The 59009-nt window shown below is 33.4% G+C and overlaps 4 protein-coding genes across 5 annotated transcripts; 2 read left to right on the top strand and 2 right to left on the bottom strand.

Annotated features, from left to right (window-relative positions):
* The first annotated feature begins 1699 nt into the window (after positions 1-1699).
* Positions 1700-2203, top strand: LOC112513787 (protein ORGAN SIZE RELATED 1-like). Its single transcript, XM_025120147.1, has one exon. The coding sequence runs from the start codon at positions 1730-1732 to the stop codon at positions 2054-2056; it is 327 nt and encodes a 108-aa protein (XP_024975915.1). The 5' UTR covers positions 1700-1729; the 3' UTR covers positions 2057-2203.
* Positions 2204-12423: 10220 nt separating this feature from the next.
* Positions 12424-15692, bottom strand: LOC112513435 (nascent polypeptide-associated complex subunit beta-like). Of its 2 annotated transcripts, none has more exons than XM_025119701.1 (6): positions 15633-15692; positions 15161-15228; positions 13464-13612; positions 13320-13376; positions 12875-12913; positions 12424-12788 (listed from the first exon to the last, which is right to left on the bottom strand). In XM_025119701.1, the coding sequence occupies exons 2-6, from the start codon at positions 15226-15228 to the stop codon at positions 12619-12621; spliced, it is 483 nt and encodes a 160-aa protein (XP_024975469.1). In that variant the 5' UTR covers positions 15633-15692; the 3' UTR covers positions 12424-12618. The 2 variants fall into 2 exon arrangements, with proteins under 2 accessions (XP_024975469.1, XP_024975470.1); XM_025119702.1 differs by lacking the exon at positions 15633-15692 and adding an exon at positions 15567-15621 and having other exon boundaries at positions 12554-12788.
* A 5827-nt stretch (positions 15693-21519) lies between these two features.
* On the bottom strand, positions 21520-24629 carry LOC112513835 (nascent polypeptide-associated complex subunit beta-like). The gene is made up of 6 exons (XM_025120206.1): positions 24575-24629; positions 24100-24167; positions 22833-22981; positions 22694-22750; positions 22160-22198; positions 21520-22074 (listed from the first exon to the last, which is right to left on the bottom strand). Exons 2-6 carry the CDS (start codon positions 24165-24167, stop codon positions 21899-21901), a joined length of 489 nt encoding a protein of 162 aa, XP_024975974.1. The 5' UTR covers positions 24575-24629; the 3' UTR covers positions 21520-21898.
* A 9712-nt stretch (positions 24630-34341) lies between these two features.
* LOC112512315 (ferredoxin-dependent glutamate synthase, chloroplastic) lies at positions 34342-58395 on the top strand. Its single transcript, XM_025118193.1, has 33 exons — positions 34342-34751; positions 37081-37393; positions 39855-40297; positions 40380-40511; positions 40670-40768; positions 41016-41086; positions 41851-41947; positions 43840-43932; positions 44371-44516; positions 46111-46270; positions 46794-46904; positions 47099-47314; positions 47625-47782; positions 47922-48051; positions 48936-48994; positions 49120-49225; positions 49731-49827; positions 50690-50805; positions 51119-51316; positions 51425-51535; positions 52186-52425; positions 52511-52609; positions 53764-53859; positions 53949-54146; positions 54232-54306; positions 54486-54614; positions 54702-54800; positions 54928-55070; positions 55466-55559; positions 55990-56228; positions 56747-56825; positions 56934-57017; positions 57913-58395. Exons 1-33 carry the CDS (start codon positions 34494-34496, stop codon positions 58072-58074), a joined length of 4851 nt encoding a protein of 1616 aa, XP_024973961.1. The 5' UTR covers positions 34342-34493; the 3' UTR covers positions 58075-58395.
* The last annotated feature ends 614 nt before the right edge of the window (positions 58396-59009 follow it).

Genomic DNA, 59009 nt, shown 5'->3' on the forward strand with positions numbered 1-59009 from the left:
GTTCCAAAAATTCAAGAACCGCTCTAACCGGTTCCGGTTCCGGTTCCAATATCTTAAGAACCGCCAGTTCCGGTTCCTATCAAAAAGGGCGGGTACCCGCCTATGCTCACCCCTAGCTTATAACGGTACCAAACCGCAATAAGCTGATAAGTTGTTTTTTAGTGTTTGGCAAATTTTGCTTATATCTGTAAAATGACCAAAAATGACAGAGAGAAGATTGATATTTTTATCCGGAGAAGGGAGAAGATTGAGATCGATGTTATCTGGAGGAAAAGAGATAGGTATAAAGGGTAATAGGGTTAAAATGGTAAACTGGTAATAAGCAGTTTTTCATAAGTCATGACGGATTAACTTATCAAAAACTGCTTATTACCGGTTTGGCACCGGTATAAGCAGTTTTCTTTTTTCTTATCCAAATGCCAGGTATTAGCTTATCACCGGTGTCAGACTGAAATTAGTCAATAAGCAGATAAAATAAGCAATCCCAAACACCCCCTAAATTAAGTTACTTTGTTACGTTAAATTAAATTATTATAAAAATTTTGAATAAAAAAAAATACACAAACAAGAACTTTTAAATAGTTAATTTGATACTAATATTGATATATATTTTTTACAAATTTTATATGATATTTCAAATTTATATTTTATTCAAAAATGGAAACATTATCGTTTTTTCAAAACCACATAAAATCGTATTATATCGACATGGATATAACAAATAAAAAAAACATTGAAATAAAAATGTGTCTCGATATATTGTACGAGTACCCTTCTAGTATCAAAAATAAGGATTCTAAAAAAGTTTTTATAAATAATATAAAAGTTAAAATTATATTAAAATACGGTAAATAATTTTAATAAAATATATAAATCCATCTATTTATTAACGTAATATATAATTATATTATTAGTTTAAGTATGTTATAACTCACGAGTTTGTTTATATTTTCAAACTAAGGGTTGTTTGTATACCTCTTAATAATTTCATTAAGAGATAGTATCTGAATTGTTAAGAGGTGAATCTTGTTTGATAAAAAAAATATGTTTCTTAATGGTTCTAAAACCCTCTGAATGATTTTGTATCATGAGGTTGTATCATGAGGCTTCCTTAACAATTAAACGCCCTAATTTCATTGTAAACAATTACCAAATATTATATTTCATTTTGTATTATATCATAAGAGTCTCTTAAACATTTTGATCACTTAATCGTTTTGTACCAAACCATTCAGTAATTGTCAAATAGCCACTAACTTTAGTTAAGTTATCAATTAGTTTCTATTAAATATAATTATTTTTTTAATAAAGACGAATTAGTTTTTCAGTAAGCTTATTGAAATGTTACATATCCTTAATTAGAAAAATTAATAGTGGATATTTTTTGACCTTTCTTGGTCAATTTATACGATCAAGAAACTAATGATCATAAATAACCCTCTTAACACTCTCTCTCTCTCTCTCTCTCTCTCTCTCTCTGTATATATATATATATATGTATGTATATACATATATATATATATATGTGTGTGTGTGTCTTTATAAAGCATAAAAATTGACGAACACCCACAATAGATACATATTCTCTGTTGATGCTTTCTTTATATGTACAAATCGATTAATACTCAGCGATCCATCCACCCATATATATATATATATATATATATATATATATATATTACATCACATGCTCATACAGATCCATCAGTTGAAACCCTGAAAAAAGAAGATGATGGTGTTGAAGGCATCATTCGATCAACGACGACATTTTGAGGCAGCAACAGAAGAGAGGCTTGCATCATCATCAACCACCAGAAACACCTCGACGACGAAGACAACTTTGACGACGGTTTTAGGGTGGAGTTTCGGTTTGAAAGCATTAGCAGTGATGGTGTTGTTCACGCTGTTTCTGGTGGTTCTCCCGCTGGTACTGCCACCACTGCCGCCACCTCCACCGTTGCTCCTCTTCGTGCCGGTGTTGATCATGTCGGTACTACTTCTCTTGGCCTTCGCACCGTCGAAACTACCACCGGACGCCGTGGTTTATTGCTGTTGAAAGCATGCAATGAATGTGGGCAGTGGTAGCTGGCAAGTAGTAGTCTTTAAAAGCAAAGTTTGAAAAATTTTGGGTTCTTTTGTTGGTCATCTATACATACATTCTATGTATCTATCCATCTTTCTTTTTCATCTGAATTAATGGGATATTATGAAATCAAATGTTGGTAATGTATATGTATGATATGGCCATCGGTTTCAATTTTCAAATCAACTTGGATTCATGTGTGTGTATTTTCAAGATGCAAGCTTCTAATCTCATCCACTACTTAATTAAAACACTTCAAATTGAAGCAACTTTAATTAATATGTTTTCTTTAATTATACTCATATAATTTCAAGAACTCCAACTATATCTTTTAACCTGCATATCCAACCTGCTATGTGAGCCGATTAATCCCAAAACGACCATCTGTTTTGCAGATAGTCCGGAGTCATCGCATTTGAACCGACCTCCTAGTACTTTTGACCTTTGGAGTCAAGCTCAAATCAATCAAGCACCACCCTTGTAGTTACGTATTAACTATTTTATAGGATACTAAATTCGAAAAAGTGTCATAAAAAACTTGTTAAGACAATAAGACATCCAAAATTATTCTATAAACCTATTATAATACTTTTAGATAAGATGTTTTATTGTTTGTGTGTTATAAATTTAAGTTTTATAAGACATAATCTATTAAAACATTTAAACATTAATTTGTGTGTCCTATGAACCCGATTTTATTCTAGGGTTATTTGAAAATTTTAGTAGAACTGTGTGTTTTAATGTTTATGAAAGAACCAAATAAAAATATTTTTAAAATTAATATATTTATACTTGATATTGTAAATAGTGTCCCTAAAAATTTAAAAGTTTCTAAGAAAAAATTAAATATTTTATAGTATAGTACAAATAATAATTGTTTTATAATAAATAAGAAAAGTTTAATGGGAAAATATAAAAAAAAATACAAATTCCACAATTACCATCTAATTCCTTATAATTTGAAAATCAAATAAATATTTTCTTGTGAAAAATGGAGTAATTAATTACAATAAATTATATATATATATATATATATAATACTGTTTTCATATTTTATGTACAATAATAAATTAATTTCTCTACAAATCCAAAATTTTATTTCAGATTTTATGAGTTTAAAATGTTTTGTTGTGATATTTGGTTAACGACCATTTCATAAGCTTATTTATAACGTATTTTACTTGAGATTTTTTTTTATTAACCTGAATATCCAACCCGCTATGCGAACCGACTAGTTTCAAGGCAACCACCTGCTTTGCAAATGATCCGGAGTCACCGCATTTGAACTTCCGTGGCCACAAGGGGATTTTTATTCTTCATTAGATTTGAACCTGGGACCTCCAGGTACTTTTGACTTTTGGAGCCAAACTCAAACCAATCAAGCATCACTCTTGTGGTTATTTGAGAATTTTTAACTGTTTGAGTTTGGGACCTAACTAGAATGTCTAATAAAAAGACGTTTTTAGTTGTGCATTGGTTCCAAAGCAGTAGTAATATTCAGTCAGTATGTTTCCAACGAGTCCGAGGAAGGATAATTTTTTCAGTATACAGAGGTCATAAAAGGTTTATTAACATTTTTTTATACCGACTGAATGTATCAAGATCAAGTTTCAGTGTAACTCGTTTTTTATCATCATATACACCATAAAATACTTCAAAAATTATCCAATTTTCATAATTCAAGTGAAAAAGAATTTTTTTTTTTTTTAGTAACGTTTTTAAACATTTATTGATTATTAATGCAATAATGCGATACCAAATTAATGTTACCTTCGGTTATAATTCATAATACCGTAAATTATTGTCATCATCAATATGATGCTTGAAGTAGTTGGCTTCAAGTACAGTAAATATAAATATAAGAGCAGATTTTTGAATAATATACACAGAACTAATTAAATGAAAACCGTAAAAATGAAAAGATTAATTTAAGATATTGATTTACATATATTTATTTCATAGTATAGTATGACACTCTTACATATATGAAATATATGTGAGACTTTTTTACTTGTATTTGTTTGATGAGATTAACTTTGTCAACATTTTATTATTTATCATTTTAATTTTATAACAATAAAAGTATTTATTGGGTATTTATTTTGACCATTTTTACTTATGTAAACAGTTATAAAAACAAGTACAATCCAAAATAAATTAATTTTTAAATGAATATAATATAATATTCTCAAATGTCAAGTTGGCAAACAAAAAGGGAATATTGAAACATGAGTTGACCACAAATGAGGGAAGAAAACAATGGCCAAAGGCAGGAGCACACAGATTTTACTATTCTGGTTTTTTATTTATATTTGTTTTTAAATGGTAAAATACATTAAATAAAACATTTTTTATTTTTATTTTTATTTTTAAAAAAACATCTTTTTAAATAGTTATTTGCATGTTGATAGTGTGAAATTTATTTATTTTATTTTTAACATAAATTCTAAAAAATAATATTTATATCATAGATTTTGTGAAATAATTTGGAATTTTTGATATGTTTGGTTTGTAGGATTTAAATTTCTTTTTTTATAAAAAATACAAAACTATAAAAATAATTAAATTATTTTTTTATTAATTGATTACTACAAAACAAATATTTTTAATATATTTTAAAACATTAGTACATACAAACTCTATGAAATCTCGTCAAATACTAACCGCTACTGTAGGATTTCAAAATCCTATGTTTGCAAAATTTCAATGAAATCTCAGGATTTCATATCCAATAAATCCTTCAAAACCAGTGTTGGGATTGGAATCAAATTCAATTTCAATACCCTCCAAATCCAATATAAACCTGCAAACCAAACGGGACCTCAGTATCTTTTAAAAACCCTCGATTTTTTTAACAGTATGGAACAAACCAATATCTTTTTTTTATTAACCTAGATATCAAACCCGTTATACAAGCCGACTAATCTCAAGGCGACCACTTGTTTTGCAGATAGCTCGGAGTCACCGCATTTAAACCTCCATGGCCACAAGGGGATTTTTATTCCTCCTTGGATTTGAACCTAAAACCTCCAAGTACTTTTAACCTTTGGAGCCAAGCTCAAACCAATTAGACACCACTCTTGTGGTTCAAACCAATATCTTACCAATTGAGCTACCCGAAAAAGGATCCATGACACAAATTTAAGGAATCATGAAACTTTTATTAAAATATGATATTTATTTCAAAAATGAATACATTTAATCGATCCGTACGTAAACAACACTGGATACGTAAATAGATATATCAATCCAATAAATCATGCCACATTCTAACTAATCATAAATCCAATTAGTCTTATTGTACTCCTACTTGTAATTAACACACCAAACCCATACCTAAACCACCATTTCTTGTACATTGCACCTGACTAATGGTTTTTTCGCTTCAACGGTATCAAATATTGCATCTTACAATATTTATATATTGAAATAATCAGATGAAAATTCTAAAAAAGCAGGAAATCATAAAAACCAGTAATACCTGTATAGTTTTACTGTATAAAGCAATACTGTAAATTTTTTATTTATTATCAGAAATTATAAGATTTAGGTGAAAAGAATATACATTGAACTTGCCTTTGGGACCACCTTTAGGCCAAATCCAGCAACCGTTGGCTCGCAAGGATCAGCAGCCTGGTTACACCACTTGTTTTAGAACTCATTGCATCCCCTACGACATTAATATTTCCTTTTTTGAAACAAAAGATTTGTAATCATATAACGTTTACGTGCAACTAACTTATGATTATACGATAAATAAAACGAACAGATGCATTGTATTTTGTGGTTAGTTGTATTCACATCGGCATTTTTGAAATGACGTTTTTGAGTGTATATGTACGGAATGTGGTTAATTATATTCACATCAACGCATTTGAAATAACTTCTTGTAGTACACGGAAAGTGATTTTGTTGGTTATATTCGCATCGGCATTTTTGAAATGATCTTTTTGAGTGTACGTAATGTGGTTAATTATATTCACATCGGCGTTTTTGAAATGACGTTTTAGGGTTTACTGAATGCGGATTTGGATTCGATTTGGTTTGCTTTGGTTTTAGTTTCATCTGAAACCCGTTGTTTATGTAGAAAATAGAGCAAGAAAATAACATTTTGTGTCCCTGTCGTTTTGAAATTATAAGATAGTCATCACGATTTGTAAAACCTTTCGGATTTAGTCACTCTCTCTAACGGCCATTAAAAATTTCCGTTAAATGAAATTATCGGGGGGTTTTATTTTTTATTTAATCAAAATCAGTTTTATGCTTTTGATATTGTGGTTTTTGATTCAATAAAAGACAAAAAAATCGATAGAATGATAAAAAAAGACTGTTATTTAACAGAATTTTTTAACGACCGTTAAAAAAATGGACCAAATTCGATCGTTTTTTACAAACGTAATAACCATCTTGTAATATTTGAAAATAGGATCAAATACGTATTTTACTTTTAAATATATTAATAATATAATTTTAAAATAAAAAAGCTACTCGTAGTTTTATAAATAAATAAATCTATTATTTAAAAAAATTAAATATAAAGTAATAAAAATATTCTTATAAATCGTTCAATTTGTACATAGGAATTCGTAGTAAAATTGAAGGTGGTCTTCTTGTCCGCTTGTACGGTTCATAAGTCCACGTGTAGTCCATGCACCCTCACATTACTTTTCTCCTCTTCCCCTTCCCCTTCCGTACGCAATCTCCATTCCAATCCACCTTATTTTTACTTTGTTTTTTTATTTTCGTCCACATTTCATGCACAATTATAAGAGTGATGTCTGATTGGTTTGAGTTTAACTTCAAAAATCATCAGGAGGTCCTAAGTTCAAATTTAAGGAGGAATAAAAATCCTCTTGTGGTCACGGAAGTTCAACTACAGTGACTCCGAGCTATCTGCAAAACAGGTGGTCGTCCTGGGATTAGTCGGCTCGCATAGCGAGTTGGATATCCAGGTTAATAAAAAAAAAATATATCTTTAACGGTGTTTACTTATCAGGTAAACTCTTAGATCGTGTCTGTAAAATACGTTGTAAATTTTAAGGATCAGAATAAAATACGTTAAATTTTAATACAGTTTGTCTTAAATTATACAGATAACTTAAAATTATATAGGCTTTGATTAGTATGATTGAACTTAGATATGACAATACACTGAATTATTTCATGATTCTTTCTCACTCAACCCCACGTAAGATATAGACACTAATGTACAAATATGACGATTATTTTCAAAAATTTAAATAAAATTATGATTTTAAGCTAAATTTAATTAACATAAAAATATTAAATTTACGGCAAATTTTTAATTACGTTAGAAGGAGTTGTGATAGAGAATGGGGTGTATATGTGTTAATTAAAATAAATAAAAACGAAGTCGAATATAAAAAAACAGATAGAAGATTAGGTTTACTTTTGTTGTAATTCTTGATTAAACAAGCAAACACAGATCACTATCGATGCCCGATTATTTTCAAAAAAAGGAAACACCAAATACATGCATTTTAGCATGCCAAAAGACTATACAAAACCATATATATGCATATGGTTTGGGTTTGTCTTACAAAATGCATGAATCTTGTGATCTTAAAAGTTATGCTTCTTTTTCAAGAATGTAGGATTTGGTGGTTGAATCAGCCCCCAACGAATTGGTCAATTTTGGGTGATGGAAATTGGTCTGTTTTTGTTTCTAAATCTGATCAACATTGACATATTATTATTATTATTATTTTTATTATAATAAAGATCAAATAGTCAATTTTTATGTTTTATATGGGTTGGAAAAAGATAGATCGATATGATGATCTAAAGAAATTATAGGGACGAGAAATATGTGTTGGTCGGATCCGTCTTAATCAAACCCAATTCGAATATAATTACATGGGTATTAAGTAAAACTTCATCTTATAATACATAATAACTCATAATTTTTAAGTTATTTTTGAGTGTATTACTGCTTAAAACAGTATAATTAATCTGTTTTTATTTTGTGGAACATAATTTTAAAAGTCATGTTTAACAAACATATTTTTAAAGGAAAAAATTAAGGATTTATAGTTTAAAATAAAAATCAATTTTGAGAATATAGTTTCATAAAACACATTAATTTTCATATATGTCAAGTATTCAAACTATAAAACCTTAAATTTGTTCTTTGAAAATATGTTTGTTAAACTAGGAATTCTACAATAATCTATATGCATTATTACTATACACAAATGATCAAATATCTATTTATTCTACACATATATATACATATATATATATATATATACACACACATTATAAGGGTATTCACACAATGCAGTGAGATATATCCCGATTTTAATGTTTCGTTTTTTTTGTTTTCAGTCGATATTATAATACGGTTTTATGTGGTTTTGAGAAAGCGATAATGTTTTTATTTTTGAATAAAATATAAATATGAAGATATCATAAGAAATTGAAAAAAATTAGTGGTATTAGTATCAAACTAACTATTTAAAATTTTATGTTTTTTTGTGTATTTTTTTTTTTTATTTTTGGTTTAATAATATATTTTTTTATAAAGATAATAATTAAGTACTTTGTTAAAATTCAATGACTATCCTAATTATGTTTTAGATTTTTTTATGTTCAAAAATACTGAGATTTTATTCTATATTTGATTATGTTTATTTGTAGTTAATTATACAAATTCAAACATGAAGCTTTAATAAGTTGTATTTACGCACAGTTTACTTGTAATCTTGAATTCTAAGTAATATGCATTAATAAACAGTATTCATGCATAAAAAATGGTTTTTAAGAGTTTTTCTCAAATATTTTATAATATACAAGAAGGATACTCGCACAATGAAACAAGATAAATATCGATTTAATGTTTAATTTTTATTCTTTTTCTCTATCAATATAATACGAGTTTATGTGGTTCTGAGAAATTGAGAATGTTTTTATTTTTGAATAAAATATAAATTTGAAGATAGCATAAAATTTTGAAAAAAAATAAATCGATATTAGTATCAAATTAACTATTTAATAATTCTTTTTTTTTTTTTTTTGTAACTTCTTTAATTCAATTTTTATTATAATTTAATTTAGATTTAATAACAAAATAATTTATTTTTGGTTTAATAATATAACATTTTATAATATAATAATTAAGTATTCTGTTAGAACTCAATGATTATCATAATTATATTTTAGATTTTTTTATATTTAAAATGCGATGTTTATACTGTATTTGATTATGCTTATCTGCAGTTAGTTACATGAATTTAAAAATGGAGCTTTAATAAGTTGTACTTATGCAAAATTACTTGTAATTTTGAATTTTAAGTAATATGCATCAATAAATAGTATTTCATGCATAAAAAATAGTTTTTAAAAGTTTTTTCAAATGCTTTATAATATAGTGTGTATATATGTGTGTGTGTGTATAGGGAAGGGTTCAAACGAGAACTCTTGTAATTTACGAGAACGGGAGAATAGTCTCTAAGTCAAACATTATGTTTTAAATCACAATTTAAGAGATGTTATAGGATTTTTTAAATTTAAACTAATATCCAAAATATTCTAAAAATATTAAACACATTGAAGGGTAAAAATAGAAAAAGAAAACGCAAATCACATAACACGAACAACCATTGCTGATGATCGTGGAGTTGATAAGCTTAGTTGTTCGACATCATGATCACATGAGTCCATACAAGAAGAGTAGTAGGCAAAATCGACATTGGAGGCACCGAGAAAGAATACACATCGTCGGCTAAGAAGATGTATGACATATTTATCACATTTGTTAGATAGAATTATTAGGACAAAATCGAAGTATCACATCTTTATCACACAGCTTCCTATCAATGATTGTATTCAATAATTGATTTGGTGTGATATCACGTATTTATCACACTTATTAGATAGAAATATTAGGCCAAAATCGAATGTGAGAATACGTTAAATCGTCGATATTGTTGTAGTATGACATAGAGAGAAATATTATGGCAAAATCCAGTAACACATCTTTATCACACACCTCTATTTTGAATCACTGGTTGTATTGAATTACTGATTTAGTGTGATATCATGTATTTATCACACTTATTAGAAAGAATTATTAGGGCAAAATTTAAGGTGAAAATTTGTTAAACCGTCTCTATTGTTGTGGTATCACGTGTTTATCACATTGCTATCACGGTTAACACATCGAGTAGGAGAAGTTGAATGGCTATCACATTGATTCATAGTTAATAGATCGATTAGCAGAAGATGATCATTTGTTATAACACCATTCTTATCACAATTGTCACCACAATTATCACATTTGAATTACAAATATTTAATGTCCATTACATTGTTATTAGAGTTGATGAATCGATTAACAGAAGTTGATTGAGTATCACAAGTAATGTTTCGAATCGATATGTAGAAGTTGATTGATAATCACATTGCTAACACAGTTAACACCTCGAGTCGAGTAAGATGATTGGGTATCACATTGTTATCATAGTTGCCACTTCGAGTCAAGCAAGATGATTGAATCTATTAGATTAAAAGAACGAAGACATGATCAGATTCTGATCGAAAATCAGGGGATAATAACAATTAATCAAAACTATATTAAAACGATAGAAAATACATAATTACATAACCGCCCTTAATGATTTACTTTTATTTATTATAATTTGAATTATTAGTTAATAAAGTTTGAGGCTCACAACTGTTCTTGTGTTTTCGCAAAACATAGGGGTTCTCGTTTGAAATCAAACAATAATTTTCATAATTTCAAAAAAAAATCTTACACATAGAGGTTCACCACTTATGTTACCATTCTTCTGGGTTTCATATGGTGAATCACATAAGTTCCTAACTCTAAATCCAAAAATGGATTTCCACGACAACCACCCCCCTTATGCTACCATTCTTCTGGGTTTCGCTTCTTTTGTTTTCTCTCCTCTTGTTTTCCGTGAAACTACTTGACCGAAGTAACTGTGTGCATGAAATGAATCCTTTTGTGTCTCCCAAATCAAATCAACATTCATCGATAAAGCATTGCCATCACTAGGGTTTGCCAATATTACTCTGCTAAGACTTGTTCCGCTTTCACAAAATCACCTCGAATTTGTTCAGTATAATCGATCAAACCCGCAATTAGTTAAACAACCAACAACAATCATGAAATCTATCTAAGAGATTAGTGGATTGGGAGGATACCTCTTTCAAGTATTTGGCGTAATTGGCAAGATCAACGAGTTACCATTCGATCATTTTCTGATAATAAAAATACGTACCATCATTCCCATAATAATCCCCATTATCACCGTCGTTACCGCATATCTTCCAACCACTATCACGTCTGTCACTACCATCCACCATAGCTTGTACTCTACCTCCCCCATCACCATCCAACCTAGAACTCAAAAATAACAAACCTAATAACTCTCATTTTGAGTGTTATTTACAATTCATTAATGTGTATTTTTATTCCCTTTTAGTGTGTGTTTTTCTTTTATGTGCCTGTGTTGCCTCTTTTTATTTATTTATATTCATTTGGAGTTGTTGAGGATAAAAGTTTGTGTTTGACTATTATATGTGTTGAGAAATAGCCTAAAAGTCGAATTTTGACATTGTAAGTCATAGTGACGAGTCACCGCTATGGCAAGGAGTAGTTGCAGAAAATCTTTATTAAAGATTTATTACCAAAACTATGAAAGAAGATGCAAGTTTCAGGTTGAGTTAAGAGCTGAAGATTCATGAAAGTAAAGAGAAAAGAGGACAATGAAGATAAGACAAGCATGGAGAAACGGAGGTTGTCAGATCTTGTTGATGACTATAGTCGGTTTATCATTTTATTTATACTACAGAAATCGAAGTTATATTTTTATGCATAAAGTCAAAGAATCAAGAAATTAGGGACTCGACATAATGGAGGATGACACAACACAACCATGTCCCATGTCTAATTTGGACATCGAGTGCAAAAGAGCCACAACATGACACTGATAATGATCACAAGTTTGTTGATTCGTTGAATCAGCAAACCTCATCATTTGGATAACGATGACGTATTGTTAGGCAATAGTATCTACCTAGGTGTTTTGTTAGAATAAGGGACATTTTGGGGGTACATGTAAGACTCATGGTTTTTATCTCGCTCTTACCGGGTAAAATTCAAGATCCAGTTGAAACACAGACTAAAAAAGCCCGATAAACCCAACCTGAAAAAAAACACCTGGGCTAACTTTTGCTTTAAAATGGGCTTGGAATAATGGGGTTTGTTGGAGCCAAGTTGGCCACAAAGTAATGGAAAAATATCCAGTTGCATGAACCAGAGGAATCCAAAGCCAAACTCTATGGGGTTCATATTTTATGGTTTTCAAAGTTTAACTGCAAGATTTTGGGATCAAATTACACCAAAAGTTGACACAAACAACATACATATTCCTACAAGTTATGCAACCAACATCAAAATGCATACCTAGAACATTTTTTTAAACCAAAAAGGAGCATTAAAAATAATAATAAATATAAAGACCGACACCATCGAATCAAATACCCTACTATTTTTGGCCTTCCTCTGCTGCAGCTTCAAAAGTTTCGCCTGCCACAAGTTCCGGGACTTCATAATCATCCTCTTGTGCTGTTGTAGCAGCAGTGCCTTCACCGGCACCTGGTGCCTGCTTCTGGAACTGCTCTGCTAACTTTCTCAAGTTATCCAAGTTATCTGGCCCTGTAAAACACAACCCGTTACAATTTACTGTCTTTTTTTATGGTCATAATTCAAACACAGAATCAGATTGAAAATTTCGGACATACCCAGCTGGTTCAGAATGCCTGGGAGAATATCTTGCAATTCTAGAAAGAAAAAAGGTTGAGTCGTTAAAACGAAACAAATTCATATGAATAATCGAAGTCATCAGTTGATGTATGCTATACAGCACTCAGATAGTCATTGAAGTGAATTGACATAATCAAGATGTATTTGCAAATTATTTTCCTGAGGGACTAATTCGGTGAGAACCACAAAGAAGGTTGCAAACTATGAGGAGTGCATCATGTGTTTTTTAGCATGATTTTTTTCTATCTAAAGCTAGGGTTTAAATGTGAACTTTTATGTGTTGTGAAATATAAAATAATCATAAAAAATATTCACAATGTGAAACAAATATATGTTGATCAAATATCATGTGAAACAAAATACAAATGCGAAGACACATGCATATGAGTGAAAGGAACTTTCATGAAGAGGAGGGTAACATACTCTTTGTTTGTGGAGAACCGCTAACAACCCATGTGTTGGCAGCAATAGAGGCTTGAACTGAATGCGATACAAATGAAAATTGATTGTGTTAAAACAGTTGAAACCGAAGGGCAATAGAAGGGATTTAATTCTCAAAGTTTGTACCTTTGGGGTTTAAGAACTGGATGACTGTCTCATCCTTGAAAATATTAACTTCCTCAATTGCTGGTATAGCATTTACTCCTATTCTCTTCAAAGTGCTTTGCAGCCTCTTGTCATCTGTGGTGGTTGTTTTATGTACAGCCTTCTTCTTTCTGCAAGCACTCATGTTGAATATGTGAATACACAAATTATATGCACAAAAACAGATTTAGAGGCCAAAAAAGTCTTAAACGTCTTCTAATGGAGTCCTAGTTTCAAAAGCCATGCACAAAGATCATCAGGTTATCAGTATATTACACAAATCACAGGTCATATATATATATATAACCCTATGACAATCAACCAACCAATTCACCTGAGACCCAAATCTTAAGTTACAAAGAGTCAGAATTCTTTTATGCTACCGTCTACCAAGACGTTCAAATCTTGGAGCAACCTCTAAGGTCATTCACTTCATCACTTGTAGTGGGAAAGACACAGGTTCGAGTCATGAAGCCTGGTGCATGGGTCCCTCCTTCCCCCCTTGTGACTTGTAACATGATAGTCCATCGATCATTATTTCGGACTAAATCTAAAGGTTTCATCAAATCAACAAGGTAAGTTTACTAGTAAACCTAAGTTGATCTCTCAAGTAGTAAGTTAGAGACATCTTTGATCATTTTCGGTACAGACCAGTCTTCTTATCTGGTATCCCTGTGCAACTATTAGTATTCTGTAACTTCAACTTTTATCATACTTCCATATTATTTTATAGTTTCTTTTTAGCCCCCACTTTATGTAGTTTAATCATCATATCTCTCTCATAAAAGGAGAACTTTTTTTGTCCCACAAAAAGTCCTATTTCAAAATTTAACATCAAGACATTTGATATTCCAAAATTACCCCTAACTTCACTGACAAGTTTAGTAAAAAAAAATTAAACAAATGTTTTCAAGATCATATACATTAAGATTTTAAACATTTTTCATCTGTCATGCTCGAGACATATACCTCCTCGGTCAAGAAAAAAGTCCACTCGCACAATTCATACCCCAAAAGCATCTTGTCTGCAATTTCGACATTATGCTAGGCATGATGTTTCTAAACTATGCTTCTTATTGAAAGATTGAATCAAGAGTCATTTTGTTAACTTGCATTTAATCAAGTGTAATTGTGCGCAGAATTCCATTTTAAATTCCGTTTACATTTTAGAGCAAGCTCTTCTCATGAAACGGTATTTTTCTTTCCCGAGTGAACACATTTTTCGCCTCCCTCATAAGTTTTGATATAAAAATGGTGTCCTTTCTATGTAACAGGCATCCACCTAATCATAATCATTGCAGAGTACCAGCAATCCACTATATAGTAGTGAAACCATCTGAACTGCAAAATATTTTTTTAACTTCTAGCTTTTCCCAACCAGATTGGACAAGAAGATTCGATGATTGTCTTCAAGTGCATATTTATAATATAAATCCTTCCAAGATTTTATTTATCGAGTAACAAGACTCCCAATCACATGGCAAACAGAGTGGTCTATCGTAACCAAGCCATTTCAAGCTTAACTGCATATGCTACACAAATTAATCATATAATTTTCTTGCAATAAAATGCCAAAACAATATATTGAACTTTGAACTTCAAGGAACAATATCTCCTATGAGACTTCACTACATAAAAACACAACATAAACACACATAACAATCATAAGAGGCACAAACCTTCTCACGCTACCCTTCCCACCAGTGCGAACTGCACCTGCCATCTTCATTAGCTTTTCCACATTCATCTGCCACAAGTAGAAACAAATATATGTGAAATGATTACGAAAATCCAAATGCAAAGTTAATAATTTCAAAATCCAAAGTAACTTCCCAAGCATCTACAGCATTAACACAGGCCACATATACATCCCTAAAACATTCAAAAATCACTAAAACGAATCTTCACAACAATACTAAGCTGTATAAATCAAGCGACCTCAAAAATTGCACCTCCATGGATCTCTTTTAGTAAATCAAACTACAAAACCCGTATTCTTAAATTGCTAAAACTGTTATACATAAACAGATTTGCTACAAAACATATAGATATGATATTCATTTTAAAAAAACTAAAAAAGAGTACCAGAGTGTAAATAGCTCGAATTTCTTCACGAAATCAGGTATTAATTGAAAGAGATAACCCATTTACCTTGGCGTCGATAGATAAACGAGCGATGAACAGAAGCTGAAAGTGAGGACGACTGGGATAACAGATAAACCCTAGCGTCAATCTTTCGAGCATATATATAGCCCTAGATCTGGTAAGAAAATTTTCAGATAATCCCCCTGTACTATAGTGGAATTGCACAAATTTCTCTTGTTTTTATTTCTTTACAAATTTCAATTTGATCACATATCTATGAAGAAACTTCAAAATAAGTCCCCAATAGACAATAGCATCTACCTGGATGATAACATTCAAGTTTACCACAAGGGTGGTGTCTAATTGGTTTGAGTTTGGCGTCAAAGGTCAAAAGTATCAGGAAGTCTCAGGTTCAAATTCAAGCAGGAATAAAAATCCCCTTGTGGCCACGAAGATTCAAATGCGGTGACTTCAAGCTATCTGCAAAGCAGATGATCGTCCTGGGATTAGTCGTCTTGTATAGTGGGCTGAATATCTAGGTTAATCCAAAAAAAAAAAAAAAAAACATTCAAGTTTGCCATCAACTCATCGCCACTTAGCTTGTCTTGTTTAACTGGTGTTGGTTGAAATTTTTACGGCTTATAGCTGATCTTTGAAAAGTTCGTTGAAACTTAATTTAAATAAGAATTTGTTTTCATTGACTTATTGATTATGGATTTGTTTTCAAGTCATACTTGTAAGCCCATAAATGCAACAACTGAATGGCGGTGTCTAGAAACCGCTAAGGGTGTTCATAGTAGGTTAATTGAACAGAAACATAGTTTTGGTATGTTAACGGAATATATCTTGTGACGCTTTCTTGAATTTGAACATCAATAAGAAACCCAAAAATTTGGTTATTTGGTTTTGTTATTAATAGTTCGAAAAAAAACTGAAAACCAATTAACCTGAACTGAAAGATAAAACCACCCCCAAAAAAAACCTAGACTATTATATACTAGGGGTGCTCAAAAAAATAACCAACCTAATTAACCTGACCAACCTAGCTCAACGCGAAATAACCTAATCCGAAGCAATCTGACGTCTAATCGAGCTGTAAAATCTTCAAAAGCAGGTATTAGGTTGGAATAGATTATGGTCATTTGAACTCAACCCGATAAACCTGATATCCTTTTATTTTTTAGATTTAATATGATTGTTAAATCCATGTTAATATGTACATTAAATGATTATATTATCATATACTCTCTTCATATACATATATATTCAATCTCGTCTCCATCTTTATCTAACTCCTGTGTATATATGTTCAATAAATGTGAACATATATATTCAAATTGAGAAGAGTAGTTGAATCTGATATAATTGAGATTTAAAAAATATGAATAAGTTGTACCAAATGATTGATGATGAAAAATGATTATGAGTAAAGAAAACAACATATTTAAGATTAGGAGAAATTTTTGATGTACAAAAGTATCAACTTGACCAACCCGTATGGTTTAGGTTGGGTTGCGTTGCACTATGGTTTGGGTTAAATTGGGTTAAAAAATTTCAAACTATAAACATTGGGTTGGGTTGTTCAAATTCCTTTTACCCGATCAACTTAACCCATGAGCACGCCTATTATATAAGTCTACTTGTTGCCTTTGGATCGTCGATCCTTCATCACAGCCACCGCCATCCCGACCTTCTTCATTTAGCATGTGTGTACACATCCTAATTTTTTTCCCAGCTAAAGAAAGTGCCGAATTGAGTGAATCGGTGAAGGAAAAACCAAACGTGTATTATGGCTATAGTGTCATGTGATTGTGACATCTGTCACGATAGCACAAGTGATATCGAGTGCTTGGTCGTCCTGACAATTTTGTCATGCGATGGTGGCAATGGCACGATATCGAGCATAATATCATCAAATGTATCAAGAATTTGTGCATGTGAGCGGTTATGCCATGCAATTGTGAAAATGGCACGGTAACATATAGATAGCAACATCTGTCACGATTGTACCATGTAATTATGACACTGTCATAATCACGGGGCACAATAGTCTTCGGGGACTTGAAGTATAAAAAGTGGTTTTAGAGATAAAGTTTGTCACTTTTCTTTACCTTTTTCACTCCTCCAATTTGGGCGATTTTGGATCCCTAAGGTCGGACTTTTTAGGGTTTTTAGAGCAAATGGGCTGTTATCATAGAGATTGAAGATTTATGGTGGATAGTTTCAAAGATTCTTGAAGCAGTAAGCTTTTTTTTAAGTATTTTGGGATCTATAGTTGGTATCCTTGTGCGTTTGAATCTTGGGTTAACTCTTGGTATCTTTTAGCTTGGATGATAATCTTAAGATGATTTATTGGGGAGTTTGCTCGTGGATCTCAAAACCTTCATCAATGGAAGCTAGAGGTTGGGGGCTCGAAAACTAGGTTAACCTGATCTAACAAGGTGAGTATCAAGTTGTTTTGTGAAAACTTTGTACATGTCAAAAATGTGTGTTTTAGAGTCTTAGAACATCTTCAACAGTTATACTATATTTTTTTTTCTTTCTAAAATAAAGTATTAGAAGTCAAGATCTCTAAAAACAAATACATCCAACTCCAACAGCTACTTTATTTTAGCAATTATAACATTAACTATATTATTAATATCAGCAATACATCTATTTCAATATCTCTTATTAATGGGAAAGAATTAAATTACTATTTCTCTCTCTTATATATAGAGCTTTAGAGATTTTGATATTATCTCTGTTCTTTTTTCTATTTTACCATTCGGTATAGCATAACAGTTGGAGTACAAAACTCTTCTAAATCACCAAAATTATTATTACAACATAGCTGTTGAAGATGCTCTTAAAGTGTGTTCCTTAAGATTTATCGAATATCGTTGGCTATTTGGTGAAATTGCATCTTTTGCATATTTGGTTTTATAAAATCTTAAGAAATACATATATTTGAAGTTCTTAAGCATTTTAATAATAAATCATAAAGTGTTTGGATTTTAAAGATTTATTCCTTGTATGGAATATTTTGTATTATTGCACTTTTGGTATTTTGAGTTTATAAATCATTCGAAAATATATATGGTTGAGTTGCTGGGCACATTTTGGGTGTCATTACTTTTCAAGAAATGCTTCATTTACACCATGGTGTGTTTGTGGGATTTTGCCCAACCTTTGAATTGATAATAAAGATATTCACATCTTTTGAGTATCAGTTGTATAAATATTAATTATTTGTATTTTATTGGTTTATACTAATTTTTTATTGAATAGTCAATTGAGTTGTTGAGTTATTGTCTTGGTTTTGACTTAGATGAGTTCTACGGATATTTGTCTGGTTTAATTTGCTCAATGACGGGCTTGGGACGTGATATGTAGTTGACATATTTATTGAGAAATTATATGCTTGAGTATGTTGGTTATTCAATTGGAGTCATGTAGTTTAGACTGTAATGGAATGAATCCATAGGCATAAAAATCGATTTTATTGGTATGAATGGGATGATATTCCCTTGCTATAACTTAAAATAGACATCAAGTATTCATAGGCATTATGGTGTGGGATCTTGGAGTCGGATACCGGCTATTGACCAATATAATATGATTTTTAATGAACGAACTTAACTAGGATTATTGAAGATCTCAAGCTATATAGATGGAGTGGTTGAACTTGACGACTATACAAGCGATAGACCTGGAGTGGTTGAGCTTGATGACTATACAAGTGATAGATCTGGTTGAGTTTGATGACTCGTTAAACTATAGATCTGGAGTTATTGAACTTCATTTAGACAAAAAAAAAAGTTGATAACCGGCAACCAGAGTGGTTGAACTTGATGATGCTAATTAACATAGAGATGCGGCTTACTTTTGTGTTTTGTCACATCCAACAAAATTGAGTCTCCCCGTCACCGAAAGGTGTGTTTCGGATATTATGTTTTTAGTCATGTTTTCGGTATTGTTTTGGTGTATGGTATGTACCTACGACTTGATGTTCCAGATGTTGCCTATTATCCATATTTTGTTGCTTTGGATACTTGAATTTTATCCATGTTTTTTGGTATTTAAATATCAAGCTTTATTCATGTGTTGCGTTACGGTTTTGATTTCAAATGAAAATGTGTGTTTGGGTTATTGAGTTTTCATCATGAAAATGACGGGTTTTGGAAAGATATTGCTTTTTATGGTAAAGATGTTTCATTTTAGAAATGATGATTTAAATAAACAGTCATTCAGTGTTACCGTTTTATAATCATGATGAAAATTGTTTGAACTCACTAGGCGTTAAGCCTAACTCTTTCTATTTGTCGGCATATGCATCATCCTCGTTATGAAATGGTACTAGCAATACTGGGATAAGTTGAGTGCTAATTAGAGGCACGTGGAGGATTTAGCTATTCGGGGATGTCTTTTATATTTTGGCATTAGCGACCGTTGTTGGATTTTAGTAACACCATTCTTAATCTAGACTTTGTGTAATGTTTAGAATATTATGTATTGATGTTAAATCTTAGATTGCCATTATAGGTAAATAGGTAATCAAGTGTTGACATTTAGAAAGAGACTTATTCCTTATTTGATGTTTTATCGAAAACATTAAATTAATCGTTCTTTTCAAATTGGAAGATGTTACAATACGAGTCGGTCACATTTTGGCTAGAACCATAATTGAAACTAGGTTCCCACGTTTGGGCCATGGTGACCCAAATCTGTGTCCAACGGAGTGAGCCAAGAGAACCGAGTCGAGCACATTGGTAGGACGACATGTGAGATGAAGGCCCACACTAAATCGAATCCAAATCACACTAAGCTACTTGTTTTACATTCCCAAAAATTACAAAATGGCACCTATAGGAGTAGGGTTGTTCATCGGTTGACATTCATTGGATGTGAGGGGAAACGAACTGATCCAATCACCCATTGAATGTTGGATTTTGCCAACCGATCCGATTAACATTGGATAACCAATCCAATCCAGATGATGATTGGATCGATTCGGTTCCATCCATTGGATACTTTTATTGGATATCCATTGGATATCTAATGGATGATTCGTTGGGATTGGATCCATCAAATATGTTAATTCAATCCAATTCTGCAACAATGATACAAACTGATTAATCACTTTTAATATGTGTTAAAACCAACACAAAAAAAGTTAAAAATTCAAAGTCTCACATAAATCAAATTCCGATCTAAGCAATTTAAAAATAAATTAATTAGATAATAGTTGGATAATGGTTGAATGGATAACTGGATGGTCATCAGATGATTAATTGGATGTTGATCGGTTCGGTTCGGTTTTGGTCGGTTATGGACTGCTATCCGAGAACCGACCTATCCAAATTAGATGTTGAAATTTTCAATTCGATCCGATCCAATTACAATTGGATATTCAATTATGATCGGTCGGTTTCAATTGGATCGGTTGAATTTCTGCACACCCCTATATAAGAGTAATGTAATTAAGGAAGTACGAATAGAACTTTTGATAAGGTTCTTTGTGAATACATTCGGGTTATAGAAGTGATCAAAGTTGGTTGTGTTATAACTATGAATCGGCACAGTTAATAAGCACATCGAGGTCAAACTCACTTATCTAAGCTTGAGGTTAGTACTTCTTGAGCCAAATCGGTTTCAAATACAAAGATTAAGGATACAAAATAAAATTGGTAAATTACTAAATTACGTGCATAAAAAATAAAACCTTAAATCTCGATGAGTTTAATAGAACTTATAGCTTATTCAATCAACTATCATGACTGTTTGCTAGTGACTTAATAATACCAAAAAAATGGCTTATTCAGTAAGCCTAAAAGAAGTTTTATCGAATTCCTTTTCAAAACTCGTTCCCTCATCTACGAAAAAACTGTTCTAAATCTTATAGACAGATTAATCTACATAAACAACTTTAACCATATAAGTCTGAATAAAAAACCAACCAAAACATCCAATTGGCGAACACCCTTGCATATAGTTTGTCTATTTCTTGGTACGACTAAGATACAAAAGGATAAGTTATTTATACATCTTGACGAGAACATGACAAATATTACAAAATTACCCTCAAATAATATAAAAGATTTTTAGGATTATGAACACATAAAAAATAAGGACCCGTCCTATGCAATTTACTCCAAATCCCAGCCAAATATTTGGGTATGAAAAAAAGTGGGAATTTGGAAAAATAAAAATTAGAGCAGAAAATGACAAGAAAAAAGAACAAAAATTCCTACAAGTAGCAAAGCATCATCAAAATTGATTACTAAAATATTTGTTATGCAAAAAGAAGCATCAAAAGCAATGGTTCTATAAAAATCAACACAATGTTCTCTTTAAGATTTGTGTCCTTCCTCTGCAGCAGCTTCAAAAGTTTCACCTGCCACGAGCTCCGGGACTTCATCATCGTCCTCCTGGGCTGCTGCGGCAGCAGCGATGCCTTCACCCGCACCTGGTGCCTGCTTCTGGAACTGCTCGGCTAACTTTCTCAAGTTATCCAAGTTATCTGGCCCTGTAAAAAACAACCCGTTAGAAATTACTGTCCTTTTCCACGGTCCAAATCAAACACAGAACCGGACTGGAAGTTTCAGACATACCCAGCTGGTTCAGAATGCCTGGGAGAATATCTTGCAATTCTGAAACAAACCATGATACGAATTCAAGTCATAAATCAAAAACCCATTGTCAATTCAGAATTACATAATCATGACATATTCTTTATAAATTAATTTTTATAGACCAAAATACAAGCAAACACCAAACTGGAACAAAGAAATATTGGATATGAGCACACACACCGTTGGGGTGCATTTGGACCAGACTGGACAGACAAGAGTGAGGTGGATGGGTAAATGAATTCCGTAAGGTTTTAGGGTTTTTATTCGCAGGGGTAGCTTAGTAATTTACCAATTTTATATCTTCTCTCTGATTTTTGTTAATTGTTATCAATCTTGTACTGCCCTAGTCTATGTAACAGTCACACATGGCACAAGTTTCTGTCCCGTCCAGTCACACATATACCAAACACACCCTTATTGGTGCTTATCTTAGAAAAATGGATCCTGTATTTACACTAGAGAGAGATAATTTATATAGATATAGAAAGTAAGTTTCAGGAATAGGTAACATACGCTTTGTTTGAGGAGAACCACTAACCACCCACGTGTTGGCACCAATAGCGGCTTGAACTGAAAGATCAACACAGAAAAAAAATGTTAGCTAGTCAAGATATTAGAAAAAAAGAAGTGATTTAAAGCTCAAATTTGGCACCTTTGGGATTTAAGAACTGGATAACTGTTTCATCCTTAAAGATGTTAACTTCTTCAATTTGGGTTATTGCGGTTACCCCTATTCTCTTCAAAGTGCTCTGCAGCCTTTTGTCATCTGTGGTGGTTGTTTTATGTATAGCCTTCTTCTTTCTGCATGCAAACTCAAACCACAAGTTGATCAAATTAAAATGTCATACAAGTTCAGTTTAATAAAAAAACCAGCACCTATTACATAAAGATCTATTTACAGTTCACACAAGCAATACCACAGGTCACCACATCCAAAACCCTTGAGAGGAGTAATAACACAAAAGCAGACACAATCTCCTTGATGTTATTATTAAGAGGAAGATAAAGGATTCTAGGATTTTAAAACACATCCTAACCAGTAGAAGTTCATACCATGTTCTTCTACATCATCTACTTCTAGTTATGGTCCACGTCTAAAAATTTCTTGTGTTTGTATGTAAACCTCACATGTGATGGGCCTCTTTAATCAGCACTTCTTTTTTCTATTAATGACGATGACATGTAAAGCATCAACGTTACTCAATTCTCAAAAAACTTCCTTCATTGTAAGCTTATGAGTTATGAGAGTTCTTTCTCCTTTCTAATGCAAAAGAACAAGACAAATTGTGATCTCTCATTTACTTCCAAAAACAACAACACATCTATGTCATTGTTTTATTAACCCCCAACTACATATTCCATTACTTCAACCGTAACTAATATGGAGGTTACATAAAATCAATCAAATTTGTTTACTTGTGAAATTAAGTCACTCTTCCAAGTAGTGACCTTTAGATCAGCCTTCAACTTCAACTGTTCTTCACACTAGCCTTCTCCTTCTTAAATCTTGTATGTTACAGTTAGAATTCTGTAAATCCGATATATGATCTCCCTAAAACGCAGGGGCTATTTCTTTGTAATCTTTAAGAACTACTTACATGGTAGTTCATATATCTCGGTTTTTCGTACTATTTGATGATCATACAAATCCTATTCCCTCAGTCCAAAGCCCACATGATAAATTTCTATAGCCAACAAAAAACTGTTCAAAAATTTAGCATTTAGACAAACATGTTGGGTACAAAATAAAATCTCTTCTACATTATTAAATAAAGAATCAATTATAACTTGCATTTGATCAGGGGTAAAATTTCTCTGATAAATGGATTTAAAAATAAAGATTGCAGAAGAGTCACTTTACAAAAACAAAAATATAAACATACACACATCTAAGCCACGCAAGCATAAGGGAAACAAACCTTCTCATGCTACCCTTCCCACCGGTGCGAACAGCACCTGCCATCTTCATTAGCTTTTCCACATTCATCTGCCACAAGTATAGATAAAACGTGTGAAGCAATTACCAATATCAAAGTGCAAAGTTAAGAAATCACAACATCAACACAAATAATGATACAAATAAATTCCCTAAACATTCAACAATCAGAAACACAACTATTCACGCTGTATAACTTAAGCAGCTTCAAAATCGAAGCTAATGCCTGTCTATTAGTACACCAAACTACAACATTCACATACTTAATTTGCTAAAAAAAGTTGATGCATAAAAAAGATTTGCTACGAAACGCCATTAAAACAACACCTTTTGATCTCCAACGACACCACCCACTATTGGATGGATAGACTGCTACTCAGATCAAAAAGTTAATGCGACCTTAAATATCTAGATTCCATTAACGAAATCAAATACCAATGAAGATGGAATCCATTTACCTTGGCGTCGATCGGATGAATTGGAATCCGAGGGTGATGCAGGGGTGATGAGATAACAGATAAAACCCTAGAACCAGTCTTTCGGTTATTATATATACACAGCCCAAGGCGGCGAGGCCCGGTGAAAAGAAGTTTCATATAGATGCCTTGTACAACGTTGAAATTGCACAAAGTTCCCCTGTGTTTTAATTTTGTAAAGAATGCATATAAATGGAATGTATTTAAGGTTATAATTTTTGTAAGTGAATTTTATATCCTGCTTTATTTTGAAAAACTAGAAGGGTGCTCGTATAATATAGCGAGATAAATCTTTATTTTAATGTTTAATTTTTTTTATCTCTATCGATATATTATGATTTTATTTGGTTTTGAGAAACCGATAATATTTTATTTTTGAATGAAATATAAATTTGAAGATAGCATAAAAATTTGAAAAAAATAAAATTGATATTAATGTTAAATTAACTATTTGATAGTTCTCGTTTTTTGGTTTAATTTCTTTAATTTAATTTTTTATTATAATTTAATTTAGATTTAATAACAAAGTAATTTATTTTTGGTTTAATAATATACTTATTTATGAAGATAGTAATTAACATTCTGTTATAACTCAATGTTTATCTTAATTATATTTAAGATTTTCAATACTTAAAATGGATGTTTATTATGTATTTGATTATGTTTATTTGCAGTTAGTTATACGGATTTAAAAATTGAGCTTTAATAAATTGTACTTACGAAAATTACTTGTAATCTTGAATTTTATGTAACATTAATCAATAAACAATACTTCATGCATAAAAAAAGTTTTTAAGAGTTTTTGTCAAATGTTTTATAATATAACTAGAAAGGGTACTCACACAATGCAACGAGATATATCTCGATTTTAATGTTTAATTATATTTCGTCTCCCTCATGTTATAATACGATTTTATGTGGTACTGAAAAAAAGATATTGTTTTTTATTTTTTGAATAAAATATAAATTTAAAGGTATTATGAAATTTTAAAAAAATATATCAATTTTAGTATCAAATTAAAAAAAATCTTGTTTTTTTTTGTGTGTAAAGAAAATTAAATAATGAATTCATTTATTTTTTGTTTAATAATATAATTCTTTTATAAAGATAATATTTAGTATTTTGTTAGAATTCAATGATTATCTTAAATATATTTTAGATTTTTTATATTTAAAATGAGATATCTATCCAATATTCGATTATGTTTATCTGCAGTTAGTTACACGAATTCAAACATAGAGCTTTAATAAGTTATACATACGGACAATTTACTTGTAATCTTGAATTTTAAGTAATATGCATCAATAAACAGTACTTAACGCATAAAAAATGATTTTTAAGAGCTTTTGTCAAATGTTTTATAATATAGTATAGATATAGATTAATCAAACATATCTTTATGGTTGCAATTTTTAAAATAATTTAGTTTTTATAAATACCTCTTCTTGCCCCCTGTTTAAGCCCTCCAACCCTCTTTGATAGGTTCGGGCGGAAAAAATCCTCGATGGGATTAGGGGAACACGTTGGATACCCATTTGATAAAAAACAATGTATTTTAAAATTAAATTTATAATAAATCGTCAATGTATTAATTAACAATATTGAACATCAAATATATTTGTCATTTAATAATAAACTAGAAGGGTACTCGCACAATGCAGCGATATACATCTTGATTTTAATATTTTATTTTATTTTTTATCTCAGTCGATGTTATAATATGATTTTATGTGATTTTGAAAAAACGATAATGTTTTTATTTTTGAATAAAATATAAATTTGAAGATACCATAAAATTTGATAAAAATATATCGATATTACTATCAAATTAACTATTTAAAATTCCTTATTTTTTGTCTAATTTTTTAATTCAATTTTTTTATTATAATTTAATTTAGGTTCAATAACTAAGTAATTTATATTTAGTTTAATAATATAATTTTCTTATAAATATAATAATTAATTATTTTGTTAGAACCTCGTATTATAGATTTTTTATATTTTAAAATGAGATGTTTATCATTTATTTGATTATTTTTATCCGCAGTTAGTTACACGAATTCAAACATGGAGCTTTAATAAGTTGTACTTATGCATAATTTACTTGTAATATTGAATTTTAAGTAATATGCATCAATATATAGTACTTCATGCATTAAAAATGGGTTTTAAGAGTTTTTGTCAAATGCTTTATAATATAGTATAGATATACAGATATATACATACATACGTCAATCTCCACCATCTCGACCTCCTTTATAATCTACTTTGATCGAAGTCGATCTCTCCATCATGACAGAACCATCATTCCCTCATTCTTATCTGTACAACAACATGACCAACCCTTATCTCGTTTTTTCTTCCCCTTTCACCACCAATACTATCACCCTCCAGGATTTGAAAATATCAAATAAAAAAAATACTGATATTCTCCAAAATCTCAAGTTTTATTTCAAAAGATGATATTTGGTTACAAATATAAAGGAGAACAACATAGATATTGGAGTTCTACAACTTTTTCTCTAATTTTGATCAGATTTAAATATTAAATGTCAGAGTTTTTGTAATGCACTAAACTATTTAAAAATCAGATATAGCCTCAGAATGACATCCTTTCGAAAGCTTCTAAATAGTTGCTCAACACTTGGATTCCTCTAGAAACGTCACTACCATGACTTGATACGCATGTCGACAAGAAAAGTGTTAGACTTAAAACCTAGTGAGTTCAAGTAGCTTATATTACATGTGTAAAACAGAAAAGTGAAAGAATGATCTTTAAGTAACAGATCTCCTTATCAGAGCATCTATATTAACATAAAAGATATATTTCCTAAAACACCAATAACAGGGTAATTCAATACATCTTAGGATGATGGGGAGACTTGTTTCCACTGGATGTGGCGAGACACACAAAAGTAAGTCATATATCAATGTTATCGAGTTTAACTTCAAGTTCAATGGTCCCTGTGTTTGACTTCTTTGAGTTCACATCGTAAATACCCCCAACTTGACTCGGTGTCTATTCGTTCCATATATGAGATACGCCCCAAGAATCAACTGTCCAGGTGTATGATTTCAACGAGTTCTCATCGCAATACAATGGATGACTTAGTTCCCCGACTTATCTAGGTTTCAAGATGAAAACATAAAAACTTCTCACTTGACCAATCAATTAAAATCAACCCTCATGCACAATGGTTAAAGCAATAAAATCACACTCTTGGCAAATTATAACATGAAATTTCCAAGTGATTATACAGTATATGTGATTAATGTTCAAATAGAACAACTGAACAATCAAAGTTAGGCAAACACCCAAAACTCCATTGTACATGGTCCAATTCCTAAAAGTCCCCAGCTAATTATATTATCTCATGAATAGTCGAAATAAGTCAAATAAGATGCATTCTCCAATTGTTTATACGAACCATATATCAAAGTATGACTAAGTCAAATGAACCATCATTTGTTGCAATCGATCATCAGAAGGTCATAATCTTTTGATTTATATTTTCAAAATGTCTAATAAACCCAGTAGTAAGCATTTCCCAAAGTTTTAATGCAATCAAATGCACCAAAAGTGTAAGTATGCCAAATACTCAACAACTACTGTAATAAATCTTAAAAGACTGCAAAGCACATGGGTTGTGGCGTAGTGGTTGAGGTCATGGGGGTGTGATGGAATATCTCATTTACACATGGTTCGATTCCAGACATACGACAATTGTGCCCACTAGTTTCTCATGACTGATCTTTTGTAATCACAATTTGTCGGGATTGGTCCAGCCATAATCTAAGACGACTTTCCAAAAAAATGATAAAAAACTGTAATTACAGACTCAAAAATATATAATTTTTTACTTGTATATAGTTTTATCAAAACAACTGGAACACACATTTCCAGGTTTAGCTTCAATCTAGAATCCAACAAATCTTTTGCTTCTTTTTGATGAAGACACTGGCGATTCCAAACCAAAACTCCTCGATGAAGCTTTCCAACTTGCAAACCAAGCCTTGAAAAGCCTTAGAGTTGATCTCTAAACTTCCAAAGATTGCTTACAATGAGAAATGAAGAGGGTGAAGAATGAGAACGGGGGCTCAAAAGTCAAAACCCTAGCACCAAAAGAGCTTTAAAATCATCTCACATAGCCTTTTAGCCACGACCATACTCGTGGGAGTCGCATATGAGGTGTGACAATCCAGAGACATACACGACCTATACGGCGACCCTAGCCACATGGTAAGTCAAGTTTGATAACAAACTCGAATTCTAGAGAGATACACGACTCTTCTCACAACCTTACTCATGTGGTTCACCCCAAACTTAGGGTTAGCCCATATTAAGACGTTTCTCAAGACACTTCACTAGTCTTATTCTATATTGTAGAACAAAAGCATACAAATCAACCGAATAACGCATATATGAAACACTTAAATGCAAAAATGGAGAACACTCGAACATTTCACAAATGAGAGATTCATTCAAATATATTGCAGGGAAATAAAACTCAAACCTTATAATATGTAAACATTCAAACCTCATATAACAAATTACCACTTTAGAAAAAGATGAACAACCCTAATACAATAAGTAGGAAGTAGGCAGCGTTTAGCTCATACCATTTTTTTGTTAACCTGGATATCCAACCCACTATGCGAGCCGACTAATCCCAGGGCGACCACCTGCTTTGCAGATAGTCCGGAGTCATCGCATTTGAACCTCCATGGCCACAAAGGGGAGTTTTATTCCCCCTTGGATTTGAACTTTGGACCCCCTTGTACTTTTGACCTTTGGAGTCAAGCTCAAACCAATCAGGCACCACCCTTGTGGTTAGCTTACACCATTTACAGTATGATGAACATCAAATGAAGCTTTGAGTGGTATAAAAAATCTTTCTTAAAGAATGTTGAAATCAAAGTATGAATATAGAGAGAAGTAAAAAACTTCAACTCCTGAAGACTGTGTTATAAAAGTGAGAAGACACTTAAAATTGCTCAAATTGTTGTGTAAGTGAAATATTTGCAGTGCCTAACCGTTGAATACTTATAGCACACAAAATAATTTATGGACCATGTATGGATGTCCGCATGGGACATTAAGTGGACCCTCGCATTATGCAGATTCATAAATCTTGAATTTCTTTCTATAAAACGTAATGCAATTTTCCTATAAATGTTTTCGCAACCCACGAACAAAAATTCTCTTGAAAATATTAATTGGGACGAGAGAAAGTAACTATGAAAATGTGACATCTTGCTCGAAGAAATGGAAAGGGGGTTTTACCGTTTTCTCCCGTAGCAAATAGAATGTTCCTTTCCACTTATGGTCATTAGAAGATTCTTTGTGTAAACTATAATACAAGGTAACTTTAATTTTAACACAACTCACAGATAACAAACTCGATTAGAGATTTAATGAATATCACTAGAGGCTATTAAGATTTCATTTGTAAAAACGAAACCTTGAATAAGTGGTTGGCGCATTTCCGATGAAATATTTTTCAAGTTCGGCTTGACACACACTTCAAGACTATGACAAGAGTTATAAGATATCAATTTATTTAGTGTAATATTACATAAACTCAATACATCGTCTTTCGTAATTTCTTATATGGGCATGACTCCAAAAACGAATATCCGTATTGCACAAATTGGATTTAAATGACCACCACCAATGTCATACAATTTATTTACTTATCGGGTAAGATTTTAGTCCACCAAAACGACTTTGTATGCAACAATTTACCCGATAAGCACTTACCGTGGTAAGAATCGTCACCCTCACTTACCGGGTAAGACTTTTGGTCCTTATCTCGCTCTTACCAAGTAAGATTTTTGATCCTTATCATATTCATCTAATGAGGTAACGCGAATTGGTAAGCGCTTACCCAGATAAGCATTTGGTAAACGGCCCCTTAAGGGCCGGTTACTAAACACTTACTTGGTAAGTGTTTAACGCATAAATTTCTTCATTGGATGAACTTGAAAAGGGCCAAAAGTCTTACCAGGTAAGAGCAACGAGAATGATGAAGAGTCTTACCCGGTAAATAATGATAACGACTCTTACCCATGTAAGCATTTACCCAATAAATTGTTGTATTCGATATGTTTTGATATACTAAAATCTTACACATTAAAATAAATTACAATGTTGACTTCTATTAATAAATACTTGTCGAATAACCATTTAGGTAAACGGTCGAGCAATTTTAAATATTTTAATTGTTTGTAATCATTAAAATGAGATACGAGAATTTATTTTTATAATAAGCTATTATTTGTGTTCCAATCTGTCATATTCATCTTTTTGTAGCCACCTATTAAACCTGAATTTATTTCAATATTCCATAAAAAATAATTAATTAATATTTAATTACATTTTTGCCCTTTGCTCTATTATATATTCTTATTGCTTGCCTACCCTTTTGATCTAAAATACTGCATATAATTCCACATATTTTGGCAAAAAAAACTTGGATTTATATAAATACAATCCAAATGAATCGATTGGATCCTACTCAAAATAAGATTTGAATGTACATATAATTATAACCAAAATATTTTGATTCAAATATTTCCTATATTTATTATTTAATAATAATTAAAAATATATTAATAAACCGATAAAAATAACTCTACTTGTATACATATTTTTCAAATGAACGTATTATTTAAAAACATGTATTTAAAAGATAGAGTATACAGTCTATAGATTATACATATGTTCAAATCCAATGAGGAATAAAAATCTTTTTGGGGCCACAAAAGTTCAAATGCGATGACTCCGGGCTACTCGCAAAGCAAGTGGTCGTCCTAGGATTAGTCGGCTCGCATAGCGGGTTGAATATTCAGGTTAATAAAAAAATGTTAGTATTCAACGTTCACACTACATTTATGTTTTAGAGATGGAACTTGACGTGTTTTTAAAAAATACATTATCAAAAATAAATAAATTTTAAATTGTATATGCTTAAATAAATATTTATAAATTGTAAATCATGTATTTTGAATTTAATTACCCAAAATAAAATAAATTTTTATTTTTATTTTACTTTACAGATTTGTGTATAGAAGCATTATTATGACAACACACTCTTATGAGTTGTTTACCAAACACTTACTTGATAAGTGTTTATTGATAAAATTTAACATTATCATTTACTTACCGGTGAGATTTTAGTCCACCAAAACGACATCGTATGCAACAATTTTCCCGGTAAGCACTTACCGTGGTAAAAGTCGCCGCCTTCACTTATCAGATAAAACTCTTGGTCATTGTCTTGCTCTTACCAAACAAGATTCTTGGTCCTTATTATATATTCATCCGCTAAAGTAATGTGACTTGTTTACCTGAGTAAACGTTTAGTAAACAAGTCCTTATTTTTTCTAAATTGAAACAATAAAATATAAGTGATGCTTCAACTATTTCAAGATATCATTGTAACCAATAAAAAAGGAGGATGTGAAATCATTCTAAATATAGTAAGTAGAAGACATTGATGGTCATATGCTTTTTGTTATAAATATATTCTAAAAGTCACTTTCAAGTTTCAAACTAAACCTTCTATTTAAATATTTACATTTTAAATCATCTTAAAAAAAAGACATTTAATAATAAATTATTTAAATGGAGCATTAAATCTTAAGCCAAAATTTAATACAACATAATTCATTTACACCAAATGTTATATAAATCAAAATAGATGAAAATAAATATGGTTAAATGCATAAAATAATAATCTACTGTTTTTATAACTTTTTTTTATTATAACATTGTATTTTTTCCCTTTACAACAATATACTTTTAAACTATTTTTTATTGAAGTATTGTATATTATTGTAATAATCTGAGAGTATCTTATACGTGGACATCCTACCCCAACACGTCTTATATCTCAAATCAGTGCGCTTACGAATATGAATTTGATTCGTTTTTTTTATCATTAATACCATAAATAGTCAAATAAGACATTAAAAGAAGAGTTCCCAACTTATAAAACGAACGATAAAGATTTAAAAGAATCTTGTTTTATGGACTCAAGACCCGTATAATTTCCAATCAATAAAAAGACAATTTTGACCATTTATAGAATGTTCTAAGATTTTCTACAACATTCTTGTATCATCACAAGACAATGGAATCAATATCTTTATGAAATTATGCTTCTTTGATCTGTAAAGTAGTTTTTTATACTAATTAAAAGATATTTTAATAATGTTTAAATCTGTAACGATTTATATATACTGACTACATTGATCCAATGGTTTATCCCTCTTTATATGATTCCTACTACTAATTTCAACACTTTATGTGAAAATGTGACAACTTATGTTATGCTTTATAAATAAAAATAACAATTTAGGCCGGTAAAATTACAAAAACAATAACTATAAAGAAAACAAATTAAATGGTTTATAAGTCAATTAAAGTACACTAAAATGTATTTCCGCAGCTTCAGCCTAGAGGGTAAGGGATCGTTTACTAAACGCTTGCTTGGTAAGTGCTTACCGGATAAATTTCCTAATCGGATGAACATGACAAGAGCCAAAAATCTTACCGGGTAAGAGCAATGGGAAAGATGTAAAGTCTTACCTGGTAAGTGAAGATGACGACTCTTATCCAGGTAAGTGCTTGCCCGGTAAATTGTTGCATTCGATAGTTTTGATGTACTAAAATTTTACGCATCAAGGTAAATTATAGTGTTGACTCCTATAGGTAAGCACTTACTGGGTAAACAACCCCTAAGAAGGTGGACATTCTTGCAGAACGAGTAGAAAGTTATGGTTTGATTCTAAAACCATCAACTATCAAACGTACAATTTACTTTTCCAGGAGAGATGTGAGATTGGTACGATGGGGACATTACAAAAAGCCATACTCTTTAATAAAAATGCTAAAATGTTTACATCTTGCTTTATTTAAAGAACTCGAATCATCATTTCAATAAAGAAACGTTGATAAATTAATCAAACTCGTTTTGGTCTGGTGAACATCGAGAAAATACATTTTTAACATTTTCAAACGTAGGGGCAGACCTATCAAGGCCTGAGCGGGCTCCTTTGCTCCCGCTCACTCGGTTATTGTGAGGGAAAAAAAATTAGGCGTCTAAAAGATGCATCTGTTTGATTTTGAAGAGTGCTTTCAAATATCTTGAAATCAAATTTGTAACATATAACAAACATAAATGAGATTTTTTAAATAGTTAGATTAAGGGGTATTTGGGATTGCTTATATGAAACAACATATTCTTTTCTACAAAAGTAATTATCAATTTACTATAAATCAAAATAGTTTAACTTCTTTAAAAACTACTTATTACCGGTTTGACACTGATATAAGTTGTTTATCCAAACATTCAAAAGTGTTTATTACCGATGCTACATCGGAATAAGTCAATAAATTGTTTTTATAAGCAATCCAAACAACCCCTTAATAAAAAATGTGTTTTACTGTATGAACATTTGATCGTACATCCGGAAAAATTATGGTTTTATCCCAAATTAAGTGGAAAAGATTGATTTAAACAACATCCGAATTGATATTTCATAAAAATTACTGGTTTTGATTCGTAATCGAAAGTATTGTAGGCCATGATGAGTTGATCAATGGGTTTGTGTGGGCATGGTATAATTTGGAGTGATGATGGCCTTTGGTGTCAACATATGGTCAAGAGTAAATGTGTCCACCCTGCACAGCCATGAAGTAAACATCAACCAAGAACAAGTTTGGAAAAAAGGGAGATAGAGGCGCGGGTGGCTCCCAATTTTCCATCCATTTTATCTTCACATCTCTCCATTCTCCTCTCATTCTCCACACGATCTTTTCCCTCCCTCTTTGAAACACCTTCAACTACATGCTGTTCGTAACCCCTTGTTCTATCTCTTCCAAGTTTCAATAGCATGTCTCTTCAGTCTCTGGCTCATGTTAATGGCTACTATCATAAACCCACTTCTGTTTTTGCCACCAAAAGAGACTTATTGTTTCTAGATTTTGTGGGTTTGGGCGTTAAACGAAGTAATCGGAGATTACTGGGAACTGGTGTTAGTGTCAAGAGTGTTGGTGGTTTCTCGAAGAAAAGGAACTGGTCGTACTCGATCAAATCGGTTCTTGATTTTGATCACGTTGACTCCCAACAATCCTCTCATGTTAAACAGAAGGTGTGATTTTGGGTTTTCAGCTTCATTGATTGTTTCATTTGATAATTCAATGTTATTTCTTTTGTGTTCGTAGTTCCACGCAGATCATTCTTTTTTTATTGACAGAGGGGAAGTGAATTGGACGAACAAGATACCATTCTATGCAGATAAATTGAATCTCATGGTTTTTCAAAATGAAAGAGTTGAATAGATTGAGAATCTGAAATATTGTTTCTGAGCTATAACTTGCTTAAACATACAAACATGGGTAGAAGTTTGTGAATAGCCCATTGGTAGTGAAAATCTGTTCCAAGTGTATGAAGAAAAAGCTCTTTGAGAACCACTAACATGTGTTGAAGCTAAGATATAATATTTGGCTTATCGTATAAGAGCTTGACTTTTATTCTGAATGGTCAACACACACACACCCATGTGTAAAAGAGTAAAATTTGGGGTGAACGCTAACTAAAATGTAAAATTTTGGCTGAAACAACTGCTGAACAGGATAGGTGGTAAAAAGCGGTTATGATGTATAATGTCAGATTATTGAAGTCACTTGTAGTTTAGTAGTCAAATTACTCTTATAAGTCATAATACTTGAAGGGTTATAATCAATTTTTTCCCATTAAATTGGATAATGTGAAATTGTATATTCATGTGTCGTAACAAGCACCAGAGCCATTGCCTACCAGGAATCTAGACCTAATTTAGCAATGGTTATGATCTAGTGGTCTGGTAGTATCTAAATTTCTACAACCCTTTAGGTTGTGGGTTCAAGTCTCCTTTGAGATGTTAGTGTATTGGGTTGTGACCGTTTCAAGAAATTTAGCAAGCTTATGGACTACAGTGGACGTGGGCTAATATTATATGAATAGTCATGAGGGAATATATTAGTGTATTTGGTTTATTGCGCAGAGGAGAAAGGGTGACGAATTATGTGATGTGGGGGGAAATGGTAAGTAGCATATCAGTGCATGTAGACTTGATTATGAAGTTTATACAGGTTTTGATATTCAAAATCAGTTAGTCAAGTCTGTATTAAGAAGCTCATCACATATTGTTTAAGAAGTCGGGTGGAGGATAGATTGAGACCAGGTGTAAACCCCTGAAAATTTATCGGACACTAATATTAATCTGCGGTTTAGAATGGATGCTAACAGTAGTTTCTAGTTTCTACTATGAGAGGTTCAGTTTGTTTAACATTTTCTCTGTGATTTACCATTTCCGTGCTCAATGAAACAGGTGACATAATGTAACTGGATTTCACCTATTTGGGGTTTTCTGGAAACTTTCTGACAAGTGAGTTTAGGGCTCCATGTCTATGTTCAGCGTTCACTATTGTTGAATGCTCAAGTAAAAAGCTTGGGTTAACTGTGATTAACATACTCTTGTGATCTATGGGGAATGTAGTGTAAGATACAAATTGATCCTTTATATTAGTAAACATGCACTTGATGATAAATTCACAAGTAAGTGAAACCAAAGAAATAAATAGGAATTATGCTTGGAAACTAGAAGAGTTGCAATGAACTCTCAGTGGGATACTAAGAATAATGGGAAATCGTTATCGTGTTATGGATCGAGTTCTACTCCCTTTTTGTATATATGTATCGAAGGGCCATAACAAATTCTTACAAGCCTTGTTCTACTTCTTCCCTCTAGGTATAATCCGAACCACACTCGTAATTGAGAAAAGAATGCTCATCCTTGGGGACCTGGAGTATAAGGAAGATGGTTATCCATCTCCATGCCTTCTTGATATCATCATAAAAGTTGTTTTTCTGTAGATGTTTTTCCTTTTCATGCTTCTTTTCTTTCTGAAGTTATCTAGGATGGGATTCATTAAGGGAGCAAAGCAAGAAAGCTACTTCTAAGGGTTCTTTCCTGTTTTTTTTTCTTTTCGCCACTCTTATGTGTTACTGTTAGGAAGGTTTTCAAACAAAGCCCAAATGATTGATGATTCTCTTATCCTTACACCAGTTCATGGTCGCAATTCTGCCACAGATGGCATGTCTGCTATTTAACAGAGTGGGGTTAAGTAACTTGAGGTGGAAATGTTCTGTTGGTGTTCATATTTGCTATTGAGTTCTTGAGGCAGGAGTGAAGTAGACTGAAGGAGTTGTGAAAAAGTTGCAATGTTATCATTTGCTGCTAGGTGGCTGGTAGGGTGAACCAGGCCAATAAAAATATTCTAGACGAATCTTTATCTAGTTTGATACATGCAAAATCCAAGTCCTCCACTGGCCTTCATCTCTTTTTGATTCTTATTTCATTTTCCTTATCTATACAGATTATTTTTATACCTTGTGCACTTGAAATGATGTATTCACTGATATGATGTGTTATGTAGGTTGCGAAGTTGGAAGACATATTGGCAGAAAGAGGGGCATGTGGAGTTGGCTTTATTGCCAATTTAGACAACAAGGGTTCTCATCAGATAGTTGAGGATGCACTTACAGCTCTAGGCTGCATGGAACATCGGGGCGGTTGTGGGGCGGATAATGATTCTGGTGATGGTTCAGGGTTGATGACTTCAATTCCATGGGAATTTTTTAATGATTGGGCTGAAAAACAAGGGATTGCTTCCTTTGATAAATTGCATACAGGGGTTGGAATGGTTTTCCTTCCGAAGGATGAAGAGCTTATGGAACAGGCCAAATCTGGTTAGTCATGATCTTCTTATGAAGTAAATAGTACATGGATTGGTAGAAGTCTTTTATGTGATTTTCATAACCCATTTATGATTGTTAGCTATGATCTCAAACTATAGACAAACACTCCAAATGTCAATAACAGGAAAACATGGTTAGAATGCACCTTGATTGAGACACCTCTGATGTAGGACTGTATTCAGAAGGGTAGTGAGAAAAGCAAAGCATGGTGAAAAACAGGTGTAATAATGCATATCCTTGCAAGGCGAGCCAAAAGAGTCAAGCTCGGATATACAAGCAAAATTCAATCACTGGATATTGCCGATTGGGAGATTACACACACACGTAAATAAGTTTCACATTGTGAACCGAATACATTTGAAACAATCACATTCTGAAACAAATATATGTTAATGAATACATTAAATACTATACTTAGATGAAAAAAATCATGTGAAACATAACCTTAAGGTAGAAGTTCTCACGGATCTCACAAATTTTGGAATTCTCAAATGATTAAGCCCTTATATATATATGTGTGTGTGTGTGTGTGTGTGTATAAAGAGATCCTCTATAGATAGTAAGAGGGGATACCTCTTTTTTATCATACCAATCTTATGCCATCCATTTTCTCATCCCCCACCTTAGAGAAACATGCCTTGTCGGTAGAATTACCCTGCATGCAATCGTTATTTACCAAGTCACCATACTACTCCTGAGTCCTGACTGCTTTCTTTGAAAGTAATTTATTAAACTATGCTGGATGCTTTACCCAATACAGTGATTTTTTTACATGCAGCTACTATATGCCACTAATAACTTTCTTCGAATAAAGGAAGTTCATTTTAGGTTTTAAGATAGTTATTTATCAAAGTAAAACTGTAAAACACAAATGAAAATTAGTGCAAAAGATGAAACAAGACAATGAGGGCAATAACTAAACATGATGCAGACAACTATACCAGAAAACTGCTGAACAAGACACCTCAAAACTTCATGTTGGACCCAACTTTTCAAGTACAAAGCTGAAGTGCAATCAATTAATGATCTGACCGCAATAGTTCTTGACAAGAATGATAATGGATACTTGCTCTGTCCCAAAAAATGCAAACACTTTTTAAATTGAATTTTTTGCTTGAAAAACTAACCATAGAAGGGTATTATGGTCATAGCTTATCTCTAAAACCTATTTAAGTTATTATGTGCCTTATATGTGTTATGTGTAGCATTGGATGGAAAGCGAATGGTGTATGATTGGTAAGAGGAGAAGGCTGTGCCTTCCAATATTATCCATGGAGGGGTTCCTATATGTGGTGTGTATTAAATTAGGAAAGACAATCCTAATCACCGGTTATATGGATACATATGAATAAAAGAAAGGAAATATAAAATATAACTAAGGTGTCGTTTACCAAACACTAATGGGGTAAGCACCTGGCAGGTCACTTACCTTACCGGGTGAGCATGGCACGGACCAAGAATCTTCCCTAGTAAGTGAGAGTAGTGATTCTTACCCTGTTAGCGCTTAATGGGTAAGAGACGCTTACCAACAATCTTACTATGCCTTTTTTGCTGTCCGGAAAATCTTACTCGGTAAGCTAAATGGGGTAGTGACTCTTACTCGGTAAGCGCTTAACTGGTTAACGTTTGGTAAACGGCCCCTAAATCTTCAAAAGAGTTACCAACTTAACATAGAACATAGACCTAATCAACCACTATCTATAAACTTATATACAAAGAAAGGATATATAAAGAAATGCTTCCCTCATGACACTAAATCTTCTGAAGTGCTACCAACTTAAAAATATTAGAATCCACTATTATTCTTGCTGAATAGTTACAATGCAACTTGCTCCAGCTTTTAATACATGATATCTTGATATTTTCTAAAAAAATTCCGTTAGTGCACCTCCTTTTCTTTGAGTGGCCCACTTCATTACTCTGTTTGCACACATATTAGAGATGATGGTGCAGGATCTCTTGGAATTCTTGTTTGTTGCCAATGAGTATTCTATCTTAGATGTGAGAGAGGAGTATTAATTCGGGACATGGCTTCCGATACTTTCTTGGTTACCAGGAAGCTGCTTCTTATCCATTGTACCTTTGGCATAAGGTGATAAGAGAGATTTCAGAGTCAGCAGAGCTTAATGGAGCAGTAGGCTTTTACACAGCTCAGAAAATTGTCTATGTAGATCACTGCAAATAATTGGGAGTTGAGTATATTAATCAAGTGCTAAAGGTGTCAGCAAAATTGGCTTTCATACTTCAGACCAAGCATTAACCATCGTCACTCAGCGTGTTGAATTGCTTTATAACTCAGTGAAATGTGATTAGAACAATAAGTCACTCTTGCCTAAACAATCCAGGATAATCAAGATTATTTGAAGCATCTTAACACTTTTCCTGTAAATTTGTGCTTCTAAATTGGTTATTCACAAAGTATTAACTGATTTCGTTTGGGATGTTTTTGTAGTTATTGTTAATATCTTCAATCAAGAGGGTCTTGAGGTGCTTGCGTGGAGGTCTGTTCCCGTAAATACTTCTATAGTTGGTTACTATGCCAGAGAAACCATGCCCAACATACAGCAAGTTTTCGTTAGAATCATCAAGGAAGATGACGCTGATGATATTGAGAGAGAACTATATATATGTCGTAAACTGATTGAAAGAGCAGCTAGTTCGGAAACTTGGGGAACTGAACTTTATTTCTGTTCATTGTCAAATCAAACCATAGTCTATAAAGGAATGCTTCGCTCAGAGGTTCTTGGAAAATTTTACTATGATCTCCAGGACGATGTTTATAAGTCCCCTTTTGCCATTTACCACCGGAGGTACAGCACAAATACGAGTCCTAGGTGGCCACTTGCTCAACCAATGAGGCTTTTGGGTCACAATGGAGAGATCAATACCATACAGGTCACAATGCCTTGAAATGTCCTTTATTCTGAGATGGCAATTGCTCTACATTCTTTTCATGGGTTTTTCAAATTTCATGCAGGGAAACTTAAACTGGATGCAATCTCGAGAAAACTCGATGCAGTCACCTGTTTGGCGTGGTCGTGAAAATGAAATTCGGCCTTTTGGAAATTCCAAGGCCTCCGACTCTGCGAATCTTGACAGTGCAGCAGAAGTAAGGCACACCATGCCACCAGTTTTAATGTTTATCCAATTATATTGCTGCTGCATATTCTTCTATTTGTTTATTGTTTTTTTTCCCTTACATATGCTTGTAATTTTATTATTAATATCTATTCCACTGATAAAACTTCTTTCTGTTGATATTCCTAGTTGTTTATACGAAGTGGCCGTACTCCTGAGGAAGCTATGATGATTCTTGTCCCTGAGGCATACAAGAATCATCCAACCTTGTCAATCAAATATCCCGAGGTATGGATGCTGAACATGTAGTTTGAATTGATCGAAATCATCAACTTCATATTGCTTTTCTTGTTCTTGAAATCATCTGTAGTAGTACGTTTTGAAATTGTGAATGATAAGATGATATCTCTCATCTTTGAGAATTTACATTCTGAACAAGAAGTCAAGAATGCTATGCTAACTATTATGTCAGAACGAGCTTATCCAGCATTTGCTAAATATTCCTGGGGGATGATAGTAGTTTCTCTCTCTTTAGGTTATTGATTTCTACAACTATTACAAGGGTCAAATGGAGGCTTGGGATGGACCTGCTTTACTTCTTTTCAGGTGGAATTTCTATTTTCAGTTTATTACCAACTCCTTTTTTTGATCATTTGACAAGTTCAAAGCTTTGTCGTATTGTTTGAAATATACGGCCATGCATAGTGCATTATACAACAAATAACCTTTCATGGTAACTGGTAAGCACAGTTTTTTGTTTATTGTAATAAACTTTAGGCATGCCCTGCGAAATAAATATTTCTTCTAACATTTGGTAACTAGTTGTAAACTTCTCAGGATTTCCAACTACTTGTTTAATTATTTTCTCAATTGTCTACATGGAACCCATTATTTAGATGTAAATTTTATTTTTATTTGACATAATGCTTATATATTACTCAAACAAAAACTTGTCTTGGAAAATCTCGATACACTTAAATGTCTGTAAACCTTCCTTCTTTTACACCCAACTTGTCTGTGCCTTGATAACCAGATGTAGAAAAACCGCATAACAAATGAAGTGGAAGAAAGGACCAAATTAATTAAAATAACCAATTCAAGGAGGGTTTCGTTATTATCAAGGTGGTGGCCAGGGGGTGGGGGAGGGAGGTGAAACTTGGCACTAGATTATCACCGTGGTCTCATCAACTTGGAGATTAATTCCTTCATTAATCTCTCTGAATATGCTCTACTTGGACTGCCTATTTTGTGTTTAACATGCAGAAATTTTAATTTGTAGAAGAAATAAAATTTCAGTTGTTGTTGGTTATTTTCTCTAGTTTGCTACTTATGAGTTTGCTCTTATTTTCTTGCTTGCAATAATGTGACAGCGATGGGAAGACAGTTGGAGCTTGTCTTGATCGTAATGGACTTCGGCCTGCTAGATATTGGCGGACTTCAGACAATGTTGTCTATGTTGCATCCGAGGTGCGTGTCTATTTTGAATCTTCACTTTAAAATATTTACATGCAGTTCAGACACAGAATTTGGACACAATCCAGATAGGTGATTATGAAGATTGGGATGGCACATTCTACAAAAATTGAGTTAAAATTGAACCACATCCCAATGCTTATGCATGCATATAAATAATTTTGGTGAGTTTTCGACATTAAAGGTATTTGTAAGTGTTTTTGAAAGCAAACCCGACAATATATCTTTCAACTTTCTCTCTGAGTTGACTTGTCCTCCATTCCCATGGAGAGACAAAATGTATACAACACATACTGCCTGGCGAAGGTTTCAATCTATTGATTTCATTAACGTTTTAAGACTTGCTTCATAATGCTCCTACTAGTGTATTGTCTAGCTGTTTGTAAATTGTAAATATCAACTTCATGTGTCATAGTTACTGTCTCCATTCTGATGTTTGCATCACAGTCATGACCTTGGGTGCTATCCCTCTCTTGTCTAGCTTTGTCATTGCTCAGTCCTCAACTCTGTTCTGCTTTTTCAATCTTTGTCTGCAGCTCCTACCAGCACCCACTATCCATTTCAGCTTTAACCAGTTCCTGTGGTTGGCAGTTGGTTCCTTTTTTGGCTGGTTCATGTATCTGTTCTGACCTGCTAGGGAGAAGGGGTGTTTTAAGTTGCTAAATCGCCATTTCGGGTGGGTGTGCACCCCATGGGGCGTTGACCGTACCCCTGAATTATTGAATATGAATTCACAGGGACAAGAATGGCAATGTGCATGAGGAGATTTTGATCTTTCTTTTTACTAAAAAGAGATGCAATTTCACAATTTTCAAAATTAGACGAGGCTAAAAACAAAAATAGAAGAGACGAAATTTTATCATATTTTTCTTTCATTGATTTGGCTTTAGAGTTTATACTTGTATATACACACACTCGAATGAATGTGCACCTCCATATCCTTAATCTTATATAATCTCTGAATCCCGGTATCCATTATCACACACCCGTATTCTGGTACCACATCCTTGCAACACTGCTGACCTGCAATATCCTCTTCCAGGGTGGTCAATTACCTATTTCAGGGTTAGACACCTCAAACCAGATCCTGTAATTGTTTCCTGAATCTTTCACCCAGTTGTCCTTGTCCCAATCCCTTTTGTTTTCAATTCTCTTTCTTATTCAGCATCTGGTTATATTGCTGCTGAGAAGATGTGAAGGGAGTCTTTTCTCTGCCTTCATTTAATTTTCTGCTATGTTCAAGATTTTGATAGAACTCTATGATTCCAATTAGTTCAATGGTGGAAACCTGTCTAAAGGTGGCCATTGTCTGATTAATGATCATCTGAACTCCACGATAATGATTGGGATGTCGATGATAGTGGTATCCGTATGAAATTTTGGAACACTTTGGACTCATCATGTACCATCCACCGTTCTGAATTATTCTACCACTGAAAATCTCTTGTACATTCCAACATATTAGAGACTTCACATCTTGACAATCATTGCTTACTCCTAATGCATTTTCACTTTTTAGCATAGCATCTCTTATTTCTAATTCTTATTTTCTTTCAAAAAATTGAGCTCTTTCTTTTCGTACATTTTGCACAAGCCAAGGGTCTTCACAGAAATAGCCGCTCTACTCCTCAAGTTAGAGGTCAGGTCTAGTAACCATAGTAACCACAATTTCACATAAGACCATATGATATACTACATATTCAAGGTTCTACCCCACTAATAATGGTTCTTTCTATCCTAATTTTTGACAATATGCACTTTTACCACCGGATGACGTATTTAGACAAATGCTTCACCCGTGTTTTCTTTTTGTTTCTTTTTGATTCTTCATATTGTTCTTTTCCCCTAGCTTTTTTTAATTTATCGGATCTTGTTTCTCAATGTAGGTCGGAGTTCTACCAATTGATGATTCAAAAGTTACAATGAAAGGCCGTCTAGGTCCAGGGATGATGATAACTGTTGATCTTGTTGGTGGTCAGGTTTGTACAAAGATTGTGTCTTTAATTTGTGTCTCAGTTGGGACTGCTGATGAAATCACATTTTCAAAATCACATGTGTGTTTAAAAAGTATGTAGCCTGAAAAATGAAGCTTCTTAAACGTATCTATCAAAGTTATATGGTTGGGTATGTTGTATTACAATCTTTGCTTCTTTTGTTACAGAGCACTTCTGCTAAATGTGTCATTACGTTAATATTAGAGCCACCTCATTACTTTTCAGACTTAAAAGCATATTTTCTGGAACTCAATTGAAATGAAGGACAATAAGTATTCACTCGTCGTTTTTCAGTTGTAGTATCGTCAGCCCTTCTTTTTTCAGTGTAAAATAGAGGAAACTTGTGTGAATCATGTTCATCGATGCAGATACGTAACATTTTGAAATGATCTATTAAGTGAATTTTTGATAATACTGAAACAGGTTTATGAGAATACCGAGGTTAAGAAAAGAGTTGCTTTATCAAGTCCTTATGGAAAGTGGCTGGCTGAAAAGATGCGAGCATTGGAGCCTGCAAGTTATCTCTCATCCCCAACTATGGAGAACGAAACAACATTACGTTACCAACAGTAAGACCTTTTTCCTTTTCCCAGTGACAGCTCTTTACTCCTGTTCCGTGTATTTTTTCTCTTGGGCACAACAGGAAGGGAATAATTCCTACCGTCGATTTCTGAAATTTGTTGGCATCATTCTTGCTTTCTGATTGAAACTCGTATTACAACATAGTTTTTATGTAAAAGCTACCATAAAAAATATGGTCTGCACAAAGATACATATTGCAAATTGCACTGTAGCATCCGGAGGCAACAAATGCAAGTGGTGATAATTAAGCGACTATAAGTCAACAAACTTGTTGATAAGCTTAATTTAGCAGACAGAATGTTCAATATCAATTTCACACGATTAGCTTCCATTCTGATGTATGTGGCCATGGCTACTTGTATCTTCAAGCTTGAACTGATTATAAGATCACAACCAGGCTAAATAGCTTGAATCTAACCTCACGAGCTTGTTTGGAGAAGGCAGTTCGCTGATCACTACACCACTGAGCTACACCAGTGACTCAGTGAGCCGTGACATAAAAAGCAGTAAGATCCTCATGCTATGATGTCATAACCAAACAGTAATAATACCTCAAACATTAATGACTCTAATTGCTGTTCTTACTGTAACCTAAGAATCAAGAGATGATATGAACTTGTGAAGTAACATAAGCTGAAACCAATTTCTGCAAAAGGTGATATGCGTCAAACTAGGCTGCCATAAACATGTAGAGGTAGAGCAGCTCAAGGCTGATGTAGAAAAAGAACATTAGATGGACCAAATAGCTATGATGATCCCATCATGCTGATTGTCAACCTTGAACTTTAATCGATCGAAAGTTGGTATTAAAAACTATCTACTACACTATGAAGTAATGTATTGCTCGAAATAAAGTATTGGGCTGCCCTTCTTTCTTGATTGCACCAATGGACATGTCAGCTATGAATGACTCTACTGCTATGTTGTATGTCAACTATGTTGGCATACTGTCATTCTTGGCTTTAATCAATTAAAGGTATTGGGATTCTGAACGATCCAGAAGTCCTAAAATGTGTTCGGCAAATATGGAAGCATAGAATGATATTGCAAATGGATGTTGACAATCATAGAGATCTTGGAGCTTGTGCACCATGTTAGAAGTCTCATGTTCACCAAGATATTGAAATGTTCAACTTTTTATGCGTAGCATCCCAAATTTACTTTTTAAAACATTAAATATTCGTCATTCCTTATTCCAATAACATTGATAGACAAGAGGCTACTGGTAGCATATCACCAACTCATATATGACTTTGATCTCAACTTTTGCAATCAAGGTGGTTCTTGCTGCACTATCATTTGTGCTATGTTATGATAAATGTTTCCCTTATAACTCAAGTTTTTTAGAACAAGAGATCTAACCAATTGATTTTATATAATGATAAACATAGCAAGTGGAAAATCATATTGGGCCTGTCTCAACTGAATTGAGTGGATACTGATTACTAGATCTGATGAAAGTAGTTACCTTTTAACACTAATACAAAGTAATCATACATATTGTTTGTGAGCGAAGGTTTACACTATGTTGTATTATTGCATCCAATTTGGATGGCTTATGATTGATTTTGATATCAACAGGGCCTATGGTTACTCCAGTGAGGATGTCCAAATGATTATTGAGACCATGGCTTCAGAAGGGAAGGAACCTACATTTTGCATGGGAGATGATATTCCTTTGGCTGTATTATCTCAGAAGTCACATATGCTTTATGATTATTTCAAACAACGGTTTGCTCAGGTTTCTAACATCATCTTTTTTTCGTCTATCTTAGTTGATTCTTTTCTATTTGTGATAATTTAAAAAAAACATACAGAAATTCATCCATTTGAAGATTGGTAGAACTAGACATGAAACATTTGAATGGTTGTCAATGTCTGGACAGAGGTAAAAAGATTTCAGTGATATTCTTTTTTTTTTCCAAACAGCACCATGAAAGGAACATTTCATTGCATTGCACCCATGTGCAATATCCATTTATAACCCATAAACCATGAACTAGAATAATGGGTCTTTCTTCTAGTGGGGGTACCTTGGCTTACCTATTGAACCATTTTCACGGGCAATGTCAAGTAATGTATTTTGCAACTTAGCAGGATCAATCTTACAAAACCAGATGTAAATTTTGGATTTAGTTCGTTTCTGCTGCTGTTCACTGAATTAATCTTGAAGTAGAATCAGTTGACAAAATTTATCATGCATGCTGAGTGTGCCCAATTTTATTAGTTCGTATGTATTTGGTTTCATTATGAATTATTTCCAGGTCACAAATCCTGCGATTGATCCACTTAGAGAAGGATTGGTGATGTCTCTTGAAGTCAATCTCGGTAAGCGTGGGAACATATTAGAGGCTGGACCTGAGAATGCTTCTCAGGTAAATTGTCCATTCATGACATGGCTAATCTTTGTTTCAATAAAAAGATCTTCGTTTCAATAAATATAATTTCCATCAAAGTTTTCCACACAATGTTCTTTTCTTAAAGTTATTTCCTCTGTTATCCTTTTCCATAAAAATAGTATGGATATTATTCTTTGACTGAAGTTATATGGTTAATATCTTTGGCCCAGGTGACCTTGTCCAGCCCTGTACTTAATGAAAACGAGCTCGAAGCATTATTTAAGGATCCACATTTGAAACCGCAAATTATACCAACATTTTTTGACATACGGAAGGGGCTTGATGGTTCCTTGGAGAAGACATTGGCTAAGCTCTGTGAAGCAGCTGATGAAGCTGTTAGAAATGGTTGCCAGCTACTTGTTCTCTCTGACAGATCTGATGAACTAGTAAGCACTGTATATATATGTTCATATGATTTAGTAATTTGTGTTATACTAGAGGACTGTTGTACATTTTCATCATTTTTCTCTCCTAATGTGCGTGTATGAATGCATATCTTCCTTCCTATAACATCTTTCAAATTCACTTGGATACATTTACTTTCCATATACCTTTTTGTGTCACAAATGGTTTAGAAAATCTTGGCAACTGTTAATGTAATTGCTATTCTGGTGCCATGCCAACCTGATTGTGTATTATTCACTATTTATTCAGGTCCTAATGTTATCCTTTGAATCTTTGTTGGTTCTTTTCCAGGAACCCACTCGTCCTGCTGTTCCGATACTTCTTGCTGTAGGTGCCGTCCACCAGCATTTGATACAGAATGGACTGCGGATGTCTGCTTCAATTGTTGCCGACACTGCTCAATGCTTCAGTACACATCACTTTGCTTGTTTGATTGGATATGGTGCAAGGTATTTTGAAATCCTCTAAAACACCATCAAAATGTGCTGTTTCCTTTACTCTTTATTGCTTAGAAATTCCTTCTTTGTTTTTAGCATTTCATTGCAACCCAAATGATAAATTCATGTGTTGTTGAATTACTATTTGTAGTGCTGTCTGTCCTTACTTGGCATTGGAGACATGTCGACAATGGCGCTTGAGCAAGAAAACATTAAACCTTATGCGAAATGGGAAGATGCAAATGGTTTCAATCGAAAAGGGTCAAAATAACTTCCGCAAGGTTTGGACTTGATAATTGTGTGCCAGAGAGATCATTATTGCTATTTATCTAAGCTGCTTCCTTTGATTATATGCTTCTTTAAGACACATCTAATCTGGAAAATTTCTTGTCACTTGCTTCATTTTGGTTGATCTCAAAGCAGTCGCGTTCATTTGGTGAAGGGATTCAATCAGCTATTTTATTACCATTTTGAGAAGTCGCCTTTCCCTTGGTCTCAGTTTCTAATCGTCATTCAATTAGGAACATCCTTTTTGTATCTATATCATGTAATGATATGCTTGAATTAACCACATCTATCGTTCATTCACTTCAATTCTCAACCATTGTTTAATTATTGTCAATTTCATAAATTCAATATGGAACATGGTCATTCCTTTATATCATGCAATCTCATAAGTTCAATATGGAACATGGCCGTTCCTTAACAGATGACATCACATGCATGCCTTGAAATGAGCAGTAGTTTGCCAATGTGCCTTTTCAGATATTCCTTTTTTGTAGTTTTTGGACGTCATTCATGTGTTACTATTCTAATATATCCTTGTATCATGTATCTATTCTCAAGTTGCGATCAGCGTTTCGTGACTATTGGCCAAAAGTTAGATGCCTTACATTTTTGGGAATTTTATCCTCCTTTAGCAGGGAGGTATGCATGTGTTTAACTGCTTATGACCACATGAAATAAATTAAAAGCTCATTGACTATATAATGTTATTACTAAAGTAGTCAACTACGAGTAGTAATTTTATTTTCTTCCAATAATCTATTATATAGTCCATCTTTAACTTGCCTTGGCACCCTGGTGGTGATTTTACTTTTTGCAGTGTGAAAGTTGTTTGTTGTTTTATATCATATGGTAACAGAACTTATTTGCTGATATTCAGGCGGTTAATGCTGGTCTAATGAAGATTTTATCCAAAATGGGAATATCATTGCTGTCAAGGTATTTGCTCACTTCCAGCTATTTTACTTGTTACAGTCTATATTCCCTATAGTTCACATGTGCATTGCCTGATCAAATTTTTGTTTTACTCAAACTTGTGAAATCTAACAAGCTCTTGGATATAGTTATTGTGGTGCACAGATATTTGAGATTTATGGATTGGGAAAAGAGGTGGTTGATCTTGCATTTACTGGGAGTGTCTCAAAAATTGGTGGATTGACATTTGATGAGGTAATATAATGCCCAAGAGCAAACCTTTTCTTCAATTCAGCTTAAGTTTGACTGTACTTGCTTGCAATCATGCAAGTGTTTGACTTACTCCATTTCTTGTTCTTCCCTGTCCACTGTTTCTCTAATCTCTGAAGTGCAGAAATTTTCATTCTATAATACCCAAATATCTCAACTGTTGTAGAAATTGTCAGCATTTCAGAGTTTTTATCATCTTTTCATGTTCAATTAGTTTATGTTAGTTACATTTCCTTGTGCAAGTATTTGAGAGGCTAATTGATATACTGTCCAACATAAATTTGTTGGACAAGTATTCCTTAAAAGAGCACGTCTTTCAACTTCTATAAGTTTTTAGTAAGGCATTATTGTCCATTAAGTACACTGAGATATTGGTATTGATGTTACTGCACTTTGAAGCATAATCACAATTGGTGGTTCATACTGCATGATGATATATTAGATAATTATCTAGGGATTATTGTACTGAAGTTTGGTATCTTTTTCGCAGCTTGCAAGGGAGAGTTTGTCATTTTGGGTGAAGGCTTTCTCTGAGGATACGGCTAAAAGACTTGAAAACTTTGGATTTATACAAATGAGACCAGGAGGTATATATAAAAATGTTGATATCTCGTATGGTTTATTTTGATAAAAAGCATACTTAAAACCTAAGTAATAATATGACTTGTGCAAAATAAGTTGTGCACTCCCTAGCTAAAGATATTGTTACGATTCCCTAACTTAACCTTCAGTTCCCTGTTTAAATGTTTATACAACCCTCACCATTAAGGACACTCTACCTATTGGATACTTATGTATGGGGCTTGTTTCTTCTCATGTGTAAACATCGGAAAATTATGTGAGTGACAAGTTAGGTGGTGGCTTATTGACTTCCTGAAGGTCCCCTGAGTAGCTCACATGGGAAACATATGATTTACTGATTAATACAATGGCATGAAAAAGAAATATGCCAGAATTGCTAATTTACATTAATCTAGGCCATCTTTTGTGTACCGTAACTTTTTTGGACTGTTGAGGAAGTGTGACAGGTTTGAGAATATATTTTTCCTTTGTGAAGTGGTTTTATTGCTTTATATGATCATTCTTTAGGGAGAAGAGGGGATCAGGTTGGCATTGGTCTTTTGTGAATTTAAGAGCATATTTTATAACACCTTTTGTAAGGTGTATTTGCTGAACTATTCTAAAGATCCTTTCTTTCTCACTCTGTGTATGCACCCAAAGATAAAAAAAATTGAACAAAAAAATTTAAAAGACAAGCTAGAAAAAGCAGATGTTGGCGTGAAGACAACGTAGGAGTTTTCAGATACAAAAAATGCAAGTAAAAATTACACAAGCAAGAAAAAGCATGAGGGTGCATAAAATAGAGACACTGCTACAAGTTCCCATGAAGACAATGTTGGAGTTACGAGATTTAGAGTTGTAACTTGTGTTTCTTTGTCTAATAAACAGGGGAATATCATGGGAACAACCCTGAGATGTCAAAACTGCTTCATAAAGCTGTTCGTGAAAAGCGTGAGAGTGCATATTCAGTTTACCAACAGCATTTGGCCAACCGACCTGTCAATGTAAGTAATATTCATAATTTCAACCGGATTATTGTTGTTTCTTTTATCACCTGTATTCTTCTTATTATTCACCTATGCATGTTATTCCAGTGTCTTGTTTGAGTTTCTACCAAATGAATGGCACAAATTGATATATCGACCTTAATTTGGTTTTTACAATATGGGGAGAAGTTCCAAAGATTAACATCATTCAGCATGTATGTATGACTGATATACCTTAGTTAAAAATAGGTGATATTCTTTACAACATTATTTAAGCCCGATAACAGTGAACCATACTGATCTCAGCTGTTTTGTCAATTCTAAACCATAGGTACTTCGGGATCTGTTTGAATTTAAGAGTGAGCGTTCCCCGATTCCAGTGGGAAAGGTGGAATCTGCTGCATCTATTGTTGAGCGTTTCTGTACTGGTGGTATGTCTCTAGGGGCTATTTCCAGGGAAACCCATGAAGCAATTGCCATTGCAATGAATAGGATAGGAGGGAAGTCTAATTCTGGAGAAGGTGGTGAGGTATCCTTCTCTACATGTTCTGTACATACATGAATATCATTGATCTATTTTACCTCTTACAATGGGTCATTTGATATATATGTATATATATTTGATAACTATCACCAGGACCCCATTCGCTGGACCCCACTTTCTGACGTTGTTGATGGATACTCTCCCACACTGCCACATCTTAAAGGTCTTCAAAACGGTGATACTGCTACAAGTGCCATCAAGCAGGTAAGAAGTTTATTGGGTCTCCTTTCAACTTCATACAAAATTTTCGTCATATGTATGGGGTTTTGTTTTCCTTGCGGATATGAATACCATTGTTGTTTTATTTTAAATTTACAAGGTTACACATTATGCACAAGTTCTTTTTGGTGCTTAACCAAACCAAACGAACCAATATATCCCACACAGAGGTAGACTTGTGGGTAGATGTATGCACCCCAAAGGGTAGAGTTTGGATCATCATAGTATTATGGACATTCCATCTAAAAGCCACTCTCTTGTTTCCTTGAATATAAAGAACATTTATGTTTTTTTTAAAGAGGTGCTGAAGTGTGAAGTCTTATTTCATTTATTATTAATAAGGGTGGTGCTGAAGTATGAAAGCAGAATAAAAAAAAGACTATTTGTTTTGTAAATTGAGAAACTTCTGAATGGGTGTTATTATTTATTTTACCCCTCAGAATTTTATAATGTTGAATGTATGTAAGCTCTTATCCAATAAGAGGTGGGTTAACCTCTTGTCTAATAAGAATAAGGTAAGAGGGAAAAAAACAAGTGGTTTTGTATCTGTAACCTCTCATTCGGTAAGACATAAGCGTTAAATAAGAGGTAAAACTCCAAAAACAAACAACTAATTTAATATTTGTGTCTTTCAGGTTGCATCAGGGCGTTTTGGTGTCACACCAACATTTTTGGTGAATGCTGATCAGATAGAAATCAAGATTGCTCAAGGTGCAAAACCAGGTGAAGGTGGTCAATTGCCAGGGAAGAAAGTCAGTGCATATATTGCAAGATTGAGAAATTCAAAACCTGGAGTCCCTCTTATTTCTCCACCTCCACACCATGACATTTACTCTATTGAGGATCTTGCGCAGTTAATCTTTGACCTTCATCAGGTGAAGATGTGAAACATTGCAGAATAAATTATTACATCTATAAAAGATGAGAATAGTGAGTTCTGAGATTTTATGCGATGAACAGATCAACCCCAAGGCTAAGGTATCTGTCAAGCTCGTGGCTGAAGCTGGAATTGGCACGGTGGCTTCTGGAGTTGCAAAGGGTAATGCTGACGTCATACAGGTACTCAACTTTTTTCTGTCAAGTTTAGCTCTAATGGTATCCTATAGTTAGAAACATAAGGCAATTCCATGGAAGTTAAAAAATCAGTCTTCTGCAATATGTTAAAATCAGTGAACTTAACCTGTTCTTATTGTCCCCGCTGCTTTAGCCTGGCATGTAAGGAGGTGGGAGGCCTGGGGTTCGACTCCAGGCCCCACCGACCTGCCCCTGGCACATGCAATTTACCTTCCCCATGATGGCCATGGGACCGGTTCGGTGGGGCCGCTCTAGAGGGTGAAGGCATAGAACATAACTTGTTCTATTTTGTTCTTATTATATAAATTCCTTTCTAGATTATTTTGGTTTTGTCGTTAATTGGCTAATTAAGTTTGTTGTAGGGTTTCCATTTGGTGTCATCAATCAATCGGTCGATTAGGTTCCGGTTTATGTTTATGTCGTCGGGTTGCAACATGTTTTTATAGGGTTTATTTTTGGTTCAGGATTTTGGTGAGACAGCAATGTGGAGTAGTTAATCTAGTGGTTATTGTTCATTTATATGACCATTTCCAATTCTTTAAGGTGTATAGAAAAGCATCGGAAGTACCAGCATTCTGTTGCTGAAAAAATCTATTACTACTTTATTTTAAGTTGGCTTTAATTTACAAGTAATATGAATTTCTTTTCTTTTATATTATAATGTTAATAGAGTGAATTTTAACATTAAAATATAAAATAAAAGAAATTCATAGTACTTGTAAATCGAAGTTAACATAAAATAAAGTATTAATAGATTTTTCTAGCAACAGGGTGCTCGTAAGTCCAATGCTTTTATATACACCTTAAGAGAATTGGAAATGGTCATATAAAGGAACCATACCCACTTACATGAACTACTCCACATTGTTGTCTCGCCAAAATCCTAAACCTATAAAACTCATGTTGCAAGCAACTGACATAAACATAAACCAGAACCTAATCGACCGATTGATTGATGACACCAAATGAAAACCCTACAACAAACTTATTTGGCCAATTAACGTGTCATTATTTTTATTTACCAAAAATGATGTCTTTTCCTCTGATATCAATGATATTCTAATCAACCAGCTTTGTGCCTATGGGAAACAGAGGAACACGGGAATAATCATTGCTGACAATCTTACCCTGCTTTGCAGATATCAGGGCATGACGGTGGAACTGGAGCCAGTCCCATAAGTTCAATTAAGCATGCTGGTGGTCCTTGGGAACTTGGAGTCACCGAGACACACCAGGTTTGTTTTGATCCTTTTTCCAAATTTAATCATTGGATTAATCTTTGTTATGTCACTTAAATTTAGTTTCTATAAACCATCTTTTGCAGACTCTCATTGCAAATGGTCTTAGAGAAAGGGTGATTCTTAGAGTCGATGGTGGCTTTAAAAGTGGAGTTGATGTCCTTATGGCTGCTGCAATGGGTGCTGATGAGTATGGATTTGGATCAATTGCTATGATTGCTACTGGATGTGTCATGGCTCGTATTTGCCACACAAATAACTGTCCAGTTGGTGTTGCCAGTCAGGTAATGGCCTACAATGTTCAATGTATCAGATTGCATTTAAAAAACCGGACTTAATATATTGTCTTTAACCGTATTTACTTCTCAGCGAGAAGAACTACGAGCTCGTTTTCCTGGTGTCCCCGGTGACCTTGTGAACTACTTTTTGTATGTTGCTGAAGAGGTAATTTCTGCCTTCTAAGAGTCTCAGAAGCTATAATCTGGCGATGTTTTTTTTCTGTGTTTATAGCTATTGAAATTCTGCTACTATCAAGCTGTTAGTATTTGATTTCCATTCAAGTATTCAAGTTTGAATTTTTATCCTACAATCCATCACTAAGATAATAAATATTATATTTACAGGTTAGAAGCACGTTGGCTCAGCTGGGGTACGAAAAGCTTGACGACATTATTGGACACACAGAGCTATTAAGACCTCGAGATATTTCATTAGTGAAAACTCAGCATCTCGATCTTAGCTATCTTCTTTCTGTATGTATGCTGTGGATCCTCTACAATCTCAAAACTGCATTTTTGTCCTCAAGAGAAAAACGCTAACATCTCGTTTTTCGTTTTCAGAATGTTGGTTTCCCAAAATGGAGCAGCAGTACTATTCGGAAGCAGGAGGTTCATAGTAACGGTCCTGTTCTGGATGACATTTTGCTTTCTGACGCAGAGGTAATTCTTTAAAAACAACGATGTTTGCCAAATTACTTTTTAATTGAGTCCAGATTATGTGACTGTATCCAATATAAGATCTAGTTGGAAGTACTGACGTTATATGTGTGTTTCCTTTTGTCTACAGATATCAGATGCGATTGAAAATGAAAAGGTGGTGAATAAAACCTTCAAGATTTTCAATGTAGATCGTGCTGTTTGTGGCCGTGTAGCGGGTGCTGTTGCAAAGAAGTATGGAGATACTGGTTTTGCTGGGCAACTGAACATCACGTAAGACCCTGCTTCTGATAGGAAGTATTTATAATTACTAGTTATGTATGCGTGCGATGCAATATGTTATTGTAAACCGAGAATGGAAAATTAATAGAATTTCTCTTTAAAAAAGAAAATTCGAAATTAATGTTAATAAAATAGAAATTACAAGTGGTGGTTGAACATGCCTTACTAAAATTGAAGGGCCGGTAAAAGAACTCAAAGAAAATATATTGATATTGATGTCAAATTAAAAATGAAATTTTTTTGGTACAATTTATTTAGTTCAAAATTTTATAATAATTTAAATATTTTAAGTTTAAAAATAAATATGTAATTAGTTTTAATATGAGAACTTTTATACTATGAAATGCATCTCGTTTAGCATCATCTATAATTTTTTTTTTGTCTAGGTTTGAAGGGAGCGCTGGACAATCATTTGCTTGTTTCCTTACACCTGGAATGAACATACGACTAGTAGGAGAAGCCAATGACTACGTGGGAAAGGTTTGATTACCAATTAGTATTCCAATAATTACATTGCCTTTGTTATATCATATTTTAGCCATTAAACTATGATGGGGACCAAGGCCGACTTTGGAGAGAAATAGGTGATGAATCGAAGTCTAGAATAAACTGCTTTGACATTAGTTACTTTGTAGCAACAATGTTTTCTTGTACCTGCTTCTGTTGTATGTTGCTACTTACTCATAACCAGCTATCCAAAAGTTATCATATCCACTTTTCTTATCTCAAGTTTATCTTTTTCGTAGTCTTTGTTTTTTAATGTCAAACGCTCTACTCTTTGGGTAGAGGTCGAGTCTGCGTATATCTTAACCCCCAGTACCCACGTTCAGGTGGGTATATTGGATTCTTTTGGTTGGAAATATTGGGAAATGGTCATTCATGCATAACGTTGAGAATCTTTTTCTGTTAGGGTATGGCTGGTGGTGAATTGGTTGTGACCCCCGTTGAAAAGACTGGGTTTATCCCGGAGGAAGCTGCCATTGTTGGGAACACGTGCTTATATGGAGCAACTGGAGGTCAACTTTTTGTTAGAGGCAAGACCGGGGAGCGTTTCGCTGTCAGAAACTCTCTTGCTCAAGCAGTGGTGGAAGGCACCGGAGATCATTGTTGCGAGTACATGACAGGAGGTTGTGTCATCGTCCTCGGGAAGTAAGCATCTCTACCGCTCCCTTAAGAAATTTATCTCCTAATTCACCCAAAACAGTTAAACATGTTCTTCGCAACTTGAACTGCAGTTGTCATTACTACTCCATCCTCCCAAAATAAATGTCCACAATGCCTTCGGCGTGTAGCTCAGTTGGCAAAGGGGCGTGATACAAGATAGGTCCCCCAACATTAGTGTCCTTGGAGGCGGGTTTTGCCTTTAATCAACTATTTTGCCAAATAAATGTACACAATGAAAAAGATAGAGTTTTAGAAATTTATAATTATCACACTTTTTAATTTACTAAATGATAATTTTGCCTTTATGATAGAGGGAGTAATTAGTTTCTGCATCTCATAGTTAAGGGTAGAATTGGAGAGTACTAGTAGGCGCTTATTTTAGAAAGTTAGCGTTTATTTTGGGACAAGCTAAACTAGAAATGTAGACACTTATTCTGGGGTAAAAGGAGTATTATGAAGTGATGGAAACTAGAATTTGATTTGATTGGTTTCGCCTTTTGTAGAGTCGGTAGAAATGTGGCAGCTGGTATGACTGGTGGTTTGGCGTATATTCTTGATGATGATGATACTCTCATTCCAAAGGTTTCTATGCAACACTTTTGTTACACTGCTGATCTTTTACTCATACCAGAACTCACAATTTGCCTTTAGTTTCTAAAACTCGAATCTTCCGTTGTATAACTACGACAGATAAATAAAGAAATTGTGAAGATCCAAAGAGTAGTTGCACCCGTGGGGCAGATGCAGCTCAAGAGCCTTATAGAAGCACATGTTGTAAGTACAAAATGCATATATGCTCTGAAACCATTTTATTGCATATAATATTGAAGTGTTGTTAACCCGTGTTACACCAAATAGACGCAAAAGCACATGAAGTTGTCGTTTATTCCAAGGAAGTTTGAATGTTTTTCTATCGAACTTGTATATATGTAGGAACCCCCCCTCTATAATGGCTTTTTCAGAGAGAGATATAAAGGGGGTTTTACATATCCTCACATGGTATCAGAGCCAGTATCTAGCACCACCTAGCCTCGTTTGAGGAGGCATTTTGGAGTCCTACATCAGCTAGACATGAACCATTGAACTAGTATATATGTAGGAACCTCCCCCATTGTACAAGAGCTCTTTTAGAGACGGATAGAAAAGGGTGTTTGCATATTTGACTCGGGATTGTTTGTTAGCAATTTAATGAGCTTAATGTGACTCACAACTTATTTCATCAGCTATATATGACTGTTTGGTAGTGACTTAATTATACAAAAAGTGGCTTATTCAATAAGCTTCTAGAGGGGAACTTTATGCAGAAAACCAAGTTTTTTCAAATATGCCTCTCCCAATTAAAAAACACGCTTTTTCAATCTATGAAAAAACCCTCCCAAACAAAAACCTCCCCTCAATATAGACAAATTAATCTACTGAGACAACTTTATCCATATAGGACTTGATGGAAAACCAACCAAACAACCCCTTCAACTTAGTTTGAAGGGAGTATCTGATTACTAGCCAAAACTATAAACACCATTCATAAGAACATAAAAGGAGAATCTTGATGTGACTTCCCAATATTGAAATCATTGCAAGTTTCATGTTTTCATTTTTCTTTTGAATGGTTTCAAGTTTATAAGATTAACGTGTGCATCTTGACGTATGAGTTGTTTACTACATCCAGGAAAAAACTGGGAGCACCAAAGGCGCTGCTATCTTGAAAGAATGGGACAAGTATTTGCCTCTCTTTTGGCAGCTGGTTCCACCAAGTGAGGAAGACACGCCCGAGGCTTGTGCTGAGTACGAGCAAACCACCACAGGCCAGGTGACTGTGCAGTCTGCATAACACGCCAACTTTTCTACTCCCTTGAAGCCATTGTTATGATACCAAAAAACAGATTCTTTCTGCTCATTGGAAAGTAAATTCAGTCGACTAGATGCCACAAGCTTCACTTTGAGAAGAAGATCAAGAAGGAAGAAGTCATGGTTCGGTCTGGTCTGGTCTTTTTGGTTGAAAAAAACATACCCTCTTAAGGTGAGAATGTATAGGCCATAGAGATGGTGCAGGAAGTGTAAATGCTTAGGGTACCATATCTGAATAAATGTACTTTTTCTGCATGGACAGGAACACCATAATCCTTATTTGGTACCATCTCTCCTTTAACCATCCTCGGTAAACTGGCAGGTCTGCATGCATCTCACTCAGATTCTACTTTTGAGTAGGATATACTGAGTTTGTTTTGTCTAGCTTGGTTTGGTTTATATACGTCTCACATTCCATGCCAAATTTATTGTTTAACACCACATTTTTCTTTATTGTGTGTTAAACACACTTAGTTATAGCTTTAAGTAACAATAATTGGCACGTCTCTTGTATGATACTTTGCAGGTTACGGTTTCAATATGCGTATGTATAAAACGTGATTGAAAGTTGTAACCAAAGATGCATAATTCTCGGCTAAAGATATAGAAAACTGACACGTCTTTGGTTTTCTATTAACGTGGATTTCATTTAACCTATAACATCCATCCTTCCTCTTTTGATCGAAAGACTAACATAAAAAAAGGTATATGTCACACTTTAGTGCATAGTGCATTGCTCCCATGGTCGTCACATAGATCACTTGATCATCACATTTATCTTTTGTCCAAGTTAACATGGAAGTAACGAAAAAATTCATGTAAGCAAAAAATCTCAAATATTCATGATCACGAGACATAATTATCATTATAAATAAGAATCAAAATTCCAATTGCAATTATTGATATGAACATAATGGA

The sequence above is a fragment of the Cynara cardunculus genome (genome assembly GCF_001531365.2).
Source record: "Cynara cardunculus var. scolymus isolate 2C chromosome LG 5, CcrdV1, whole genome shotgun sequence".
In the NCBI taxonomy this organism is placed as follows: Eukaryota; Viridiplantae; Streptophyta; class Magnoliopsida; order Asterales; family Asteraceae; genus Cynara; species Cynara cardunculus.

Coding starts and splice junctions, on each gene's coding strand:
- LOC112513787 (XM_025120147.1), top strand. CDS start 1,730: ATGATGGTGTTGAAGGCATCATTCGATCAACGACGACATTTTGAGGCA.
- LOC112513835 (XM_025120206.1), bottom strand. CDS start 24,167: ATGAATGTGGAAAAGCTAATGAAGATGGCAGGTGCTGTTCGCACCGGT. Junction 22,199..22,693: donor TGGTTCTCCTCAAACAAAGC/GTATGTTACCTA, acceptor GGTTTGTTTCAG/AATTGCAAGATATTCTCCCA. Junction 22,075..22,159: donor AGGCATTCTGAACCAGCTGG/GTATGTCTGAAA, acceptor TGTTTTTTACAG/GGCCAGATAACTTGGATAAC.
- LOC112512315 (XM_025118193.1), top strand. CDS start 34,494: ATGTCTCTTCAGTCTCTGGCTCATGTTAATGGCTACTATCATAAACCC. Junction 37,394..39,854: donor TATGGAACAGGCCAAATCTG/GTTAGTCATGAT, acceptor ATGTTTTTGTAG/TTATTGTTAATATCTTCAAT. Junction 54,147..54,231: donor CAGTTGGTGTTGCCAGTCAG/GTAATGGCCTAC, acceptor TTTACTTCTCAG/CGAGAAGAACTACGAGCTCG.
- LOC112513435 (XM_025119701.1), bottom strand. CDS start 15,228: ATGAATGTGGAAAAGCTAATGAAGATGGCAGGTGCAGTTCGCACTGGT. Junction 13,377..13,463: donor CCAGTTCTTAAACCCCAAAG/GTACAAACTTTG, acceptor TATCGCATTCAG/TTCAAGCCTCTATTGCTGCC. Junction 12,914..13,319: donor CGGTTCTCCACAAACAAAGA/GTATGTTACCCT, acceptor TTTTCTTTCTAG/AATTGCAAGATATTCTCCCA.